At 52.8% G+C, this 70354-nt stretch overlaps 2 protein-coding genes across 5 annotated transcripts in view; both read left to right on the top strand.

Moving 5' to 3' along the window:
• Positions 1-24513: 24513 nt before the first annotated feature.
• SLC6A17 (solute carrier family 6 member 17) lies at positions 24514-55655 on the top strand (the record flags this gene model as incomplete). 2 transcript variants are annotated; one of them, XM_082832940.1, is made up of 11 exons in its annotated part: positions 24514-24787; positions 28211-28368; positions 29993-30119; positions 30864-31045; positions 32743-32853; positions 49048-49289; positions 49591-49783; positions 52067-52250; positions 52806-52965; positions 54636-54798; positions 55287-55655. In XM_082832940.1, the coding sequence occupies 11 exons, from the start codon at positions 24514-24516 to the stop codon at positions 55653-55655; spliced, it is 2163 nt and encodes a 720-aa protein (XP_082689066.1). The 2 variants fall into 2 exon arrangements, with proteins under 2 accessions (XP_082689066.1, XP_082689065.1); XM_082832939.1 differs by having other exon boundaries at positions 52058-52250.
• A 13055-nt stretch (positions 55656-68710) lies between these two features.
• The window catches only part of KCNC4 (potassium voltage-gated channel subfamily C member 4), a gene marked incomplete at both ends in the record, with an annotated part of 20628 nt that continues 18984 nt past the window's right edge, over positions 68711-70354 (top strand). For all 3 annotated transcript variants that reach the window (XM_082865713.1, XM_082865714.1, XM_082865712.1), the window contains one exon: positions 68711-69379. In XM_082865713.1, the coding sequence (XP_082721839.1) occupies positions 68711-69379 (669 nt within the window). The remainder of the gene's footprint in view (positions 69380-70354) is intronic.

Here is a 70354-nt window from a genome sequence, read left to right as displayed (position 1 = left end):
TTTACCATCTGGTAAATTCCCACACCACACCCATTCTCTCCCTTAATTTCCCTGGATATTTTTGCTGGTTTCTGTTTTTCAAATGAAGCTTAGTATCAGCTTGCTTAGTTAAAAGGAAAAACAAAACTCCTTTGTTATTTTCATGGAGGTCATTTTAAAACACAGATTAATTTAGAGAGAATTAACATGTTCATTATGTTTTGTCTTCCAATCTAAGAACATGTTTCTTTTCTTATGGTCAAATGTCCTTTTGGAGCTCTCAGTGGCATTCAGGAGCTTTCTACACACCCTTTAAAGTTTATTTCTAAGTAGTTTTCTTTTTTTTGTTGCTATTGCAAATGAAGCACTTCTTACGTTTTCTTACTGGTTGTAGATCTGAAGGCTATAGATATCTTACATGTTAATTTTGCAAACAATCACTTACCGAATTATATTGTTTAAGATTTTTAGTTCTGAGTTATTTTTTAAATGAAGTTTTCAGCTTTTAAGGAAAGAAAGCACATTATATTTTAAAACTTCCAGGGTAAATGGCTATTTAATCATTCAATGAGTTAATAGGTATAAGACGCTTAGAGTAGCACTGGGCACATCTTAAGAGCTAATAGCAACAGTGGGAATATGCCTTGAGTTTACACAGGGTTTTATCTCATTTAATCCTTACAAAGATCACATGAGGTTAGAGAACACATTATTTCTATTTTCCAGATAAAGAATCTGAAGGTCAGGAGCTTCCCTGGTGGCGCAGTGGTGGAGAGTCCGCCTGCCGTTGCGGGGGACGCGGGTTCGTGCCCCGGTCCGGGAGGATCCCACATGCCGCGGAGCGGCTGGGCCCGTGAGCCATGGCCGCTGAGTCTGCGCGTCAGGAGCCTGTGCTCCGCAACGGGAGAGGCCACAGCAGTGAGAGGCCCGCGTACCGCAAAAAAAAAGAATCTGAAGGTCAGAGATATTAAGCAATTTGTCAAAGGTCACCTGGCAAGGCAGTGTTGGATTGGCACCTGAGTTTATCTGACGGTATACATAACACCGTCTCAGAGAAAGAGAACAAGGCAAGTCCTTCTGTCACGTGAAGGGTCCTTTAGAATCGCTCATCCCACAGGTAGGTTTTGATTTGTGTTTTGGATGTGTACGAAGGGGTGTGTTTAGTTGGGGCACCCACCGTGCTTGATAAGGGCCCTATGGAGTCAGAGGCCCCGGGGCCAGCATTCTAGGCCACTGAGTCCCCATAAGCAGCAGGTCGGGCTGCCTTTGCATGGTACCTCTTGTTCCTGTGAAGAGCTGTCCATTCCTCTCCTCCAGCACTGCACATGACCACCTTGCGATGCTGATGCCGGGGGTGGGGGTGGGGGACGTGAGGAACAAGTGGCTCACAGGCTCAGCTGAGTCACACATGGGGAAAATGAGGTGGAGGTGCAGGAAAAATCTGGAGGTCCCCTTGGTCCTCCTGGGCCTCTGACCTCTCACTGCCTCTCTCTCTCCTCATATTTCCCCAACCCTGCTCACCTCTGGGGTTCTCTCAGGCCCGGAAGTGAGGCTTCCACTTTACAGCCTGGGGAGTTAAGGTCAAGAACGAAGAGACTCTCAGAGCTGCTGTGAGGTGGGACCTGGGAATAGAAATTGCAGTCTCCTTTCAGGGAGCAGTGATGCTTCTGAAGGGCTCTGGGGTTGCCACCTCCCATTTAAGTCTAGATAGGAAGTCATCCCTATAATGTCACTATCGTGCTGTAAAACTTTCAGTGGCTCCCTATTGCCTTCTGAAATAAGTAGAGGCTTTTTTATCCTGGCATGTCAGGCCTCCACATTTGCAAATCCAACTTGCCTTCTGGCTTTATTTCTCACTTGTCCCCTAAGCCCACAGCTTCTAAATGGCCTGGCTGGATCCAGACCTAGGTCTGTGAGGCTGGAGACATGGTAAATTCCTTCACAAACTGAGGAGGAATGGTTGCTCTCTATTCCTTTAGAGTGGTCCTCTAGCTCCAGAGAGGAAGCTAGATAGACTGGTTATACCCATCCTTTCATCTGAAAATGATGATTCTATTAGTGCAGCTCAAACTTAACATCAGCTGCTCTAGCAGCATTTCACACGGCTGCTTCATATTTATAGCTTAAAATAAAATAAAACTCCAGTTATTTTCATATAAACTCTGATGGAACTGAGAAGGATGGATTTTGAGAAGAAACATGAAACAGAAATGTAAAAGGGAATGAAATCATCTGTGCTGTTTCTACAAAGATTCTTACATGAATCATACATATATTGCACATGCCCAAGCAGGGACAGAGAGGGTTGGGGTGGGGGGAAGAGATAGAGTCCTGTTCCCTTTTCCAAACAACATAATACTCAGAGCAAAAACTGAACTCAACACAAACCCCCAGGTGCTAACGAAGTCCCTTTTCCACTGCTTCCGGAAGCATTTGCTTCCTCTTACGGACATAAGATGAATCTCATAGTTGTCTTCTCCCATCTGGGGCTGCTTTGGGGCTTTTGTCAGGCTCTGGCCTAGGCAGAGGAAAGTTGTTCAGCTCCTAACACCTTCCAAGTTGTCCTTGACTGGCTGTATAAAACCTGCCTCTGAATTCAGCCACGAGCTACTGAGTTAGTACAGTGCCCGACACGGACTAGCTCTCCCCACATACGATGTCGTTGGATTTGAAGACCAGATCACTGCCTGTAGACAGGAGCAGGTGTGCTCAGAGCTATATGAAGGGCTGACGTCCTCCAAGGTTGGCACCAGGTGAGGCAGGAGAGGAGGGACAGCTGCCTGCATGTCCTGACTTTGCCCAGGGAAATCCCTTCCCCGTTGAGGTTCTCGCTGCTCCCTCAACACATGAGTCGTTTGGACAGGTGACCTCCTGGATGGCCTGGTTTGCAAGGCAGAGCTCCAGGTGCTATTGCGTCTGCATGGGACCCCAGGACAAAGAGATCTGGCCTGAAGCCCCCCTTCCAAGCCCCCGGCCCAACTCCTCACTGTGTAGCTTCACACCATCATCACCATCATCATCATCAACACAGCAGCAGGTACATGTACTGAGTCCTCCTATGTTCCAGGCTGCTCTTAGAAACGTGTTACTTGGGAAAAAAAATCTCATTTAACACTCAATATCCCATGAATGGGTACTATTATTCTCCCTATTTCACAGATGAGGAGGCTCGGCCCTGAGAGTTCCCAAGCTAGTCATAATGGGGTGAATATGAATGCTGACACCTCGACTGCAGGGACCAAGTTTTCAGGCTCAAATGTCTTTCTTCTGTGGTAGACGTTGTCATCTCACCTCTTGACTCCTCTCTGTCTTCTTTCTTGACCCTTCTTGCTTCTCCTGCCCCTTAGAAGTGAGCGCTGCCCTGCACCCCCCAAATTCTATCTTCTTGACCGTCTTCTATGTACTTCCTCTGCCACCTTTTCCTCCGCTTAACGACCCTTTTTATGCTTATGACTCCCCAGTCTGCATCTCTACCCTCTTTCCTGGACTTTATGCCCATATTTCTAACCACACTTTATTTTTTCAGCAAATTTTTATGGAGTGTCTGCTCTATGTTGAAGACGGTCTCTGCCCCATGAAGCTTACACCCCAGCCAAGGAGACCGTCACTCAGCCCCCAGTCACACCACTAAGTCCTCAGTTACAATCATGATGAGGGCCACAAAAGAGAAGCCATGTCTACCTGGGAAGTGGACTGAATTCTTCTCCAGGTCGGGGGAGTGGATGGGGAAGGGGGGAAGAGGAGTGGGACGTAGCAGCTTGGGGCAGAGAGGGCACAGGGACTGAAGGCTGAGTCAGGAAGGAGTGGGTGAGTAAGCATGAGAGCTGAGAAGGTCGTGGAGGTAGTGGGCTGCAGGGAAGGCTGAGGGGAGAGGGGTGTGAAATGAGGCTGGAGATGATGAGGGGCCTTGAAGGACATGTTAAAGATGTGGGCAAAAGTCTGCAAGCTGGAGGAGGGTGTGAGCATATCTGTGCTTCTAAAAGATCACGCTCGCTGCTGCGTGGAGAAAAGGTGACGGGACTAAGTCTGAGTCAGGAGGCGATTGTGAGAGTTCACGCGGGTGGTGACTTTGCCTGGACTAGGGTTGTGGCAGCAGAATTAAACAGAACTGGCCAGATTTTAGAGGTACTTAGGAGATAAAATCTCCAGGATTTAGTGATAGATTTTGTGAGGGAGTAAGAAAGGGTTAGGGTTAGAAAGAGCAGGGTGGGTGTTAGAGGACCGTGGAGAGGGTTGGAGTGACCTTCATCAGAGTAGGGAAGTAAGTCGACCAGGGAGTCATAGGAAGGTGATCAGGCAGCAGGAGCAGCCCACCTGAGGTTGGAAACCATGAAGTCAGAGGGGGACCCATGTACCCCCATAGTGTGTTTTTCTCTAGAGAACTTGGTCTAGAGAAACCAAGTATTGAGTTCACTCAAGGTTGGGGTTTTACTGGGTAGACGTGATACAAAGGCAGAGAGGCAAGGACACCTGCTTATGTCTTGATATCCCCGGATGCTTCATTCTCAATATGCCTCAAATCCATTATCTCATTACTTTCTTCCCCAATGCTCCCCAAATCTGCTCCTCTTTCTAGATTCCTTACCTTGGTTAACAACAATACAATTACCCAATAATATCAGTAATAACAGTAATTTATTAAGCAGGTGATATCAGATGTGATACCAGATGTTTTAAAAGAATCACCTCCTCTGATCACCATAATAACTTTACGGAGTATGTGTTACCCATTTTACAGATGTGGAAGCTGAGGCTCAGAGAGGTTACATAACTTCCTCAAGGTTTCTAGTAAATGGCAGTCAGGATGAAAAGTTAGGTCTGTATGAGTCCAAAGTCCTTCCCCTTTCTCCTCACTGCACCGCCTTCAAGTTCCCCGCCTTATAACCACCTATCTTGGATTCTTTCCTTTTCCTCCCTCCTACACAGGGTCAGTCATCACGTTCCGTTTGGTTTACGTCTGTCAAGCCTCCTGTATCACTTGCTACTGCCTGCCATGCCCCTCCACCCCGGCTCTGCATCGCTGGCTGGATCCACCAGAGGGGAAGCTCCACAAGGGCAGGGATCATTATCTGTCTTGTTTTCTGCTTTATCCTCAGGGCCTAAAACAGTGTAGGCAAACACTAGGCTAACACTAAGTAGTGGTTGAGTCAAGAGATAAGTGTCTATCAGAAGATAATTCTCCATGAGTGACTCAAGTTTCTGCAAGTCTCATGGGTAGAGGCATTGATGGCTTTTTGTTCCAGACTATCTTTTTGAGGAGGTTTGCATGGCAAACAGCCTTGAAAGACAGAGATAGTGTCTCCCCCATTGGAGGCCAGGTATATTTGCCGTCCAGTATAATAAAGATAATGTCTCCCTCAGGAGCAAAGGCTGGCAGGTTTGCTTGCATTATAAAAAGACTGGGGTTTCCTAAGCTTGGAGCTCCTCAGCATGTGCAGTATCACCTGGGCCCAGCCGCACATCCCTCCCATGGGACTTGGGGGTTAGAGAAACTGATTTGAATGCTAAGCTCATGCTACCTGCTGTGCTATGAGTACGAAAGTCCTTTGTCTCTGGCCCAGGAGTCCTTTGTCTCTGGACCCGGAGTGAAATGCAAGGGTAAAATTTCAGAGCCTTCAGAATTCATGACAATGGTCCTACTGCCTTTCAGTAGAGCAACTGATAAGGCCTCCACCTCCCATCCCTCCCAGACACCTGCCTCTAATGCCAAGGTCCCCTTAGTGTCCTCTAGAGCCGAGATAATTCATCCAGACTCCCCACACAGCCCTCCCAGGCCCTGAGGGATGGCTCCTACCTCCCTAACTGCACCTCCACTCAGCCCACCCCTGCTCCAGCTCAGGCAGTCATCCCAACTGCACACCTTCTCCACTCTCTTGCACCTTTGCCCTTATCATGCTGTTCCCTCCACAAGGGTCATCCTTCACCCTTGCCACTGAAATCCTGTCCACCCTTTGCGGCCAGGATCCTGTCTCACCTCCTCCATGAGGCCTGCCCAGAGCTCAGTCACTCTCCAAGCTTCACTCACTTTACTCATCTTGTAGGGTCCTCCCATCCTTCTGTCTTGAATTGTGGCCTCCTGGGTAAACCCCACTCTGCCTCTCCCCGAGGTTCCAAGCCTTCATCTCCCAGAGCGGTGATCTTCACAACTCCTGCAGCCCCTGGCATACAGTAGGAGCTCAATAGATGAGCGATGTATGGAGGAGTTGAACGGCACAGGGAAGGGTCTTGCAGAATGGTAGGAGGGAAGGACAGTGGAGTGGAAAAGTGTGGAGAAGAGAGTGAACAAATGCATTGAGGTGGAAGTGGCTAGGGCAGGGGAATAACCACTTTGTCGGACGTTGAGTTCATACCAGGAGGCCGAAAGAGATGCGCCTGGAAAGATGAAGGAAGTGAGGCCCAGGGCTCAGAGGGCTTCGGCCATGGGGCTCCCATTCCTCTTTGAGGTTAGAACGTGGTAATGCTCCAGAATCTGGGTCCCTTGTTCAGGGGCCTCCAGAGGCTGCTCCCGGGGCAACCCCCTGCCTCTCCTAACCACCCCCTCTGTCTGGGTCGTCCATCAGAGCCTTGCTCACGGCCCCAGAGCCTCGCATTGACGCGGGCCCGTGCGTGAGTCAAGCCTGCGTCACGGCGCCCCGCCGCCAGGGTGGCCTTTCGCAAAACGAGGGAACAGTGCGCGCTGCGCTCCGCCCCGCTCCGTTCTGCTCCGCAGAGCCGGCGCGGCCAGGGCGCAGGGAGGGTGGCCCTCGGCGCCGGTGCCTGCAGCCTCACGCGCTGCCTCCGCCGCGGGACCTGGGTTCCCGGACCGCTCCCCCGAGGCCCGAGCGCGCCGCGGGCGGGAGACGGGCAGGGACAAGCGGCGAGGAGAGGGAGAGAGGAACGAGCAGAGTCTCGTGCGCCGGCGCGCGGCCCCGGGTCCCCTCCCAGCCCTGGCCGGGGCCCGTCGCCGCCACAGTCGGACTGCCCGTCGTGGGAGGGGCTGTGCGCCCGCGACCCGTCGGGAACCGCAGCTGCTCGGTCGGAGTGCAGCGGCCGAGACCGCGCGACGGCCACGCGGGACAGGTGAGTCGCCGGCCGCGCCCCGTCTGGCTTTATGGGACCAGCCACCGTAACTTCAGCTATTCCGGCCCCGCCCCAGCCAGGGAGGCCTAAGGACCGAGGTGAGAGGCGGCGCTGCCGGGGTATCGACCCAGCCTTGCGAGGGCCCCGGGCTCCTCCCGCCACTCCAGCCGCCGTTGCCTGGCGACGGAGCCCCGGGGCCAGCGCTTCTCGGGCGCTCCGGGAGTGCCCTGCGCTGCGCTCACGGTTGGACACCGGCCTCCAGCTTCCGGGGCTAAGAGGGCCCAAGAACTCCGGAGGTAATCGGGCAGAGTTGCAGAGGCAAGCGCCCGCGGAGGACCGGGGAGGAGGCCCGGCCAGAATCGCCGCCTGGAGCTGCGCGCCCAGGGCGCAGTTCCCTCGGGGAGGCTCCTGCGCTGCAGGAGACCCCAGCCCCATCCGCTCGGCTTCAGGCCCGTGACCTTGACAGTAACATTGGCAAGAGAAGCAGAGCGCTCACGCGCGAGATGAATATTTAATTCTCAGTCTTGGGGCTGGTCCTCGCTGAATTCGGAGCTAGCGGGGAGCCCATCCTCCCTCGAGGAAAGCGCATCTGGGAACCGAATGGCGGATATGGGGGGCGTGCGCGGGGTGCAGGTCTGGAGGGGGCACCGCCTCGGGAGAGAGGCCTCTGCCACGTTTATACCTGTGCGCACCGTGCTCTCTAGCGATGCTAGTGTGTCTAGCGCACAGTGCTCTGGGGAGGGCCGCTCCTGCAGGGGCGCGGTCTCCTGCTCTATCCTTTTAAAGCTCAAACAGCCCTGTCAGGGCTGCAAGTGTTCAGAAACCCCGAGGCCACTCACCTTACAGGACCCAGTCGCTGTGACGCGGAGTTAAAAAAAAAATTGTTCCCACTCCTCTTTCATTCATTGAGAAAAAATTTCACGGACCCTTTGGATTAGGAAATTTCTAACCAGAGCTACCTTTGGGGCAATTCCGCTGTGAGTATGAGGCAGGTGGGGTGGGGCTGGGGAGAGAAGTCAGGGGTGTAGAGAAGGAAGATTCTTTTGAGGGCACTGCCCCTGCCTGTTAACAGGAACTTTCAGGAACTAAGAAAATCCTGTAATGGCTCGCCCCAAAATTCAACCAAAACTTTAGTTATGCTGTGCTGGACCTGCCGACTGATGTCTGAAGAACAAGGCCAGAGTGTGTGGAGGTTAACAGAGGGCTTCTTCCGTCTCATGCTCTGCTTGCATTATCCCATGGTCTGGTGAGGTGGACCCATCACCTGGGCAGGAAGAGCTTTGAGGTCACACCTGCTTGTCCTTGGCCATGGCCCATCCATGGGACCATGAGAAGCTCAGCTCCTCTGCTGGCTTTTTGTCTAATAGAGCAGCTGTGGCTAAGTAGGTGGTGAATTTCAGCAAATCCCTGCATCTCAGCCTGGAGGGTGACTCAGTGTAGAAGGCAAATTGTGCCCACCAGCTCTGATTGGAGTGAGTGTGTTTGGCCTGAGTCACACACAGTCATGTGTCAGCTGTTTGTGAGTTGAATGGAGTTTACCAGGACTTGTGAGTGGCAATGACCCAAGCTCTCAGTGTTTTGGAGTCACCGACCAAAGGTGAGCAAGTCTGCAGAATGAGCTAAGCAGAGCTCAGGCTGCCTGGCTGCTGGGCGAGGGTCCTGGAGCTCTGACCCCGTGGGGAAAGCGAGCAGGGCCGGGTTGGGGGGATGTTGGAGGAGAGGCTTGGCGGGGGGGCCCTGTGATTTCAGTGAGAACTTGGCCCAGTGCTCTGCCATGTGCCAGCATGGGGTGACCTTGGGCAAGTCCCTTTACTTCCTGAGCCTTGGTTTCCTCAGCTGTGAAGCAGGGATGCCAGTGGTACCTTTTCTTTTTTTTCTTTTTTTTGCGGTACGCGGGCCTCTCACTGTTGTGGCCTCTCCCGCTGCGGAGCACAGGCTCCGGACGCGCAGGCAGCGGCCATGGCTCACGGGCCCAGCCGCTCCGCGGCACGTGGGATCTTCCCGGACCGGGGCACGAACCCGTGTCCCCTGCATCGGCAGGCGGACTCTCAACCACTGCGCCACCAGGGAAGCCCCTCAGTGGTACCTTTTCTGCAGGCTTATTTTTGAGACCAGTGCTAGACATGTAGCAGATGCTCGTTAAATGTTAGTTCCCCACCCCTTTCCTTATGGGCCTTAATCAGAGGTGATTCTTTCTCTTCCTGTCCTTGTTTCTTGGTGTGAGAGGGGGCGTGGAGACAAATGAAAGTGGCAGGGCTTTCCATGTGGTTAAGAAGGACGCATAACTCAGCTTCAAACTGACCTATTCCAACCCTCAGGTCTCCCCTGGGAGACCCTGAATGGGGAAACCTGAGTAAGAGCAGTGCTATGGTGGGTGGAGTGCAAGGTGGGGGTGAGAGGGGCTGTGCTGGGTCTGCTGGGTGCCGTTGGTTGCCTGCAGTTGCTTCAGGGTGAGACTCTAACACAGGCTTTGACTCCTGAGATTGTTCATGGCTGTGGCCTACACCCAAGTTGCAGCACTCGCTAAACTTCACGGGTCCCTGCTCTTTGATCAGGTCTTGCCATCCCCCTCCGCACCTGTCCTGTCCATAATGGAGTTGGGAGCTGCAGAAGAACAGTCCAGGGGAGGCTAGGCTGGCCTTCCTGGAGAGGAAAGGAGTATATCTCCTGCCTTTCCCGAAAGATCCTGGGCCACTGGCTCCCTCCTGTAATATGTCTAGACCTGGTGCTGAGCTAAGTTGTGTGCACCTTAAGAGCAAAGGAAATATGGGGATCCCCAGGGCAGCAAGAAAGAAGCCATGCTGACCCAGGGGACTCCAGTCTGCTTCTGGAAATGTGCGTGTGTTTGTGTGTGTGGGGGTGATACGGGAACCCTGGAATCACTGCCCTCCCGATTGGATCTGGGAGCAAATTCCAAGGATGATAAATGCAGAGATGGGAGGATTCCTAAGAAGCAAGTTCCTTCTGCCTGTGCAGCATCCCTTCCCTGTGTTCCTTCCTGTCCAGGTTTGCTGCAGCAGGACAATTCATCATAAATCCCTTCAAAACTGCTAAGATAAGCAGCAGAACAGTTTAAAAGGAAGATGGATTTCGTGTTTTTTTTTTTTTTTCTGAAAACCAGGTCTGAGTTATTGCTTGCTCTCAGGCTGGGCTGCAAGAAGTCCTCACAACAAAATATCCGGGGCACCAGAATGGAAAAACTCTGTTAGCCCGTACAAAGTCCTTTTATAGCAGCGCTCTCCTGACTGCTGTCCCAGGCTTCCAGAGGTCAGAAGCACAGAACGGCAGGTAGATCTGTGTTAGTGCACTGCCCCGAACGCAGGTGGGATGGTGATCTGTGGGGAAATGCCTACTTGGCCTGCTTTTAGGAGGGCCAGGTGCTGAGTTCCAGCAGCTCACTCGGTGCTTGGCACACAGTCATAACATCCAGGTTTTTATTGAGGCGTGTGCTAAGTGCTTTATTCATACACTGTCTCATTTAACCTTCGCTACAGTCCCAGGAGGCATATTATTGCTCTCAGCAGTTTACAGATGTGGGACTTGAGGTTCAGAGAGGTTAACTAATTTGCTCAAGGTCACACAGTAGTGAATGGCAACCTGAGAATTTGAACTCAGGTCTGTCAGATTCCAGACTTCATGCTCTTGATGTCTATGTGATGTGTCTCTGTAATAAGTTCTTAATAAATGTTGCTGACAACCTAGACATTTACCCAGATGAGCTTGTCTAAACCTGTGAGTTTGGTTCTTTAAGCTGGTGCCCTGAGAAGGGGGTATGAGCCTCTACTAATGGGAAATTGGTAGAGAATGAACATATCTCGGTTTCTGAGTTTGGGGGAATACAGTATGTGCTTCCAGGTAGATTGGAATCCAGAGAACATCCCAGGCTCCATCTTGTCCTGTCCTGTGCATCTTTCTCTTTCTGACCTCTGCCACCCCTGACCTCATTCCCTTAAAGTTTGTCCAAGTCTGGGGTTGGTTCTGGGAGCAGTGAGGGTAGAGTCAGAGCAGATTGGAGGTTGCCCTGAGGATTTCTGTGTCTGCAGAATCAAGGACAGCCAGTCGCTGGTGGGAGCTCTGATGTGTCAGGTTTCTCTGCTGGACAGGCTGTGCTAGGGACCTGCAGCAGTTTCTGGTGAGGTCCCAGACCCCAGAGCAAAACTGCTAACACTCCAAGGTTATTTACAGCAGCTGCGGCATGGGCTGCCCAGAGGGATGTTGCTTGCTACCTGGTCCTGTCCTGTGGAGCCCACTCTCTCTATCCTTGGGGCTCCACCACTTGCATCCTTGGCTGTTCTGGTAAACTTGGCATCCTCCTGGCTCTCCATCTCTTCTCTCTCTCTGAGAAATCACCTGGAGGAATAGGCCCATACTGTCCTAGCCTGCCTGGCACCTTCAAACCACCTTTGATCACCGTGGGGAAGTTTCTGAAAGTGAGGGTGGATAGTTAGAATGTAAGCATCTCCTCCGCCCCCAGCAGACAAAGAGGTCTTCCCAGGAGCCCTTGCTCCACAGGCAGCCATTTTGAGGAGATACAGCCTTGGGGTAATTCTCTCCCCCCATCTCCCATCCCCCATGAGTAATTAAAAAAATTAAAACATGGTTCATCTCTGGATAAATCCAGTTACTTAAGAAAAATACAATTAGATATTCACTGTGTACAGAAAACTCACATGTGAGAACATAAACTCAGATGCAAGATGGATTACTGTACCAAATTATTCTCACATTTAAAACCAGGTATATATTGTTAGAGAATAATTTTGGGTCAAGTGAGGCCTGGGCAGCCTGAGTCCCCAACTTGGGAGTTGAGACCGGAAGCGCTTTTGCTCTGAGGCCTCCTGTGGAGTGAGGGTGGGGCGAGCAGGGCCAGAGGAAGTAACACCCCAGCTCCCAGGCCCGGGGGTCATCGCATCAGCTGTATTTGACCCACTGAGCTGCCACTCTGTCTTCCAGGGCCTGATCACAGTTCATTTGAAGATAACAAGTTGCCTCCCGAGGTGTTCCATCATTTCTAATTTAATTACTGGTTTAATTAGAACTTCCATTGGATTCTTTGCACCACTGCTTTGCCACCTATTATTTCACTTGCAGATAGAATCTGTTGGTCCCCACCCCAAATTCCTGCTGGTTGCATTTTCTTTTTAATTATAAGACCTCTGGGCTCTGTGGTTTTAAATCCAACTCCAGGTCAGGAGTGCTGTTTGAGAAAGCTACCATTCAGGAGATGTGAGCAGTCACCTGGTGGAATGGCTCCAGCAGGTGCTGCCAGGTGAGTATTCAGGGAGGACGTGGACCTCCTCTCCCTGGGGGTCTACAGGGCGGAGAGCAAGCGTGCTCCTCTGCTGGGCAACCTGGCACTGGCTCCCAGAATGGCCTGGTGGGTGCTGTCCACGGTCCTGGCACACCTCTGAGACAACCTGCCTGCTAGTAATTCAGGGACTCCTTTGGAACCGCTGGAAGGAATCTCCTTGACCAGTCCCCAAATTGTATTACGACTCTAGCTTTGGGAAAGGGCCCAGCCAAGTGAGGGCTCCTGACCTCAGGGAGGAATGATGGTAGATGGACTTGTTCCATTGTTGACTTGCTGAATGAGGTTCACGTATGTCACTTTGCAGTGTGGCATGGTGCATTGGAGAACTTCCTAACCAGGGCCCCAGAGGGGTGACATGAGGCCCAGAAATAATGATGCCTTCATTCCTTGCAATAGCCTTGAGTGGCCTAGGGTGGTGAAGCCTCCTCCATTTACCCCAGCGTGCCACAGCTGTATTCTCTTCTCTGTGTGTCATCACATGTGGAAGGGTGTAAAGCACCAGTGTATTGGAAAGAGTATGGGCTATCGAGTGAGGTAGACCACAGTTTGGATTCCCTCTCCTCCGCTTCGTGGCTCAGTAATCTTGTACATGGTAGTTAGCTTCCCTTAGCTTACGCTTCTTCATCTGTAAAATGAGAATTCCATTTTATCCCAAGTTTTTTTTTGGGGGGGGGGCGGTAAATAACATACGTAAGCACAGTAGGTCTTCAAACATGTGTGCTCCCTCCGCTGTGATCTCAGGTGTCCTGCTGGGAGCGCTTTTCTGCCCACCCCTCCACAAAGCCGCACTGAAGCCTGGTGAGGAAAGAGACACAAACGTTTCTGGTTCTCAGGAAAGAGACATCATGTTGGGAGTGTAATTAAGGGTTTCTGATCACTATTCCTTCAAGTGCTCTTCACAGTCTGGTGGGTAACTCAGGTAATTGGACACCCTTGATTCCTTCTGTCTCTCTCTGAGGCAAGAGAAAATAGTGACTTTAAGAAAATCCAGGTCAGTGGATTTGGGCAGTAGCTGTGAGGACCCATCTGTCACCACCGTGGGCCTCCCATGAATAAGAAAAGAAGGGAGTGAGGCCTTCACTCGTTGCTCCTGGACTTTTTATTTTCACAACTGATTTAAAAAAAATTTGTTTTTCCAAATCAGGACAGTCTCATGGATCTTCTGTTTGGGGCCTGCGTGCACCTCAGCACCCTGGGGTCCTCTGTTTCCCTCTCTCTTTAAAACCTAAACCTTATCCAACAGCCAGCCCAGGTCACCACCATCTCTAACCTACCGTCCCCCCTTTTTCTTTTTTTTTTTTTAATTTATTTTATTGACGTCTAGCTGATTTACAACATTGTGTTAATTTCTGCTGTACAGCAAAGTGCTTCGATTATACACACACATATATATATATACATTCTTTTTCATATTCTTTTCTATTATGGTTTATCACAGAATATTGAATATAGTTCCCTGTGCTATACAGTAGAACGTTGTTGTTTATTCATTCTATATATAATAGTTTGCACCTGCTAATCTCAAAGTCCCAATCCATGTGCTTTTTAATTTGTACTATACTGATCTATTTAAAAACAGTCAGGTGACATCAGTCCCCTGCTCGAAAACTGCCAACAGCTTCCTGTTATCCTTGAGAGGAAACCCAAACTCCTTTCTATGGCCCACGGGTCCTGCCTGCTCGGGCTGCCAGTTATCCTCCTGTCTCAGCACCTCCCACTCTTCCCTGGCTCAGGATGCACTAGACACAGGGCTCTTCCTTCTAGTCCTTGAACTCACCAAGTGCTGCTCCTGCCTCAGGGCCTTTGCACTTACTGTTCCCTCTGCCCTGAATGCTTTCCCAGGATATCCACATGGCTTATTCTCTCACACTATCAGGTCTTTATCAGAGTTGCTTTCCTAACTTCCCTACATATTGTAGCATCCCTACCTCACTCCATCCCTGCTGTATCATATATTTACTTGTTATCACTATGGATACAGTCTATGCCTATATATACAGTATTAATTACACATTTGTCTGGTTTTTGTTTGTCCTCTGCACTGTAATATACATCCCCCAGGGAAGGGACATTATTTGCTCTGTTCTCTGCTGTACTAGGACAGGACGTGGTGCATAGTTAGTGTTCAGTAAATATCTGTTGAAGGAAGTAAAGGACAGGAGGGAGAGAGAGACGGAGGGAAAATATAGAGAGGAATTTTTAAAGTCCCATATTTCAGCAGTATCCCTAGTTCGTGGGAGTTTCTGGGCGTTTTTCCGTTCTCCTTCAGCCCAAGAGGGGAGTGGGAAGTCAGTCGGAGCTCCAAGCACCTGCATGCCCCACCAGCCCCACATGTCCTCAGGTACCTGCATGCTTGTTCCACACCAGTTCCTGGCCATTTCGGGACTGTGGGTGGTTGGGCCTCTGTTCCTGGTTGGACCCATTTCCCCCATGTTCTCACGAGGAGGGGCAGCTGGTGTGGGTTTATGGTGTGGCCCCTGCGTTTATCATTTTATCCTCACGACAACCCTGTGAAGTCAGAGCCTCATCCCCATATTTTCAGGTCCAGAAACTGCAACCAAAGGAGCAGGTGTACTTCCCCAAAGACTCCCAACTTGTAAGTGGCAGCAGAACTCAGACCCAGGTTTCCCTGGGTCCAAAACCCATGATCTTTCTGGGACAGTGTGGTGGTTGAGAGATTCTGGAGTCATCCTGTGTTGGTTGGGACTCCGGGCCTCCACTGTTGACTGTGTGCCGTATTTCATCAATTACACACCAAGGTGTGTAATCTTGCACAGTGTCACATCTTAAAATCAGGATGTGCAGTCAACAACGTCTCAGATTGGCTGTTGGTCAGGTGGAGTGGTAGCCTAGTGGGGTGAAAACCTTCCATGGACACTTTCTGGTAAGTTCAAGAAAGTACCAGCACCAGAGGATCTTAAGTTCAATGAAATATAGGTAATGAATCCCTCTGCGCCTCTACTTCTTCATGTGTAAAATGGGGATAAGAGAGGCACCAGCCTCATACAGTTATTGGTGGGGTTAAGGGAGATGACGTCTGCTCTACACAGTGGCTGCTGTGGAGGTGACCCTCAAGAAGTATCACCTGCGTGCTGCTGTTGTCATTGTCATTATTACCACCCCCCTCTGCCCTCAGCAACCTATATTCTAGTGCAAGGCTCAGGCATCTGTGGGGCAGCCGTGGTACTGCTCTTGGCTTGGACACCTGCGGGGCGTGCATTTCCCCCTCACATGATATGGTAGAACTGAACCAAAAGATTTTGTTGGCACTGGCCCCGCCCACATTTTCCAGTGCCAGTTCCTCCCCCTGTGGACCATCTGCCCCTTTTCCTGCTTTCTTTCCTCCTTGACTAAGAAAACAAAATACCAGCTGCAGAGAACACGCTCAGCAAATGCAACAGGAAGGTGAGACGGGCTGCAGAAGATGCCACCGGCCCCTTTGCCTGTTTGTTGTCTGGTATGGTCCACCAGCCTCAGAAACGCTCCGTGCCAAGACTGTGCCCGTCCAGTGTTTATTTCTCTCTGGTGAGGGTGGATCCTGTCGGCAAAGTGGAGAAAAGGAGGCACAAATCATGGCTCCTTTATAAAAGGCAAAATGTCAATGGGCGACGGTCAGGCTTCTTAGTTTACCTTAGCTTTAAACTGCCGCTTGGGGCATCAGATGCTCTTGGGATCAGGATGTCCTGTCAGAAAATGGGGAAAATTTGAAGCTGGAAAATTACATCAGACCCTAGAAAATTTGGGGAGTTCAAAATACTTTAATTCATTAATTCACGCACTCACTTCATTCATATCATATTTGTTGAGCACGTGTGGTAGTAAGTCACCAGGATTTGGCCTTGCAGAAGCAAAGATGCTGTCAATCTGGATAAGGACAGGAGACCACAGCACAAACCCAGCAAATCTGTGAAATGGAGTCAGAAGTAACCATCCTATTGATTTGACTTCTCAGTAAGCTTTTCTTGCTCTTTCTCCTTCTATCCATGTGGTAACCAGATGCAGTTGGTAGGTAAGCGCTGTTCCCTATTTTCCAGATGAATAAGGAACAGAAAGCTGTCTTCCAAGGCCTGGGGTCCCCCTGACATGTGCTGCAGGGCTGTACCGGATTAGAGCCCCCGGCTGGGCAGGAGACTTCTGGGAGGTTTACCGCCTCTTCTCTAGTCAGAGCTATTAGCTCTTCGCCCCGGCCTCTTTGTTTCAAAGGCAAAGGCAGTGGTTCAGATTTCAACATAGGAAGCGGGTTGTTCTTGGAGGGTAGGCAGGCAGAGACCCTGGAGCATCTGTAAATACCACATTCTGTCTGGAGTGCCAGGCCCTGGTGGGCCCGGGGCAGGCAGGAGAGGCACAAAGCTGAATACACCTTGGGTCCTGCCCTCAGGGAGCCTTGTGGTTAGAAAAGGAATCGGGCCTGTAAACAGCTAGCTATGCTAGAAAGCCAAATGGTAAAAGTGTAAAATAGTCTTATAAAGAGCGTGCTGAGGAGAGAGAAAGGGATGCTCATTCTTACTTAGAGGACTGCGGAAGGTGTCACAGGTGAGACGGTGGGCCTCGAGCTGGGCCGTCAAAGACTAGAAGGTCCAGGAGGCAGAGGATGGGGAGTGGTGGGTGGGCAGGGGAGGTGGAGGGGGGCCCAGAGGAGGAGCTGCACATGTCTTGGCCAGGGCAGTGCGTTGGCAGTGGGTGCAGAGGACGTGGTACCCAAGAAGCCACCTCCAAAGGCCTGGAGGAGAAGTGAGCTGGGAGCCTGTTGCCGGCCTCTAGTGGAGAGAATTTCTGAGCTAGAGCATGAGGGGTGGGAAAGGACAGATCTGAACCCACTGACAGGAATTTGCGACGTGGGCATGAAGGGTGAAGGAGGGAGAGGCCAGGAATGGTGCTGGGTCCCTGCCCGTGCGTCCTGGGCGAGAAAACTCAAGGCGGGTGGCCAGCAGGCCCATCAGGACCAGTTTGCCCCACGTGACTGCCAGAGGTTCCAGTAAGACAATTAAAAATAATTTGGAGGATAATTTGGGTCTCTGATAACAGTCTGACCTGTTTCGGGCTCAGTGGAAGCCCAGAGGCTCTGAGGTAATTAGGACAACTGTGTGGGCCACCACCGCTTGTCACCTGGAAATCAGGAAGCTGTCAAGTTCCCTGAGAGGAAGGGGCCCGACCTTGCTTCCTTCTCACCGCCGCCTAGTCCTGAGTTGGACCTTGGCAATATGGTGCGGGGAGCTGGGTGTTCTCCACGGCTTTCCTCTGCTGGGGGCTCTCACGGCTTCCCTGTGGTGGAGGTTTGCATTTACGAATGTGCAGCACTCTCTCCAGAGCCCCCCAACCCAAGAGCAACAAAACTGGGCACGCCCCCTGGGGCTCAGTGAAGCCAGCACTCGAGACCTGTGGTCCCCTTGGCTCCTATATCCCCAAGATGGCAGCTTGTCCACTCAGCTCCCTCGGGGTCTCCCTTGGAAAATAAGTGGCTCCCTTGAGTTTGTCCCTTGAGGTATCTGATACAAACTTACCGACCCCAGGAGGCAGGTGCTCAGAGGGTCCCCCGCCCCCTCTCTGGCTGCTGTCGAGCGGAGGGGCCTCTGGCTTGGCTCTGGTTTCAGGGTGAACAGCCACCCCCTTGGGGTAATTGCAGACCGCTGTGCTTGAAAAGTCGTGGAGCCGTCAGTCCTCTGGCAGGAGATATTTTTACCTGTCTGCCTCCTAGTGGCACTATTTTTTTCTCTTTTTAAGAAGATTCACAGCTCACTCCCTGGTCCTGCTTCTCTCACATGTGCTATTCTGAGCCGTAAGCTGCATCTGTTGCTAAGCGACAGATCTGGCAGCAAGCGCTTTCTTGGCATTCGAGCGCCTCTGCATTCTGCTTTAAGTAACGGAGGCATTCCTTTCCGAGAGTACCATGGACGGATGCGCTGCTTGGGAAAGCAACTTTATAACCCACCCCCAACTACTACAGGGCGATGATCTGAGTACGACTGGGTTGGCCGTCAAAGCATCCCCACAGTGCACCGGTGAGCTCTCAGCTGGCAGAGGGTGGCCTGACAGACCAGCCCAAGGACCTGCAGTGTCTAGTGCCTGGGGCTGGTCACCCCTAGCTCACACGCACGTGCAGGAGGGGCACTCCCTGGATAGATGCAGAGCTGAAAGAGCTTCAGAGATCATCCAGACCAAGTCATTTCACACACAGGGAAACTGAGGTCCAGAGAGGTCAGGGTGATGGTGCCAATTTGCACGGTTGGCTGGTGGTTGGTCAAGACCAGCACCGAGCCAGCCTCCCACTGCTTGGATCTCGGCTGGCTCCATGGTCCGCAAAGGCAGGGGCAGAGAGGAATCTGCCCCCCCGCCCCGGGTTTTCTCTGATCCTGGCACTTGTCCCCAGCAGTGCTTCGGGGTCCCTGGCTGGTACACATTGGATTCCTGGGCCCTGGTCTGAAAGCTCACCTTTCCCCACAGACGGCCTCCAGGCTTCAGGGAACTAGTGCGTGCAGGGAGGGAGGGTTCTGAGTCACTGCTGCCACCTTCCCTTTAAAGGCACGGAGAGAGCACAGGAGTGAGGACGCCTGGGTGCTGACAGCTGTGTGATGTGAGCCATGCCCTGTCCCACCCTGGGGCATAGCTGTCCAGCTCACTTCCCGGGCCGGGCTGTGAATCCGAGATGATAAGAAGAGGTGACGTTTGTGAGCACTTGGTGGGGGCTGGTCCCCTTCTGAGACCTGTACAACCTGTCCTCCTCATGACATTGCAGAGTGAGCACTGCTGTCCTCGCTGACGCTGAGGAAACGAGCTCAGTAAGGTGAAGAAGCTTCCCAGGCCGGCAGTTGGTAAGGAGCGAAGGTGAGATTCGAACCCAGGCAGTTCGGCTTTGGAGCAGAATCACCCCGTACTGTGCCCGTAGACCGTGTAAAACATGTTTTTAAATGGTTTCAAACTATTGCAGATTTGAGCTATAGTTTGAGTAATAATACTGCTAGACTTTACTATGTGGCCATGTTTTTATCAGTAATAACGTTACTGATCTTTGGGCCCAGGATCTGGTGCCGCATGGCCTGTACCTGCTTCCCTTTGACCCTGGGGCAGGTGAGTGGGCCTGGGCTTTGCGGGGTGCTGCGCCACCAGCCTCAGGGTGCTGTCACTTCTTGCAAACAGATAAAGAGATCTCCGAGCTGGTGGTGTTGCAAAATGCTCTCCACCCTCCACCCCACTCCCCCCCCCCCCCCCGCAAACTCATTTTGGCTTTTCCTGAGGAGAAACAGGGCACTTATGTAACAAAATATAAATAGGGGGACTTACATATTTTTAAATGAATAAAGGCAAACAACACCAGGCTTCCAGGTAGCAGCCTCTGTCATTTGGGTCCTTCCTGGTGTCAGGCCCTGCACTAGGCACTTGGTATGCATCTGCTCATGGAATCCTCACGCAGCCCTGCCCGGGAGGCAGGAACTGTCATTAGATAGAACATTTTCACCCAAGAGGGAGCCCGATGCTCGCATAATTCAAGTGAGGTGGCTGCCCCCTCACTCAGCACCAGCTGATGTCTTTTTTTTTTTTTTTGCCATGGTTTCCTTTTTTTTTTTAACATCTTTATTGGAGTATAATTGCTTTACAATGGTGTGTTAGTTTCTGCTTTATAACAAAGTGAATCAGTTATACATATACATATGTTCCCATATCTCTTCCCTCTTGCGTCTCCCTCCCTCCCACCCTCCCTATCCCACCCCTCTAGGTGGTCACAAAGCACTGAGCTGATCTCCCTGTGCTATGCGGCTACTTCCCACTAGCTAGCTATTTTACGTTCGGTAGTGTATATATGTCCATGCCTCTCTCTCACTTTTTCACAGCTTACCCTTTCCCCTCCCCATGTCCTCAAGTCCATGCTCTAGTAGATCTGTGTCTTTATTCCCGTCTTACCCCTAGGTTCTTCATGACCTTTTTTTTTTAGATTCCATATATATGTGTTAGCATACAGTATTTTTCTCTTTCTGACTTACTTCACTCTGTATGACAGACGCTAGGTCCATCCACCTCACTACAAATAACTCAATTTCGTTTCTTTTTATGGCTGAGTAATATTCCACTGCATATATGTGCCACATCTTCTTTATCCAATCATCTCTTGATGGACACTTAGGTTGCTTCCATGTCCTGGCTATTGTAAATAGAGCTGCAATGAACATTTTGGTACATGACTCTTTTTGAATTATGGTTTTCTCAGGGTATATGCCCAGGAGTAGGATTGCTGGGTCGTATGGTAGTTCTATTTGTAGTTTTTTAAGGAACCTCCATACTGTTCTCCATAGTGGCTGTATTAATTTACATTCCCACCAGCAGTGCCAAGAGTGTTCCCTTTTCTCCACAGCCTCTCCAGCATTTATTGTTTCTAGATTTTTTGATGATGGCCATTCTGACTGGTGTGAGGTGATAGCTCATTGTAGTTTTGATTTACATTTCTCTAATGATCAGTGATGTTGAGCATCCTTTCATATGTTTGTTGGCAATCTGTATATCTTCTTTGGAGAAATGTCTGTTTAGGTCTTCTGCCCATTTTTGGATTGGCTTGTTTGCTTTTTGATATTGAGCTGCATGAGCTGCTTGTAAATTTTGGAGATTAATCCTTTGTCAGTTGCTTCATTTGCAAATATTTTCTCCCATTCTGAGGGTTGTCTTTTCATCTTGTTTATGGTTTCCTTTGCTGTGCAAAAGCTTTGAAGTTTCATTAGGTCCCATTTGTTTATTTTTGTTTTTATTTCCATTTCTCTGGGAGGTGGGTCAAAAAGGATCTTGCTGTGATTTATGTCATAGAGTGTTCTGCCTATGTTTTCCTCTAAGAGTTTGATAGTGTCTGGCCTTACATTTAGGCCTTGAATCCATTTTGAGTTTATTTTTGTGTATGGTGTTAGGGAGTGTTCTAATTTCATACTTTTACACGTAACTGCCCAGTTTTCCCAGCACCACTTATTGAAGAGACTGTCTTTACAGTTGCTGGGGTGGAGGCGTCCAGGGTGGAGGGCAGGGGCTTTGAAGTCAGACAGACACTTCATTCATTCACTCACACACTTAACATACATCTCCTGATGTAAACGCCTCTGCTCGGATGTCCCCTCCTCAGAGACGCCTTTCCAGACCATAATATAGCAGCCCTCCAGCTCGCGAGCCACCCCACTCTCTACCCCATGTTATTGTCTTTATAGCAAAAATCACCCCTGGCTCTTTTATCTGTGTATTTCTTTCTCTAGTATCTGGCCTTTCCACTAGAAATATAACCTCCGCAATAGGAAGCCCTTGGCTCATTTTGTTTGCTGCTGTATCCCTCACACCTGGAACAGAGCCTGCTACAGAGAAGGCACTCAGTTAATGTATGTCAAGTCAATGAATGAGTGAGTGAATGAGTGAATGAGTGAATGAAATGGGCTTTCAAACCCGGGCCTCTCTGACTTCAAAGCCCCTGTCCTTTACCATGAGAGACGACTGTCTTCTTCCAGTGTCCCACCCCCCTTGCTGCTGAGTCTGACCCAGTGGCTTTGGGCAGTTCACTTCCTCTCTCTGGGCCTCAGTTTCCTCATATATAAAATGAGAATGTTGCTAGGATCCCTCAAACTTTAATATTCCAAATGTTGGACTCTGCTGTCACATGAGCATATTCACTGGGCACATACGGTTCTAGTCATGATTGAAACCCAGCCCAGTGTCTCAGCTTGCAAGTTTGTACCAGCACTTTGCTTCCTGCAAACCCAATGGCCTGGGAGGACCCCGGGCCCCCATCCTGCAGTGCAGGATGTTCGTGCACATCAATGATGTCTTGGGAAGGAGGAAGAAGCTTATATTGAGCTGATGCCTATGGTTTCCGTGATGCTGCTGCGGGTATCCTTCTCTGGATTTACCAGAAGGTGTTCATTTTGTCCTTGAGCCCACTTAGTTTAAAATGATGCCTTCCTCCCCTCCCCCCTGCTTCTCATGCTGGTGACCAGAGCTGCCACTCACTAATCTATTTATGGGGAAATTAGAGAATTTATGTTCTCTGATTGGTCAGCCTCAAGATAAATTCTGCAGACTTGCAGGAATCCCCCTCGGTTTTCTCCAGTCGTGGCAAGATGAACAGTACATCATATCTCACGCACAGCAGATTGTTCTGATCAGATCCTGCTGCAGGCTGGTACCTGTAGAGAGGCTCCGGGCTAAGGTACCTGGTGATTGTGGTTGCAGGGGGGACCCACCCTCACCCTGCTCCCCATCTTTAGTTTTTAATAAAACTCTTGACGTAAGCTGAGGAGAGATGGGGGTAGCTGGACAAGCAACCACTGCATGTGCCTTAGGTTTTGTCCTCCATTTGAGAGCCTGGGGACAGGGCCCTACTGACTGGGGAGGGGGAGGGGCTTGTCCTGGCGGCCCAGGCAAGAGCACAGGCCTCCCCCTTGCACAACTCCTGGGGGCACCATCGGCTTCTGTAGCACAGGCACCGTAGCAGCCCGGGGGGAGGCTGAGGGCTGGAGGGGCCACAGACACAGAGTCCCACCTTGGAGCACCCTCCAGGACATGATGGAGTGTTCAGCTGACCCACTGTAAAGTTGAGTCCCAACAGAGAGCTACATTTCTTGTAGGGAATTCTGAGGTCTTTCAGGCCGGCTGGCTCTGTCCCAGTCACTCCAAAGCCCAAGACCCTGGCTGTGCCTGAGGTGGAAGGGGACAGTCCCTAAAGAATCACTGTCCCCCTTAGATGAGGAGAGCAGGGAAGTGTCACCTGCTTGTGTGGTCCGAGGCCTGGCCTGGGGAGGGCTGGCTAACCCAACCCCACAGACCAGGGTGGACAGTTGTCCCCATCTGCCAGACCTCCTAGCTTCATTACGTGTGTAACGGGATCTGGCCAGCCAGGTCTCCTTGAAGGTCCTTGTGGCTGGAGTCAGCCAGGAGGTCTGGGTCAAGCCCAGGGACGGGCATCCCTGCACGCTTCCGCTACAGAGGGACCTTGCCCAAGAATTCAGGTGGCACGTGCGAGGAGAACAGAGGCAGCTCCTTCCCTTAGTAATGGCAGAGCCGGATAATTTACATCCCTAGAAAGATGCAGGGCAACTGCCGGCCGGGGTGTATGTGGTTTAATTTTAAATCCTCCAACCTTCCCTTAATGAGGAGGTGCTTCAAAACAAGCAGAATGTTGGGCTCCTTCAAAGGACTCATTTCCTTGGTGCTTTCTTTGTTTAAGGGAAAGCATGATACACGATGGGGAATTGCAGGAGTAGGGAGGGCTTTGCCTCCCCCGCCCACGTTGTGCAGACATTATCTGCTGTAAAACTGTCACTGAAGGATGGAGAACTGGCTCTTGGCTGTGGTGGCCTTCAGATACTGTCACTGCTGAGTGATGACCCAGGATTTGTTGGCACTGAGCAAACATCTCTAGGGCTCTGCTGCCAGAATCCTTAGCTGAGCCCGGCTGGTGCTCCTGCCTGGGATGCTGGTGCCCAGGGGCTCCATGGTAAGAGCTCTAGGCCTTTTTTCCCCCAAGCATTAATGTCCCTCTGAATCACCAAAGGTTTTGTAGAAATACAGAGAATGATTCAGTAGGTCTGGGGTGGGCCTGAGAGTCTGTGTTTCTGACAAGTTCCCATGATGCCACTGGCCCACAAACTGCATTGTGAATGCAGGCGCTGGCTTCCTGGGTCCCACCAGGTGGTTTGACTAAATAGAATACCAGAGGGCTAGGACTTGGCTATACCCTGTGCTGCCCTGGGCGGGGAAGGCGGTGGAGCCTTCCAGATGTTCTTGAACATTCTAGGATCTGTGGTTATGAAAGGGGTCAATGTTGTCGTGGGCGACCCCTTATTTGGGTTTGGTGTGTGGTGTTGCTTCTTTCGTCCCATTAGGCTTTTGCCTTTCTGATGATGCTCAGGTAAGAAGGCCAGTGGGGAAACTGAGTGTGCAGACCTCGAGCTCCTCAGCGGGCGCCTCAATGGGGAGGAAAGCGAGCTCGATGTCCAAGGCCACTGAGCAGCCTCTGAGTGAACGACGGGGAGTTGATGAATTGATTGGGTCGTGTCCACTTGGGCTCCCCACCTCTCTGGCGTGGTCAGCTAATCCTCTCCTGCTCATCTGGTTCCAGAGGTCCCTGGATGAGAAGGAACTGACAGCGGCCGAGTCCCACCTTCTCTGCGTGCTGGGGAGCAGGGCTGCGTCGCCCAGGTGGCCCAATGCCGAAGAACAGCAAGGTGACCCAGCGCGAGCACAGTAGTGAGCATGTTACGGAGTCGGTGGCCGACCTGCTGGCCCTTGAGGAGCCTGTGGACTACAAACAGAGCATCCTGAATGTGGCCGGAGAAGCAGGCGGCAAGCAGAAGGTGGCGGACGTGGAGGACCGGCCGGCCTGGAACAGCAAGCTGCAGTACATCTTGGCCCAGATCGGCTTCTCTGTGGGCCTTGGCAACATCTGGAGGTTCCCCTACCTGTGCCAGAAAAATGGAGGAGGTAAGAGGCAGCCCTGCTTGCCCTGGGGGTGCCCTGCAAATGGGCCGGGCTGAGGGGAGAAAAGAAACACCCCTTTGTGAGGCAGAACCAGAGCCCTCGTAGGTTGGAGCTCAGAACTCGGGTGAGACCCCCCAGGAAGAGCTAATGGCTAACAGCTCTCAAGAGGCTGCAAGCATGATGATAAGAATGTGGGCTCTGGCCCTAGACAGGCTGGGTTCAAATCCCAGTGCAGCCTGTGGGACCCTGGGACCCTGGGACTGGGACCCTGTGCAAGTTGCTTAATTTCTCTGTGCCTTGCTGTTCTGTGTTTGTAAAATGGGAATAATAGTAGTTACTGCCTCACAGGATAGTTGGGAGAATTAAATGAGCTTTACATGTAGAACGCTTACCACTGTATCTGACACAGTAACTCTTGGCCATTGTTACTAAATGCGTATTACTGCTGGGCACTGTTGTGAGCACTTCCTGGATATTAGGCTGAAATACATGAAACTGCTGATATGTGAGTGTCTTGGAACAGCCAAAGCACCAATTTCATATGGTTCAACCATCATATCCTCCCAAAAAGCCTATGTGAGGAAGAACTATTTTCATCCTCACTTTAGAAACTGCAAAACAGGCACAGAGAGGTTAGATCACTTGCTCAAGTCACACAGCTAGTGATAAAGTCAGGATTCAAACCTGGACAGCTTGGCCCCAGAGCCTGAGCACTTAATCACTATACCCGCAGCCTCCCAGGTAGGAAGGGTCTTCACGCTGCCCCCTGAGTTTCAGTCCCCCCAGAGGATCCTGCCCGTGGTATCAAACCCCTTCTACTCAATACTTCTAGCTCCCAGGGAGGGTAGAAGCCCACAGGCCTTATCCCCCAGCACCTGAATGCAGGCTAGAAAGTTCCAAAGGCAACTTGCTTTGAAACCGGGGGGGAAACTAACCAAAAATAAGCAAGGCAAAACCCAATGGACTGAAAACAATGACGCTTCCAAGCTCAGACCTCTGGTCCTGGGAAAGTGATTTGAGTCAGAAGAGAGCTTTCATGCCCCTGAGTCCCTGTGCCCTGGGACTGCCACACTCCAGCCTGAAGGAGTGGCTGCCGCTTTGCAGGCATTTTAACCCTGCTGCCTCCCTCGCTGCCCCGTGGGACTCTCCTCCCAGTGATGGAGCCCTATTCAGGGACCCTCCCTCCTCTCTGGGACACCCTCCCTGGTCCAGAAAGCAGAGTCTGGCTGGAGGCTTCCCCTCCTTTGCGGTTTCTAGTGAAGGGCAGGGAGTGAGAATGCCCGCCTGACTTAGGCCAGAAACTTCCATCTCGCCACCAGGGCACAGTCTGTTCCCCCTATGCTCTCTTTGCCTTGAAGGATCTTTTTTTTCTCCCCCAATCAATAATTGCCGATCAGAGCTTTCAGTCTGTATGGCATGGCCAGGCCCAGGTGGCTGAGTTGATATAAGACCAGCCCAAAGCAAAGATACAGATGGAAGTGTGTGGTTCCCTTAAGTGCTGTGAGATGTTAAGAGCTCAGAGTACCCGAAACAACTTTGGAGGACACGTTACATTTGGGGACTCCGGCTGGCAACCTGCAACCTTGTCCTTTGTGGCCGAGATAATCAGTCTGCCTGAGCACTGGTGCTGAATCACAGAGTCCTTCTCCCCACTGCACATTCTGCCCGCGCCGCCGCTCCCCCGGGCAGAGTTCTCGCCAAAGTCTGTTAATTTCCAGTGTCACCAGACAGTTGCCACGGCACCAGACATCACGAACAACCCCTGGAAGAAAAGCGTTGTCGGGTCTCAGGACTCTGAGCTCCCCATCCCATGTTCCTACCTTCATTTTCCCATCCTTTCTGACTCCTGGAATCCCTCTTTATCTCTACCTTTAACTCTCCAGTATTTTACCGTTTTTATAGTAAGTCATCTTAAATGTATTTTGGAAGGAGGCAAATTATCACAGGAAGGAGATGATTGGTCTGAGAGTCAAAACTCTGGCTTTGAGCCCTGGGTGATCCAGTCAAAATTACTTAATTTTGGATGGAAACTCTGGAACTCTGCCTAGCTCTGCCAGATGTTGACAGTTTATTCTGCATCCTCTCAGTTTGCTTTTTTTTTCTCTTTATTTTTATGAGAAGGAGGCAAATGGTCATCAGGTGGTTGCTATGGGTAAGTCACTCATTTAATCCTCACAACAGCCCTGTGCGGTAGGTATACAGTTGAAGCATATGAAATGGCCATTTTCATAAGTCAAAAATGATCAAATATCAGCAATTTCATATGGTTCTACTTAATATTTTCATCCTCTTTACATAGATGGCAGAACAGTGGCACAGAGAGATCAGGCAATTTGTCCAAAGTCACACAGCTCTTAAGTGGCAGAGCCAGGATTCAGACCCAGGAGGTCTGGCTCCGTGGTCTGGATCTTAACCCCTACTCAGTGTGCATCTCAACAGGTTGAGATCGAGATGGTCTTTCAAGGCCCAGGAATACCCTTGGGGTTTGCAAGAAGCGAGACATGTATAGACATGTCACACAGCCTCCCGGGTTTTGTATTTCACCCGCAAGTCCTCAGGTCGGGCAAGATGTGCAGGGAGATGTGTCCCTGTCCTTTCCTGCAGATGACTTCTCTCCTCTTCTGCATCCCTGAGCCAGAGACCAAGAGACAGAACTAGGTTAAAAGACAGAGCCAGGGGTCCTTCAGGCCCTCCTCCTTTTAGGATCGTGATACAGCAGGTTGTTAGTGACAAGTGGAATTTATGTGTGCACGTGACCCTGTGCACCTGTGTGTTTAATGTATTAGATGCTGTTATATGAGGTGTGGGAGGTTGCTCACCTGGAAGCCTCCCCTGATTAGCTCCATGGGACTCACACCCCTCCCTCAGGACACACGTGCTCAGTTGGCCGTGTGTGATGTGTGTGTATGCACTGACATTGCTCGTGTGAACCTGAAGGTCCCGCAGCTCTCTTGGGATAGCGTCTGTGCCTTCTGTTGCCCCGATATCCCCACTGCACACACCTGGTACAGAGTAGATAACAGCTGACTGTTGCCAAGTGCCGGGTCGTGCGCCCCGGAGATGCCCGACCCCCTGGACTCATTGGCAGTTTGGGCACATGTTGGGGGGACAGGTGTCCACGGCATATGTCAGGAGGTGGCTGTGTCTGTCTCTGAGTCTAGCCTCGTGAGTGGGAGGCATTGCCATACATCTGGATCCTCCTTTAGTGTTTCGGGTCAGGGAAGCCAAGGGCTAGAAGGAGGTCTGGGCGGCCAGCGTGTGGTAGGTCGCACGTGTGAGCCAGACCGTTCCTGGAGGAGCACAGGGACTGGTGACGGTTTGAGGATGATTGGAGATGTGGCCAATGCTATGGCACCTGGCTGCCACCCCTCCCTTACCCTGCTGCTGTGCTCCAGACACCCTCCAACGTCCCTCCCTCCTCCCCAGGTGCCTACCTGGTGCCCTACCTGGTGCTGCTGATCATCATTGGGATCCCGCTCTTCTTCCTGGAGCTGGCTGTGGGCCAGAGGATCCGCCGCGGCAGCATCGGCGTGTGGCACTATGTGTGCCCCCGCCTGGGCGGCATCGGCTTCTCCAGCTGCATAGTGAGTCGGGGGCTGGTGGCGGGCACTAGCCAGGAGGCAGAGGGGCTGCTCTTGGGCACAGGGTTTACAGACCAGAGTCCTGGGCGGGGCTGAGGGCAGGGAGGGAGACTCTCATCGTGAGAATTGCGTCCAGCTGGTGTCTCAGGGTGGTACCGAAAGTCGGCACCACTCTCTGATGGTCTAATATTTGGGGTTATTATGAAGGAGGGAAGGCCTGGGACATGTCCGCCAGAGTTCTCTGGGGACATGTGGACCATCTCAGATTCCCCTTTCTGCCTACCAGCCCATCAGCTCTCTGTGAGGGAGGCCCGTCCTTTTTCCTGGGTTAAAGAGTATTTTATTTGGGTAAGTGGGTGGCACGAGAAAAGGCAGCCCTGGGGTATGGCGTCTCCTTGCCAGTTTGCTGTGCGCATGAGCAGACCGGAGAAGGACTCAGGAGCCTGGGGCTGACCCACGAGGGGTGAGGCTTTGGAACAGTGGGAGACAGGGAGACCCCACTGGCCTGGATGGGGAACCCCATGAGAGCTCCAGGCTGATCCACGGGGCAGCAGACGAGGCCCTGCTTAGCTCTCTAGGTGAGGAAACCGAGCCTCCCTTAAGGGCAAAGCCCGCAGGTGCCCATGCTCACACCTGGGATAAAAACTGGAATCTGCTTCTGGAAGGGACTGAGGCTCTGTCAGCCCCGGCAGCAGGGCCAGTCCAAACCTGCCTCACTCAGCGCCTGGGAGAGATCACCTCTACACAGGTTGACATCTCTGCTGGGGCTGGCCGGGGTGTATACGCATGAGTGTGAGTGGTCTGCCCCTTGGACTAAAGACATCCAAGTAAAGATAGCGGGTGTCTCTCCTTCTGTATTCCACATAAGGTGTGCCGGAGGAGTGTCTGCTTGTGCATATCCGGGCTTAGGTGAAATTAATAAAGCAGCTCTCACACTGCCCAGCAGTGTCACTGATGCATCATGTAGTCGGGCCCCTGGAGATAGAAGGGACCTCTTGACATCCAAAGTGGATGCAGCAGATCTCTGCATGTACAAGCATTGCTTTCAGAGAAACCCCTCGAACCCTCAGTCAGAATCCATGTGCTCCTGCTTTCAATACAGTTCTACCAAGGTTGGTTATCATGTTTCCAAGAACGAGAAGCGATGTCTTTCTAGAGACAGACTGCTGACAGTACCAAAGAGAAAGTAGCATCCCGAGAGAAGGAAAGACATGGGAAGCCAATAAGAAGCATTTCCAAAACCTCAAAAAGCACAGCTGTCTGGGGCCATTTACTGTAGCGGCAGTAGCTGTACATGCCTCCATCGCCCTGGAGGGCAGCTCTGGAATTGTAATCCTGAGTCATCAGGAAATGATGGGGAAGTGCTTCAAGCATCTTAGAAGAATTTCAGACTGGAGAGGATTAACATTTTAAGAGTTTACTGCTTAAAGGAGAGAACTTTAATATCTGAAACATTCCTCTGTGGATTCCCCAAATAGCAGATGAGTGGAGGATTAGGAACAGGCCCTCAGCTGCCGCTGTCCCATCATCCCATCCCTTCTCCTCCTCCTCCAAGGCTGTGCGTGGGGAGGGGGCGGGGGTGGAGTTGCCTGTAGCCTCTGTGACCCCCATGGACCCCCGTCTGCAGGTCTGCCTCTTCGTTGGGCTGTACTATAATGTGATCATTGGGTGGAGCATCTTCTATTTCTTCAAGTCTTTCCAGTACCCGCTGCCCTGGAGTGAGTGCCCTGTCGCCAGGAATGGGACCGCGGCAGGCAAGTATGGTTCTTCTGAGGAACCCACCTGGGGATTCCAGCCAGCTCTGTCCCAGGAAGGCGTTGAAGGAGCCTAAGAGGCTAAGGCACAGATTTGGGATTTCATTGACTTGCTGTGCCACCTTGGCTAAGCCACCTACCCTCTCTGATGCTCATTTCCCCTTCTGATGATCTCTTGCCAGCCTATCCCACAGAGTTCTTACAGGGATTGAATGAAATAGTGAGTGTAGGTATAACTCCGGGGACTGGGACTTTCGTTTAGTTATTATTAACTACCCTAGGTTACTCTAATACCATCCTATCTGGAAACAACCTTAATTTGCATGCCAGTCCCCTAAAGGGCTGGCTGACTTATCCCACCCACAGATGGGTAAACTGAGGCCCAGAAACAACTTTCCCATGGTCACACCACTGATTTAACCAGGGATCAAGGACGAGAATGCAGGTCTCCAGCTCCTCGCTCAGAACCGTTCCCAAGGAACTTGAGGCCAGTTCTGCCTAATCCTTCCTGCCCTCCATGGATGGATGTGGGCAGGGGGATGCCATGAGTGGGAATTCGGTCAGATCAGTATATCCTGAAGCCTCCCAGGCCCCTTGAGAGCCCAGGAGTCCTCAGGGTCTGCCAGATCCTGGCTGACCCAGAACGATATCATTCTTCCCTGCTGCCCTGGGTGGGGGTCAAGTGGAGGAGGTGGTCCCACAGGCCCCTCCACCGAGGCCCTGTGGCCTTTGCTGCCGTTTCAGTGGTGGAGCCGGAGTGTGAGAAGAGCTCGGCCACTACCTACTTCTGGTACCGAGAGGCATTGGACATCTCCAACTCCATCTCAGAGAGCGGGGGCCTCAACTGGAAGATGACCCTGTGCCTCCTCGTGGCCTGGGGCATCGTGGGCATGGCCGTCGTCAAGGGCATCCAGTCCTCGGGGAAGGTGAGCGGTTGCGGGGGGCACCCACACTTACACGGGGGAGGGGGTGCCGCAGAAAAGTGTGGGAGGCAGGGGTGGAGAACTCTGGGTCGCCCCTGCAGGGTTCTTTGGGTGGGCCTGGCCTCTAGATGGCTCAGGATGAGGACACAGGCCTCTGAGGAGGTGATGGGAGCATCATAGCCACAGTATTGTTCCCTGTGGACAACCCGCCAGGGATGGGCTTGTGGAAGATCACTGCCTTGACCCCAGCTGCCTCCGTGCTCACATAACTCCGGGTTGCTCCCACAGACTTTAAAGAGAAGGAAAACCAGGAGTACTGAGCTAGGACATTCGGCTAGACCCTAGCCCCTCAGCTTCCCTAGCAAGAGCCCTAGAAGAGCCTGCTCAGCGATTTTTGGTGAAAACCAACAGCTCAATGTATCTACAACTAATGAGCTCTGGGAACGGGTGGGTGCTGTGAGTGAAGGGGGCTTTGGGGGCCTCTGAGGGTGCAGACCAGCCAGGCCCCACACACACACCTTCTCCCAGTAGGTCAGATTCCCTTCAAATAAGGGCACTTTCTTCTTTGTCATGTGTACCAGTATTCGTGGACTGCCAGGGCTGGAAAAGATATTAGAGATCCTATAGCCCAATCCACCCATTTTACAGATGAAGAAACTGAGGTTCCAGAGGTGGGGGGAAATATCTCACCTGAGATCAGGCAGCCAGTCAGCCCCAGGGCTGGAACTAGAATCTTGGCTGTCTGTCTGTCTGAGGCTCCAGGCTCTTTGGCGGATTTGACGAGCAGGGAAGCTAAGCCCTGGAAAGGTGGCGTGGTCTCAGCCACCACTTCTTCTGTCTGCAAAGGCCAAAATAGTAGCTGGCACATCGTGGCACTGATCAGGCACTGCCACCTGTATGAGTGCATTTGGGCCACAACAATCTTAGGAGTTAGGAGTTATTTTACCCACTTTATATATGAGGAAAGGGAGGCACCCCGAAGTTAAATAAATAGCTCAAGGTCATGTGGTTGGAAAATGGTAGTCAGGATCAGAACTCAGGTGGTCTAGCTCTGGACTTGCGTGCTTTTAACCTTTACACCATCCTCCCTGAGCAGCCTTCTTGGTTTGTTTCAGTGCAGCAAACTTTTTGTAAGCATCTCCTTTGTGGGAGGCTCTGTGCCAGGCCCATGGAGATATAGAAATGTTCAAGAAATGCATGTGCTAGGAAGTAGCATTTAATTTATAATCACAAGAGGCAGGGCCTTCTTCTGATGCTTTTGCTTGGGAGCTGTGCCTATAACCTGGATGCCTTCTGTCAAAGGGGCTCTAAGGACAGGGGAGATCTTTAGGGGGTCCCCTGGAGTCAGGGACAGAACAGCAGGCATGAGATACGAAAAAATGAAGAGGGGAGAGAAAAGGGTTCCTCGCCCCCTTGGGGGCCCTTGGGGGCGCGGAGGCTGCGAGCCCAGCCCCACCAGCCCTTGAAAGGAGGAAACAAGCCTCAGGCACAGCCATGCTGACTCCAGCTCGTCTGTGTGGCTGCTTCTGCCTTGGCTCGATGCCAGACGTGCAGTGGGTTTGGCCCCGTGCCCAGGGGTCCCGGGGCTCTGCTTTCTGCTGCCATCAGAGGAGGCGCGTGTACCCCAGCTGCGAGCAGGGAGGCGGATGCCAGCTGCAGGAGGGGCCCTGGCCCACAGTGGGTCCCTGTCCTCTCTGCAGGTGATGTATTTCAGCTCCCTCTTTCCCTACGTGGTGCTGGCCTGCTTCCTGGTCCGGGGGCTGCTGCTGCGGGGGGCCGTCGACGGCATCCTACACATGTTCACTCCCAAGGTAAGGGTCTCGGGCTCCCCAGGAACACGGACAGCTCTTCTGGGCCTCGTCTGCTTCACGCAGTTTGACACTGCCTGAGGACGTGCTGTTGTGGCGGGCACTGTGGTGGGCGCTGGAGGGAGGCACCAGGGAAGCGGGCGTGGGCCCTGCCCGTGTGGTTCCAGGGAGAGGGACAGGGCAGGGACACCACATCAGTATGGGTGAAATCAGAAGAAGCTTCAGGGAGGAGATGATATCCGAAACGAGCCTCAGGGAGCAGACAGGATTTCAGTGGGCGGCAGTAGGACGTTGCCGTCAAAGGAACTGTATGAGCGACAGTGTGGAAAAGCACTGGGCGTGCTTGGGGCCATGGTGTGAAGTCAGTTCTGGCTCGGGTGTGGGGGTAGGGCACCGTTTCACTGAGTAGATTTGTGACAGCAGGAACCAAGGAGATGCCTAAGAGAAGAAGCTCCCTGGGAATCCCAACTTGTACCCCAATCAGGGGAATGAGGTTACGATCTTATTAAAGATCAAAGACCACGTGGATAGAGATTTTTACCCTTACCAAAGCTATCCACATCTCTCATTAGATCCTCCCGGTAGCCCAGTGAGGGATGAGCAGGACCACGGTGCACGGTGTCCTGAAGGTGGCCACCTATACTCCTTAGGAAAATGGAAACAGCCAGTTTCCTAAGCATGGTCTCTGCCCACCAGGTGGCCCTGCCTCTCTGTTGCCCTCCAGACCACCGGGCACAGCAGGCACGAGCCAGTCCACCGAGGAATAAGAGAATTTCAGATGCAGAAACGGCATGCCCTTCAATGTAACCCTAAGCAAAGGACATTAGTCGCCCCAGCAGGCAGGCTGGGAAGTCCACCTCCAAATGCCAGCAGATCAGTAAGCAGCATCGGGGGCCTGGTGAGGCTCCAGTCCACAGGCACAGGGTCAGAACCCTGCCAGGCCAGCTTAAGGCCCTCAACACTGTCCCTCAGTAGTGCCATCTCACTCATGTGTGCGCGCACACACACACCCCCATACACACACGCATTAATGCTTACACAGAAGGTTCATACAAATGGCACAGGGAGAAGAATCCAGATCTCGTGGGGTTTGAAATCCCTGTTCCCTCCCAATGGCCCTGCTCTGCAGCTGCAAACAGCCCCTGATGTTTGGGGCTGGGGAAGGTGGGTAGCAACGGGCAGGGCATAGATCCCTCCATATCCACTGGACAGAGCATAAAGGGCCCTCAGCGTTCTTGGATGTAACATCCGAGGTTTCTACGTGAACAAGCGCGGAGGTCCGCTCTATGGAGCACTTAGTGAATCTCCCGAGGCATGAGTGTGACTACTGAGCCACTTGGCTGGGGCAGGGTTGTTGTGAACATGTGATGTCTGACAAAGAAGAGAAAAATGCAAACCTGGTTTCTTTGGGGGAAAACAGCCGTGAGACGAAAGCCGATGGTTTTTATGAATGAATTCAACTGTATTTCTAGAACCGTGATCAGTCTAATGTGTTCACTTGAGTCTTTCCGTTATACTTTATTGAGCTTTATGAGAAAATTATATACTCTGGAGATGTTAATAAACATGGAGATTCACACAGGTCTCCAAACGGTCCCCTGGGTGGTGCTAAGAGAGCCTGGTACGTAACTCAGAAGCCAGTGGAACCGATTCATAAGATCAGTTGCCAGTCCCAGCACACACAATACCGCTCCCCTTCTGATTCAGACACTCTTTAAAACATTTTTTTAAGTGAAACATCTCAGACATATAAACACACATATAATAATATAATAAACATTCTTAAGAAATAAAATATTACAGGTGTCATAAAAGTGCCCACGTAGCCAGCCCTCATCCCATTCTCTTCCCTTCCCTAAAATAACGACTATCTTGAATTTGGGGTTTAACCTGCTAATACACTTTTAAAATTTTGTAATACATATATGTGTATACTTAAACAAGATATAGCATTATGTGCGTACTTTTAATCTTTTTTGTATCATATGCAACCTTCTGCAACTTGCTTTTATTTTTGCTAATCACTCTTTTTTGAGATTTTAGCTATATTGATATATGGAGGTCTAGTGCATCCATTTTCATGGCTGTATTGTATTCCACTGTGGAACTAAACTAAAATTTATTTATTCATTCTCTAGTTGATGGTCATTTAAGTTGTGTCCAGTTCTCACCATTGCTAATAAACATTATGACACAGGCCTTCATGTGCACACATTTCTCTCGGGCGTATATGTTTTGGAGTGGAATTGCCATCTTAAAGGGTCTACGTGTCTTCAGTTTTACTGGGTGTTGGCCGAGTTGCTCTCCAAAGTGGCTGCATCTATCGATATTAACACTCCCACCAGTTGTATATGAGAGTCCCACTTGCTCCACATGTATTACACTGCAATTTTTGCCAGTCAGGTGGATGCAAAAAGGTTGATGTACACTTTGAATAGCAGGGGCACTCCTTTCCCAAAGCTTTTCCTGGATGTTCAGGAAACAGTGTGGTTCCACTTTAGCATTTGCAGAGGCCCCGAGTCTTCATGAGGTGAAACTTAAAACAAATCCAGAAGGCCCTAGAGGAACCAGGTCACCAAGAACCAGCAGGTGTGGTCCCTGGTCCGTCTAGCTCTTGTGAACTTCAGGTGTGGATAGAGCCTATGGGGCCCATCTTGAGACCTTGTCCACGGAGCAGTGCCGTGGGGCAGCTCCTGCCCTTGACCCTGGAGGGATGTATTGAGCAGGGAAGGGGAGGCTTGAGGGCTTCAGAGGCCAAACCCCTGCATCAGGGATCTCCTTCACAGCCTGTGTCACCATTTGTTTTAGGCAGGTGAGGCCCAGTAGCGATGGCTGGGGTGAAGTTCCTGTTTATAAATCCTTCCAAGTCATCTGCAAGAAGTGTGGACCTACTCTCAGACACAAATGTCTGACTGTCCATACATGGCAGGCTACTGTTGCAGAGCTGGGACTGTTTCAGCATGGGCTTGGTGAGATATGAGGAACCCGGGAGCCTTTTCAAGTCCTGGCTCTAGGATAGTGCTGTAGAGCGCCAGGGTCACTGCACACAGCTGCCCAGCCTGTGCACTGCTCCATTCATATTGACGGAAATGTAAATGACATCACCAGGGTCATGCCATTTGGCAGCCATGGGACAGTCCAAGCAGATTTTTGTCCAGGGCATCTCAGAATCCACCTGAAAGAAGCATAGGTCCTCCGTGGGTATGCTGAATAACCAGGAAGATGTCCCCTGCTATAAAATCTTCCAACATCAGAAATAATCCAAGCTAGAGGACCTGGGCTCTCAGTCCATGCCTTCAAGCAGTTATTAAGTGTGATGAATGCAGTGTGGCCAGGATACCATGATGACCCACTAGCACTTTTTTTTTTTTTTTTGTGGTACGCGGGCCTCTCACTGTTGTGGCCTCTCCCATTGCGGAGCACAGGCTCCGGATGCGCAGGCTCAGCGGCCATGGCTCACGGGCCCAGCCGCTCCGTGGCATGTGGGATCTTCCCGGACCGGGGCACGAACCCGTGTCCCGAAACCGTGTCCCCTGCATCGGCAGGCAGACTCTCAACCACTGCGCCACCAGGGAAGCCCCCACTAGCACTTTTGATGGGGACAGTAGCTCATGTTAATGGCTAACAAACTTCTTGAATTCCTTGGGCTACTTTCTGGATTCTTCTTTCCATCCAGTTAAAAACCCGAGTCACTATGGAGTCCCATACAACTAACCATGTGCTTTGCTCGGTATAAAATGGATTATGGTAGATTTTGTAACCGCCGAAACTTCCAGGGAATATTTATCAAAATTACAACTGTTCACGTCCCTTGGCCCAGCAATTCCACTTCTAGGTATTTGTCCTACAGATGTACTCACCCACAAACAAAATGATCTGTGCATAATATTGGTCATTGCAGCATTTGTTTTAGTAGCAAAAGAGTGAAAACAACCTGAATGACCATCATTTATTTATTTCTTCATTCAATAAAGGTTCATTGAATTCCTGTTATGTTCTGGCACTGTTGTGGGTTCTGGGATCCAGCAGATAAACTTCCTGGCCGTGTTGGAGCTTATATTTTAGTAAAAGGAGACAGATAATGTAAGACAAAGGAGTTGTTGGATGGTGTTACTAAGGAGAAAAATAAAGCAGAGAAAGAAGGATTCGGAGCACTGGGGAGAGTGTTGCTTACTAGTGTGCTCAAGGAAGGCCTCCCCGAGAAAGTGATATTTGAGTGGAGACTCGATGGAGGTGAGGGGGCAGGCCATGTGGATAGTTGGATAGTATCCCATTCTAAACAGAGAGAACAATAAATGAAGAGCCCTTAAGTTTGTACGTGTCTGTCATTCTCAAAGAGGCTGTTGTGGCTGGAGTGGGAGGGGAGAAAGATAGGACCTGTGGCCACGGGGCCAATGGGGAGCCAGAGCAGGAGGGTCCTGTAGGCCAGGTAAGGACTCTGGTGTTTCCTTGGGGTGAAATGGGGGCCACTGGACAGTTCTGAGCAGAGGAGTGACATGATCTGACTTCCGTCTTCTGAGGATCACTCTGGTTGCCACTGAGAGTCTGAGGGAGCAAGGGTAGACTAGGGAGAAGCCTCCATCCAGGTGCTAGAATCCATCCAGGTGGGAGGTGACTGGCTGGAGCCCAGGTGATGTCAATGGAAGTGATGAGAAGTGGTCAGATTGAGGCTATATTCAGAAAGCAGAGTCAACAGGATTTGCTGCTGAATTGGATGTGAGATGTGAGAGAGAGGGTGACAAGGGTGACTGCAAGGCCTTTTGCCTGAGCAACCAGGAGGATGTGGTTGGGGGGAACAGGTTTGGTGAGGAAGACCAAGAGTACTGATTTGAACGTGGCGGGTCTAAAACATCCAAGAGATATCCAAGTGGAGAAGCTGAGTAGGTGGTTGGATAGATGAGTCTGGAGGTCACGTGGAAGTATAAATTTGGGAGTCTGAGAATTTAAAGTCGTGGACTGGCTACAATCACATAGTGAACATAGAGAAGAGGACTAAACACTGAACACTGGGGTCCCAGTGTTCAGAGGTTGGGGGAGAGATCGCCAATGAGGGCGGAGGAGAAATGAGAGAGATAGGGAGAGATAGAGAGGTCCATCCCGGAGGCCAAGTGGAGAAAGTGCTGTAAGAAGGAGGGAATGGTCAGCCAAGTCCAAAGCTTCCGAGGGGTCAGTGATGAGGACTGAGAAATGGCCAATGTGCTTGGCAGCAGGGGGGTCACTGGCACCTCAGCAAGAGCTGTTTCGGTGGCATGCTAGGGACAAAGTCTAGTAACAGTGGGTTCAAGGGAAAATGGGAGGGGAGGAACTGGAGGCGAGCAATAAAGACCACTGATTTTCAGGAGTTTTGCTGTAAGGGGAGCAGAGGAACAGGAAATGGGGTGGTAACCAGAGAGGACCATGGGATCAAAGGTGTTATTTAAGAATTTTATATCATGATAAAAATAATCCATCATACGTTGCTTGTGGGAATGTAAAATGGTGCAGCCGCTTTGGAACAGCCTCGCAGTTCCTCAAAAGGTTACACAGAGTTAGTGTATGACCCGGCAACTCCACTCCTAGGCGCACATCCAAGAGAACTGAAAACATATGTTCAAAAATTTGTGCGCAAGCGTTCATAGCAGCATTGTTCATAAGGGCCCAAAGTAGACACAACTCAAATGTCCATCAACTGATGAATGGAAAAATAAAAGGTAGTGTGTTCATACGATGGAATATTAGCTGGCCATACAAAGGAACGAAGTACGTACTACAATATGGATGAATTCATCCTTGAAGACATTATGCTGAGAGAAAGAAACCAGTCACAAAAGACCACATATTGTGTGATTCTGTTTATATAAAGTGTCCAGAATAGGTGATTCTGTAAAGACAGAAAACAGATTAGTGGTCGCTTGTGGGGAGGTTGGGGGAGAAATGGGGAGTAACCGTTAACGGTATGGGCTTTCGTTTTGGGGTGATGAAGATGTTCCAAAATTGATTGTGGGAACGTTGTGCAACTCTGTGATATACTAAAAGCCATTGAACTGTACAGTTTTTTAAAAAAATCCAAAAAAGAGAGGGAAATTGATGCTATAGGAGAGGAGGGAAGCAAAGTCCTTGAATAAGCAGGAGAGATGGGACCCAGTGCCCAGGTGGAGGAGTTGGGCTTAGCTTGGAGCACACACGGTCCCCGTAGGAGCAGGAGGGATGGGCCAGCCTGTGGCACACATGCTGGCAGCTGAGAAGCCATGGCGAGGATATTCTCACTGTGGGAGCTCTCTTCTCATTGGGTCATTTTTCGCTGTAAAGTAGGCAGCAAGGTCATCAGCTGAGAGTAGGGATGGTGGGGGAGGGGTTGGAGGCCTAAGGAGGGGTGAGTGTGACGTAATTGTGGCGAGATGGGGATGCATGCACACGGGGGTGGAGGGGACAGGAGCTGGAGGTCAGGGGTCGGGGGAGCAGGGAAGGCAGCCAGCGTGGTTCCAGTTCCACGGTGGACAGTTCTTCATATTTTACCATCTCTGAAGGCAGGCTGTTCTCACCATCAGTGAGACACTTAGAACAATCACATGTTTTCCAGCAGTCAGTGCTTACCATGTGAGGCACCTTACGTATGTTAACTCATTTAAACTCATGACAATTCTAGAAGTATTATTATTATCACCGTTTTCCACATGGGGAAACTGAAGCACAGAGAAGTTAAGTAATTAGTTCAAGGTCCCATGTGTCCTGGGCCCAAGGGGTGCGCTGTGTCCAGCTACACTTGCTGCTTGGGGGCAGGCCCAGAGTAGATGGGGGGTTGGTCATCCCCAGGGTCAGGAGCTTATCAAGCGATGTCAATGGAGAGATGGCAGGGGAGATGAGTGTAAGCAAGGAGTGACGAGAAGGATGGACGTTGACTAAGCCAGTGACGAAGGAAAGTTAGGATACAAACAGGGTGAGGGGCAGTGAAATGGAGGTAGGCCAAAGGATTGGAGGTCCCAGCAGGGCTGAAGAGTTTTTAGAGTTTAGATACTAGAGGTGAGCTGGAAAGATGGGGTGCTTTGGAGTATGGGACCCTTAAAAACTGAGGTTTAATTGGAGCACAGCAAGTGGTCATGACAAAGGCCATGGCATGACCATAGGAGTGGGGGAGGACAAAGAGTACTGGAAGTGTTGCAGGAAAATGGGGCCTGAGAGGATGGTCATGGCCCAGGTCTCGGGTGAGTCCCTGGGATGGGCTGCCAAGGGAGGGTCCTTGACTTCACGCAGGAAAGAATTCAAGAGCGAGCCATCGTAAAGTGAAAGGAGGTTTACTGAGGTACACAGTGGGTCTCAGGAGGCCCCGAGGGGTGAGGTGGGTAGTTTTTATGGTCTGGGTAATTTCATAGGCTAAGGTGTGGGAGGATTATTCCAACTATTTTGGGAAAGGGGCGGGGATTTCCAGGAACTGGGCCATCACCCACCTTTTGGCCTTTTATGCTTGGCCTGGGAACTGTCCTGGCGCCTGTGGGTGTGTCATGTAGCTAATCTATGACATGAATGTATCATGAGGCTCAAAGTCCACTGGAAGTCGAATCTTCCGCCATCCTGGGCCTAATTCTAACCAGTTTTTGTTGTATCCTCAACAGCTCTGTCATTCTTCTAAAGGTTGTGCCCTGCCCCCTTTGCTCCTGTGTCAGAAGGGAGGAAGAAAAGGAACCCAGAGGCAGATTGTTGGAGGGGACATTGATGGAGATATTGAAATCACTTAGATGACAGCAGCAGTAGTGTTGGGAAGAGCGACAGTGTGCAGTGGAATGTGGGGAGCGGCCGGGAGAGCGGACAGCACTTTGTCCACTCAGACCCAGTGCTCCTAAGTGTGCAAGAAAACAGCCTTCCCCCTGAGAGGCTGCAGGGCCCGCCTTGGCCTCAGGGCCCCTTGCTCAGCCCTTCCCTGCACATCAGGCTCCCCTGGGAGCTGTAAGGACCAGGAAAAACTACCAGTGCTCAGGCCCACCCTCGACTCATGGGAATCCAGCAATCGGACTCGTTAATCAGGATCGCTGGGTGTGGTGTCCAGATGGCAGTAGAGTGTCAGAGGGCCCCAGGTGATTCTAATGTGTAGCCAGGATGGAGAGCTGCTGAGTCACAGCAAGAAGGTGAAGAGAACTGGATGCGCTGTAGTAATGGGCATTGTGCTGATAACAGGGCCCAGTGGTAGGGTGCAGGCAGTTGTGGGCAGTGGCGCAGAGACTTGAGCCAGAGCAGGGGACACACCTGGCCCTCCCGGGATGAAGGCCAGATGAAGGATGACCCCTGGAGTCGTGGACATCTTGCAGCAGCGGAGCTAAACTGGGCCCTGGGACTGAGGACCTGGCCTGGTGGTCCCTTAAGCCAACTGTGAGGACGAGGCTATGAGTGGGCAGGGGCCGGGGGGGGCAGCTTACCAGGAGCCCCGGAACCCTGTGGGTTCCCAACTCAGCAGGATGAGGGAGTGTTAAGGCTGGGAGCGACATCTCTGGTGCACAGTAGGGAAGAAACAGGGAGGAACACACACACACGTAGATATGCACGTGTGTGACCTGTGTGTGTGTGCATGGGTATATGTGTGTGTGTGTGCGTGCATATATCTATATTGCTGGAATACACATAAAATATCACTAGAAGGGTAGGGAAGAGACTGGTACTGTGGTTACATCTAGGGAAGAGGAACTGAGTATCTGGAATACAGGGGTGAGAAAAAGGAGACCCTTTTATGCCTTTTGAGTTTTAAACCACGTAACCTATAATCAGTAAGATGGAAGCCGCAGCAGTTTTTCAGGGGCGGGGCCTGGCACAACCTGAGCCGCGTGGGAGCTGCGGGCATCTTCTCTGCGGCCTCTGGGGTCTAGACGAGTGAGTGGTCCTGCCCGGTGAGGACAGGCCGCAGGGTCAGGGGTGTGCGTTCACCCTCAGACAGGAGAAGTGGGGTCCCCGCAAAGGCCCAGGTGTAGCGGTTAGTGGAGGAACTCCGTGACCCCCGCACCTAGCGTAAGGCTTCTGAGCAGGGCGGTGAGGGCAGCCCAGCCTTGTTCCCAGTGGTGGGCTCTGGAGCTGGACAGTCTGGCTCAGATCCCAGCTCATCACTCAGTCGTGGGAGGACAAGTTCCTTGGCTTCTTGTGGCCTCAGTTTCCTCAGCTGCAAGATGGGGTGAACCACGGCAGCTCCCTCACCGCACCGTCAGGAGCGCATATAGGACTGTCTCGGGGTGCGGGGAGTGCATGGTGAGCATTAGCTAGTTTTCTTCTCCGTCATGAAGGTGACACCGCTCTTGGGCAGTGGGAACCAGGTGCCCCAGTGCCATCTGGCGTCTGCGGGCCCGTCTGTGCTGAGAAGCAAGGGCGACGTGCGCTCCTGTCACGCACCAGCCCGGGCTAGGGCGCAGCAGCTGCTTGGCGATTCGAAAAGCATCTTCATGCTGCTGAGTCAAATGCCGTGGAACACCTTGCTCCCCGCGTGAGGAAGTGACTCAGCCGTGTGCCAAGGGAAGGCAGGACGCCGTTGCTCTGTTTCAGGGTGGGCACCCTGAGGCAGGTTTGAGCCTTATTTTCAGTGGGGAAAGCCCATTTCCCACCTCTTTTCTTGTGGTCACATCCTGATGTCCAGAAAGGACACTGGGTTTCCTGAGGTCTGGTCTTGGGTTCATCCTCTGTTGACACTATGATCAGGACCTTGTTGAGATCAGGCACTATCATCCATGAAATCCTCAAAGAGCCCCTTTAAATTCAGGGAACACAGGCGTCCAGTCCTGAAGGTGCCTGACTCTCTTTTCCCCCAGATGTGCACTGGGCTTCCGGTCCTCTCCACCGGCAAGAGTGCCCCTCCACACTGCAGGCTGGAAGGGGGGATGCCCAGTGACCATTCACACGAAGGCCAAGCTTTGGCCCTCTCAGCTGCTTTCCTGGGGGCTTATTAATGTCAGATTTGGATCCATCAACTCACTTCAAAATAATCTAGAGGTGGGTGGGGGGAAGGGTGGGGATATAGAGGAAGCAAGATTAGCCGTGTGTTGATAATTGTTGAAGCTGGGTGGTGGGTACATGGGGGTTCATAACACTATCCTCTCCGCTTTTGTACATTTTGTAATCAATGTTCTACAATTCTTAAAAGTGGAAAAATAACAGCAATTAAATACCATCTTAACATACAACAAAAAACAGTTTTTGAAATAACAGCAATTAAATACCATCTTAACATACAACAAAAACCAGTTTTTGTTTCCGTCCAAAATCATTGCATGTAAGGCAATCCTACCCTGTCCTCTGAGAAATCCCGCATGCTGTAGGGTCAGCTCTCATGGCACAGTTTGGGATTATGGTGTCCTCCCTGAAGTGGCCGCCTCCATTTACGAAATGGGCCCTGATGGTGCCTGGGCCTAGGAATTATCCACATCTTAGTTTTAGGCTTAGGAAGTGGTGAAAATCCTAACGATGACATGTGTTTGAGTCTCATAAACGGCCCAGACCTTTCTGTAAAAACTTTGGTAATGACTGACATAGATCAGAAAGGAAATAATTACTTCAAGATGAGAGAGAGAGAGAGAGAGAGAGAGAGAGAGAGAGAGAAGAGAAGGAAAGGAGATGGAAAGGAAGCCAGCATTGAAATAGGCTTGTTTTAGAAAGTAGAAGTTTAAAGTCCTAAGGATCTTCCTGTCCAAGAAGACTGCATCTTAGCACAAAAAGGCTTATACAACTTCATAGCCCCTGGCGTGGTCCTTCCTGATCAGCTCACCTCGAGGACACAGGTCAGCCTTTGTCTGTCTCTCTCTTGCCCCCCACTCTTTCCTCCTCTCCTATGTGCCAGGCACTGCTCACACAAAGATGAACAGGAGATGCGCTCCACCCCTAACAAGCACCAAGTGTGGAAAGGAAGACAGACACATAAACCTGAAACGCGGGTATGGACAAGAACTGTGAGAGTCCAGGGACCACGAGTAGCTCTGCCAGAGGCAGTCAGGAAAAGCTTCAAAGAGCAGGTGATATTTGTGCTGGGTTTTGAGAAATAAATAGGAGTTCACCAGAAAGTGAGTAGGTGGAAGGGAATTCCAGGCAGAGGGAACAGCCTGGGCAAAGGCCAGAAGTATAAGACCACGGTGCTTTTGAAGAGTGGTTAGGATGTTCAGAACACAGAATGGAAAAACATTTTCCAGCAGGCAGCGGGGGAACCATGAAAGATGTTTCAACATGCAAACGACGTTGCCAGCGCTGTGCCCGTTTCAACCGGCCCTTTTTCACAAAATCTTATGCTTCCTCCTAGTTGGAACTCTGCAAACTACCCAGAGCCCTCCCACTAGGTCCAGGTTTCTAGCCTGAGGTTCCAGCGGATTGGTAGGACTGTCATGACTGACATCCGTGAACTTCAGTGAATATCAGCACGCCTTCCAGACATAAGTAATCCACCCATTTCTGGAACCTTCTGAGAGGATCATTTAAAAAAACACAAAAACCCACCCAGGAGAAGGGAGGTACAGAAGTCCTTTCCCAGTGGAACTATGATTATTTTGTTCTCCCTTTTAAAATAATCTCCAGATTTCTATTAGGAGCATGTATAGGTGCCTATTTCTTTATGCACAGTTCCAAAATCCAAATAGCCCTGAAAAACAAAAAAAAATTTTTTTCTTTCTCCCAGAACTCATTTGGCGACAAAATGACCTGAACAGATGTGAGACTATTTATAGTCTTTATCGATTCACTTGGTGTGAATATTCATATTCTGCTGCAGAAATACTAATGTGTCTGATTACAGGGTGCTGCCCCAGACCCCATGGGGGGTGTTATGTAATTATGTGGCACATGCACCATATTACCTTTCGACGATAAAATTGGAAACAAAACTGGTTTCCAAAACCAGTCTGGTCCCAAGGCTTTTAGATGAGGAGATGCAGGTCTGTACCACTTTTGTAAAGAAGATGACACTGCAAGCGGGCCCTCAACAGTGTGGAATGACCCTGCGCCATTTCTCTGGCCATCTTTCTCTCCTGTGTTCCATGGTGAACATTTTCAACCCCTTCCACTGTCTGAACCTTCTGGCCTCTCCTCCCAGTGCACCTTACCCCCAACAGTTGATTTTGCTTCCTGCTTTATGGGGAAAACAGAAGCCACCAAGACGAAAACTCCCTTAGATGGCAGAGACAGAAACAGAATATGTATACAGCCCTGCCCACAGCTGCCCCATCCTGTCCTCCTTCTGTCGTCTCCCAGGGGAGCAGCTCAAGGGTCCCCTATGGCAGATAGCTCCTCTTCCCTCCTCTAGGTCTGCTGCCCTCCATCAGCTTTAGGTATCGTCAAGTCACTGCATTAAAAACAAAAACGAGACAACAAATCAAAAACCAACGCTCCAGATTTCGTAGCCCTCCCCCGATACTGCCCTGCCTTTCATTCCAAGCCTAGCTTCTCCAGAGTGTCCGCCATTTCCTCCCCTCTGCTTCTCAACTCTCCTCATTCCTCTCTGTCTTCTGGCCCCATTGCTCCCTGTACAGCTCCGACTAAGCTCACCCATGACCTCGTGGCTGTAGCATCTTTCACTCCATAGCAGGGGTTCCCGCTCCTCCCTGGCGGCCTTTCTTCCCATGGCCTCCGTGATCCAGCCCTCTCCTGCTTTTCCTCCGGCCTCCTCTCCCTCCCTGTAAGATCCTCTTCCCTGCTTTAAACTTGCAGATGTTGACTTGCCCCAGGCTCTTGCCTCTTCTCACTCTATCCACAGCCTCAGGGCAATCACTGCCTGTACACCTGCTACGCACACTTTATACCTCCACCTCAGCGCTGTCCTCGAAATTCCAAACTCATTTGTCTAACTACTGGCTTGACATCTCCTTGTAGATATCTTTTTTTTTTTTACATCTTTATTGGAGTATAATTGCTTTACAATGGTGTGTTAGTTTCTGCTTTATAACAAAGTGAATCAGCTATACATATACACATATCCCCATATCCCCTCCCTCTTGCGTCTCCCTCCCACCCTCCCTATCCCACCCCTCCAGGCGGTCACAAAGCACAGAGCTGATCTCCCTGTGCTATGCGGCTGCTTCCCACTAGCTATCCACCTTACATTACGGACGCATTAAACTCAGCATTTCTAGAAGGGATGCTTTGATCTTCCCTGTTCTAACCCCATTGACACTGACCCCTCTTCCGCTGTTTCCACATCCACCCACTCAGGTCTGCAGGCCAGAGCTGTGGCCGTCACCCTGGCATCTCCCCTTCCAGCGCCCCCCATCTCCAGTCCGTCACTAAGGTAGACTTGTTTTTTCCTGCTATACCCTCTCTGTCTTCACCACCCTGACCCTAGGCAACGCCACCATGACCTCCCACCTGAATCCCAGGATGTGCTTCCTCGCAGATCTGCTGCATCCACTGGTTTCTTTAAGAAATGCCCATCCGATTGTTTCCCTCCTCCTTCACACCCCTTCGTGCTTTCCCTGGTTAAGTGCCTTTTTAGGATCAAGACAAGGATCCTTACGGGCCTTTGCTGTGACTCCTCTGACTCTCCCAGCCTTGCCTGTGCCACTCCTGCCTTGTCCTCTCTGCTTCCCTACACACATAGCTCCCCGTGCGAGGAGGGTGTCCTCCTCCGTCCCCCCTCAGGGCCTCGGCACACACTGTTCCCTCTGCCTGAATGCTCTTCCCTCCCTTTAGCAAGGGCAGCTCAAAGATTCCTTCCTCGGGAAGCCTTCCCTGACCTCCTAACTCACTCAAATCCCCCTATCACAGGATCTCCCAGCGTTAGGTACCTGGCTTTCCCAGCCCTTGTCACTTTTGCAACTTAGCATCTATTTATGGGGTCATTTGACCAATGTCCATCTCTCCAACCAGAATGTCAGCTCCACGCGAGCTGGGACCTTGCCTCCTATTGCTCCTCGTGGCTCCCCACCACCCAGTACCAGGCCTGGCCCACAGTAGGTGCTCAGGGTTTGATGGACGAGTGGCTGCATGTCGTATCCACAGGGAGCCCACCCCACACGTTACAGCTGTTGAGTGTACAGCGAGGGGGAGGGGGTGGGAGGGTGTCACCTCCTCATGAATGACAAGGGGCTCTTGGCTCCGTAAGGTCTGGGCTCGGGGCTTTCTTGGTGGGCCAGAGATGGCTTTACCTATTTTGTGTGGACTGAGGGACTGTAATCTCCCCTGGAATGCATCTCCCTCCTCCTCCCCTAGCCCGTCGCTCTGCCAGCCTCCAAGCTTGCCAACGCCTTCTCAGCTGGGCAGTGACTCCTGGTGCTCAGACACGCCTGGGAAGCTGCTGAGATGGTGGGCCTCTGTCCTAGATGTTAGGACTGAAATATTAGAGCTGGATGGACCCTAAGCCCATCACTTTACTGTACACACAAGGAACAGACTCTCTTATAGGCATGCAGTAAGGGGCAACTGGGCCAGGACCACTTGGGGCTTGTGCCCACAGGGTGAGTAGTAGACTCTCTAGTTCGCTCCTTGCCTCCCTCCTCTGTTTGGAGTGAAGTCACTTGGGTCCACCTCAGCAGCAAAGGTCCAAAGGGAAAGTGGTCTGAGGAGTATAGCGGCAGACCAGCTGAGTCAGGAGATGGTGCCAGGAGGGCGCCATGGCCCGATGTCAGCCGATCTGTGTTTTAGTAACTCCTCTGCCCCAGCTGGCTGGCTCCAGTACTTCGAGTGAGTTATTTCCCCTTTGGGTCTTAGTTTACTCTTCTAGATGTAGATAACAATTCCTTCCCCCACCAAAAAATACAAACAAAAAAAACCCCCAAAGAACCCAAAACCCACCTCTGTCCTGACCAGGTCAGAGGCAGGATTAAATGCTCCTATGAGCCAGGCATTACTTGAGACTGTACATTTGGTCCTCAGAATCATTTTTGGAGGGAGACTTTGTTATTATTCCCATTTTTCAGGAGGCTCATAAAACAGGCACTATCACCTGTCTAAGCCTTCTCAGCTATTTAAAGAGGGAGTCAGACTTAGACCTGGGTCTTTCTGACTCTAAAACCCTACGCTGGGCCCAAGCCCTAGTCCCTGCATTGAGGAACAAACAGTAAAAGGAAAACAGACCTGAAACGCGTTTAGAAATTGCCCCAAGCCATCTAGATACTGTGGACATCCTGGCGCGCCTGTTGGGTCTGAAGGCAGATGGACAGGTCAGGTCGGGGCTCCCCTCTCCAGGAAGTGTCTGGGTTCTGTGCTTCAAGCTGGGTGGGTTGGGGGTGATTCTTCTGTGATCTAGGGCCTGTAGATGTATATGAATGAACTTAAGGTTTTTTTCTTTTTTGGAAAAGGGAGTTTGGGTGGGCAGGAGGGAGAGGTTGGTATCTCTTTTCATGGTTTGAGGTGGCGGAGTTGTCTTGTACAGTTGTGCAGGCTGTATACTGCCCGACTCCAGGAGGCACCATTCACACTATAGTCTAAGTGAATGTCACTCCCTAGAGTTTGCCCTACACATCATTCCTGATGGCCTTGAAGATGTTCCTTGGTATGATAGCTCCATGGTAAGCAACGATAGCAGTTAAAATTAACCGAAAACTTACTATGTAAGCATGTAGCGTTTATTTTATCTTACCTGGCTCACAACAATCATCTGAAACTGATACTCTTTTTTTTAATTGAAGTATAGTTGATATACAATATTATATGTTACAGGTATACAGTACAGTGATTCACAGTGTTTAAAGGTTATACTCCATTTATAGTTATTATAAAATATTGGCTATATTCCCTGTGATGTACAATATATCCCTGTAGCTTATTTGATAAACAATAGTTTGTACCTCGTAATCCCCTCCCCCTATTTGCCCCCCCTTCCTTCTCCCCACTGATTACCTCTAGTTTGTTCTCCGTATACCTGTGAGTCTGTTTCTTTTTTGTTATAGTCACTACTTTGTTGTATTTTTTAGATTCCTGATGCTCTTGCTATCTGTGTTTTACCCATAGGAGACCTGAGGCTCAGGGGGTGTTAGAGGAATTACCCAGGCCGCACGTAGTTCTTTACCACTGTGCCACGCTGCCTCTGGACTCCGTGAGGCTGAGGAATTGGGGTGTGGTGGGAATTCCACTGCACGAGAATAAAGCCGTTATCTTTTTTTTTTGGCTGCGCTGCCTGCTTGTAGGATCCTTAGTTCCCCGGCCAGGGTTTACGCCTGGGCCACGGCAGTGAAAACACTGAGTCCTAACCACTGGACCGCCAGGGAACTCCCTAAGCCATGATCTCTGTGTCTCTTTTCTTCCCCTGCCATGGTCGCCCCTCCCCCACCACAGCTGGACAAGATGCTGGACCCCCAGGTGTGGCGGGAGGCAGCCACACAGGTCTTCTTCGCCCTGGGGCTAGGCTTTGGGGGTGTCATCGCCTTCTCCAGCTACAACAAACAGGACAACAACTGCCACTTCGACGCCGCCCTGGTGTCCTTCATCAACTTCTTCACCTCGGTGCTGGCCACCCTCGTGGTGTTCGCTGTGCTGGGCTTCAAGGCCAACATCATGAACGAGAAGTGTGTGGTCGAGTAGGTGGCCCCTTTCTCCTCCTGTCCTTTTCTCTCGCCGTCTACCTTCCCCTGGGAGAGTCCCCCTCCACCCGCGCTGGGCAATGGAGATCAGAGGAGCTCTCTGTCCCCAGCCCTGGACCACAGGGACAGCTTCAGAGATGTCTCCGTTGATGCCCATGGCATCCTGCCTGGGTGTCTAGGAGGTACCCCCAGGATGGTGCCCAGTCCTGCCTTTTTACCTGAACTTTTTTTTTTTTACCTTTTTTTCAATTTTTTTTGTTTTAAAACTTTTGACTTTACCCTTCCCTTTGTGCTGCAGGAATGCCGAGAAGATCCTGGGGTACCTCAACACCGACGTCCTGAGCCGGGCCCTCATCCCTCCTCATGTCAACTTCTCTCACCTGACCACTAAGGACTACGCGGAGATGTACAAGGTCATCAAGACCGTGAAGGAGGACCATTTCTCAGCCCTGGGCCTCGACCCCTGCCTTCTGGAGGATGAGCTGGACAAGGTATGGGGCAGGCTGTCCTTCCAGGATGGGCAGAAAGGCAGGTGTGGGAGTGCAAGACCCAGAGACAGGCCATGGGTGGCTGGAGCTTGGGTGCAGAAAGCCTCCAGAGACTCATTTTTTTACTTGATAAGTGAGGACCTACTATGTGCCCAGAGAAGCACAGAGGGAAGGTGTTGGCCAAAACCCCTGCCCTGAGGTAGGCTGAGTCTCTCTGAGAAGACGAGGCAGGTGCACAATTCCCAGAAATCAACGGGAATGGGGACGGCTTTCACGTGTCTTGAATGAGTTTCCTGCGCACCCGTCTCTGCCATGTGTAATGCGTTTGGAACAGTGCCTTGGACACAGCACGCAGAAAGAAAGAAAGTGTTTACATTAGCGTCTGCCCTTTGCTGTCTATCCCCTGGGCCCTCGTGACAGAGCCGTGAGCCGAGTATTAACGTTGTCTCCTGTTTTACAGGCGAGCAGCCTGTAAGCTGGGAGCCTGCTTGAGGTCTCACAGCTAAGAAGCAGGGGAGCCAGGGTTCAAATCTTGATGCTTCTGCCCCTCCCCCAGCTGCCCCACTCCCACTGCCACAGTGACCCTTAGCCCCTGGGGAGGGCAGGGCAATGCTGCCCCTCATTAACGTGCAGGCCCAAGTTTGGACACCTTGCTTCTATCCCCGTTTGCACAGCTGGAAACTTTCAAAGTGACTGTTCTGTTAGGAGGGGTAACAGGAGAGAGACATACCCACGGGGTCCTGGGATCCAGCTGGTGCCAGAGCTCACATGGGGCTGAGCCAGCTCCTCTCAGTCAGCCTCGATCAACCCTCCCCTTCTCCGTGGAGCCAGGGAAGATGACGCTTTCCCTGTGCTCGTGAAAAAGTCAGCTGCATTCTACTGGCGCCAGCCTAATGCTGAGGGACTGTGTCGCCTGTGAGCTCTTCCCATGTGATCAAGAGTGAAAGGGCCATGTCTGGGCACCCCTGCCCTGGTTTCTTCCCCAGGTAACTGACAGCATAAAGGACGGCACCCTTGCTTGAGACTCTGCCCCATTCTCACAGGCGTGGCCGGGTCCTCTGAATAGAAGTAGGATGGTAGGGCTTCCCTGGTGGCGCAGTGGTTGAGAGTCCGCCTGTCGTTGCAGGGGACACGGGTTCGTGCGCCGGTCTCGGAAGATCCCACATGCCGCGGAGCAGCTGGGCCTGTGGGCCATGGCCGCTGAGCCTGCGTGTCCGGAGCCTGTGCTCCGCAATGGGAGAGGCCACAACAGTGAGAGGCCCGCGCACCGCAAAAAAAAAAAAAAAAAAAAGAAGTAGGATGGTAGCAGGCTTTTTAAAAAAACATTTATTTATTTATTTGGCTGTGCAGGGTCTTAGTTGTGGCATGCGGGATCTTCATTGCCATGTGTGGGATCTTTGTTGCCATGTGTGGGACCTTCGTTGCTGTGTGTGGGATCTTTAGTTGCGACATGAGGGATCTTTAGTTGTGGCATGCGGGATCTGGTTCCCTGACCAGGGATAGAACCCGGGCCCCCTGCATTGGGAGCACAGTCTTAACTGCTGGACCACCAGGGAAGTCCCTGTAGCAGTTTTTTTACATAATACAATCTTGATAACATCTAAATGACAAGAACTACACTCTCACAGTTTGGGGAGGTGTTCCCTCGCAGTCCGCAGACACTACAGGATAGCACAGAAGTGATGTCAGCGGACAGTGTGTGGTCAGTTCCCTGTGAGCAGGGACCTGGGCATTAAAGCAGTGGTTCTCTACCTTGGCTGCCCATCAGAGTCACCTGGGGGCTTTATAAAACCCTGATACCCAGCTTTACCCCCAGGCCAAACAAATCATTGTCCTCGTGGAGAGACCCAGGCATCAGTGTTTTTAAAAGGCTCCAACATGAGTCCGTTGGGCAGCTGAGGCTGAGACCACTTCGGTAAAGTCTGGCGTTCAGAGCTGGGGGCGGCTGCATTGCTTAGAGGAGGAGAGTCTTGAGCTGGGTGTGTTTCTAAAAGTGAGCATCTTCATCTGAATCACCTGGGGTCCTTGGACAACTCGTAGATTCCAGGCCCCACAGGTGAAGTCCTGAATTAATGTTTTACTCCCTGGGGGGTATTCTGATGCCCACTCACATTTGAGACCCACTGGCTGAAAGCAAGAGGATTTAGGGGGGCGGGGATCTCTGTGAAGGAGGGAACAGCTATATTCCTAAAGCTCTGAGGGCAGAGATAAGGAAGCAGGGGGCCCCCAGGTGGGCGTGGACCCTCACTCAGCCCCGCCCTCCGCACCCACCCTCAGTCCGTGCAGGGCACAGGCCTGGCCTTCATCGCCTTCACCGAGGCCATGACGCACTTCCCTGCCTCCCCGTTCTGGTCCGTCATGTTCTTCCTGATGCTTATCAACCTGGGCCTGGGCAGTATGATCGGGACCATGGCGGGCATCACCACGCCCATCATCGACACCTTCAAGGTGCCCAAGGAGATGTTCACAGGTAACTTCTCCCGGCAGCCCCCACTGGGCTTGTGGGCTGTCCAGGGGAACAGTGAACAGGTTGTGACTCTGACTGTAGAAAGATTGGGTTCCCACTGGGTTATTCATGACTCCATACTTAGAAAGCTCCACCCCCCCACCCCCCACCCAACCCGGCACACAGCTGGAGCCTGGCTACGCCACCCAGAGAAGAGCACTTCAGAGCCGGAAGGGAGAAGGCTGTTTGGGAATCTGTGCCAAACCTGGGCTGGGAGATAGGCCTCTTTCTTGGTTTGTTTTCCCTTCTCCCCAAGGGCCTGCTGAGGTGTCTTAGCAGGGGTGGCCTCCTCCGTGCAGGGCCTGCACCCTGTTCCATCCCTGTCACTCCCAGCCCCAGGGTGCTCCCTGCCTAGTAGAGTAGGAGCTCAGAACCTCAGCATCTGGACCCCCTTCCCACCTCCATACAGGGCTGCTGTGAGGAGGGGTGAGATGGGAGGGACCTGGGTGCCCCTAAGATCCCTGGGGCACCACCCACCCTGCACCTTTGGCCCCATACCGGCCTCCCGGCTCTCTGTAGTGGGCTGCTGTGTCTTTGCCTTCTTCGTGGGGCTGTTGTTCGTCCAGCGCTCCGGAAACTACTTTGTCACCATGTTTGATGACTACTCGGCCACCCTGCCACTCACCATCATCGTCATCCTTGAGAACGTCGCTGTGGCCTGGATCTATGGAACCAAGAAGTAAGGGGGACATGGGGGAGAGCTGGGGACAGGAGGAGGGGTCTATCCCACCCATCATGACTCCCTGGAGAGTGCTGTGTTCCCAGCACTGCTCATGAGTGGCGCAGGAGATCACAGAGTCAGAATGTCAGCCAGAAAGTGCCCTTACAGATCACTTAGGGAAACTGAGTCTCAGAGAGAGGACACGACTGTCCAAGGCCACTGGGCTGGTGAGAGAGAGAGAGCCAGGCTGAGGACACGAGTCTTCTGGATTCAGGCGCTGGCATCATCCTGAATGGGCTTAAACTACCATAGCATCTTTCCTGGGTACCAACTCTTCAGAATTCTGTCAAGCTCGTTAAGCGCTTGGTGGGTACACAAGAGGCCCCTGCCCTCAAAGAAACCATTGACTTCAGCAGCCTGACTCATAGTTCTAGAGTGAGCTACAAAGGAGTGTGAGACAATGTGTGGTTTGGGCCCTAAGTTTGGGGTTGGGTGGGGGTAAGAGAATTCAGCAATATGAAAGGATTGGGTCTCATAGCCTGAGCCTCAGGGAAACCTATACACACTGTCAGCCCCTGGCCTCATTCCTCATTTCAGGACAAATCTGTGTCCCCAGGAAGTCCTTTCACTCACTCAGCAATGCCCGGGGCTCCTCTAACCCACTCAGCCTGACCCACCCCGATGTCTAGACCTGGTCTCAGAATCAGACTCTCACAGGCCCTGCTACAGCCATCTACTTCTAGGAGAGTGTAGGAGGGAACGGGCTGATAAGACAGAGAGCGACCCTGTGAGCCGGGGTTAGAACATGCTGCTGGAAAGGCTCTCCCTCTTCTGCAGTCTGGTGAAGCCCCGTACCCCTTCTCAGACTGTTATTTTTTAATGCACAAGATAAAATATATAAGATTATATAGGAAACTAGTTATATTGAAAATTAGCAAAATAATGTTTAAAATCTGTGATACAGTAATATACGTGTACTTTATTTTTACTGCGTTAAGTTACAAGATCTAGCTGTGGGTCTAATAACAATGGTAACTTCAAAGCAGTGATGAGCATAAATGATGTTTGTCGGTATCTCAATTGTAATGTGATAGGGAAATATCTGTGATTTAATCAATTGCTTACAGCATCTTGGGTACTCTTAATACTACTGTTGTTGCTTGCACTTATAACAGAAAGAAATGCAAGATTTCAGCTAGGTGTTACTGAGGTAAAGATGATTTTTTTTAATGCCATTCATGTACACAGCCTGCCAGCCTCCCGGAATTTCACCCACATGCCCAGTGGTTAGGCATCCCTGAGTCAGGACGGCCTTCTGCCTTTGGACACTAGGAATGTGCACTTTGACCTCTCTTCCAGCAGGGGGAGTCTAGAGCCAGGCCAGCACCAGGTGGGCTGGGTGCCCAGCAAAGCCCTCTGGAGCCTGTCCACCTGCCCAGGGCGTGTCCTGTGGGCTGTATCATATCCCTGGGTGAGGTGTGACGTGACATAGTCAGAGGAAGTTAGAGGAGGACAACAGAGCCTTTTCAGAGGCCAGTGGGGCCACAGAATAATGTATTGAATGCGAAGAGTGTAATAGCCTGGGAGGGAGGGACTGGTCAGTGAAGGCTTCCTGGAGGAGGTGGCTGGGGGGCATGTGCCGGCATAGTGGGGGTGCCAATTTCTGGACCCTGCGCTGTGCTTGGCAGGTTCATGCAGGAGCTGACGGAGATGCTGGGCTTCCAGCCCTACCGCTTCTATTTCTACATGTGGAAGTTCGTGTCTCCGCTGTGCATGGCTGTGCTCACCACGGCCAGCATCATCCAGCTGGGGGTCACGCCCCCGGGCTACAGCGCCTGGATCAAAGAGGAGGTGAGAGGCGGGGGCCTGAAACCCCAGGGACATTGGCATCTTCCCAGGCCTTTAATGCCACAGGTGGTAGAGATAACCCCTTATAGGGCAACTACTCGGTGCCAGACCCTGCCAGAGGCTTTGCACAGCTGATCTGTAACCTTCACAACAACCCAAAGAGAGAGGTGGTGTTATCGCTGTCACACAGATGGGGAAACTGAGGGTCAGAAAGGTGAACGCACTTGTCCAGTCTTTCTAACCCGTGTTTTCTCTCCCTGTGGAGTCCATGGAGTGGAACCACCCCAACTTTTTACAAGTGCAGAAACTGAGACCCAGGGAGGCTCAGGCCCTTAGCCAAGGGGACCAGCTCCCCCAAGGAGCAGCCCCTGATGAACCCCATCTCTGCCAGTGCCTGGCCAGGATGAGTGCGGCGGGGAAGTTGTCCTGGAGTCTGAGAGGGTGAGGCTGCGGCAGGGCGGGCAGCAGCCCTCACCCGTGTCCACCCCTAGGCTGCCGAGCGCTACCTGTATTTCCCTAACTGGGCCATGGCTCTCCTGATCACGCTTATCGTCGTGGCTGTCCTGCCCATCCCTGTGGTGTTCGTTCTGCGGCACTTCCACCTGCTCTCCGACGGCTCCAACACCCTCTCCGTGTCCTACAAGAAGGGCCGCATGATGAAGGACATCTCCAACCTGGAGGAGAACGACGAGACCCGCTTCATCCTCAGCAAGGTGCCCAGTGAGGCGCCCTCCCCCATGCCCACTCACCGCTCCTACCTGGGGCCCGGCAGCACATCGCCCCTGGAGACCAGTGGCAACCCCAATGGACGCTATGGGAGTGGCTACCTCCTGGCCAGCACCCCTGAGTCGGAGCTGTGACCACCGCCCCGCCCTGCCCGCCTCACCTCCCACACCCAGCCAGCCCACGTGTCCCAGCCTGGCTTTTCCTTCCAGGCCAGGCCCTCTGCCCAAGGGGAGGGGCTCTGCCCTGCCTCATCCTCCACCCCAGTCCCAGCCGACTTCTGCTTCCTAGATCTGAGTGGGGGCTGGGAGAAGCTCTGTCCCCCCGTCTAGGCCCCCAACCCAGCTAACCTTCAGAGATCCCCTTACCAAACTACAGCTGAGTTACTGGAACCGCCCAGACGTCCCGATTCCCAGCACAGGGGAGACTCCAAGTGGCCACTCCAGGGGTCACTCCACACTCCCTCTCTCCTGCAGTTCTTAGGTCTTGGAGTCCCTTAGGTCTGTGCTGCCAGGTAGTGGTGGTGGCTCAGGGATGGGTTGGGTGGGGTGTCCCTTTCCAGAGGTGCCCAGTTTAAGGTTGGAGATGGGGCAGAGGTGCCAGGACTCAGGGCTTAGACTTTGGGATGGAGTCTGCAGAAATCCCCAAGTTCTGTTTGGTGAGGCAGATGGTGCCCTCTGGTTTAGAGCATGAGCCTTGGCAGCGGGGGTGGTGGGGATGAGGGGGCTCCTTGGCCCCAGGCTCAAGGTGGACCCTCCAGTGTTCTTGGCCCTGCCTGGGGTGGGGGGGTGTCCTCCCGCATCCTGCCTGGTAGGGCAGTGACTGGCCCCAGAGCCTTTCCCACTTCCATTAGAGCTTAGCCTGCCCTCTCCCCACACCCCCATCCGGGAGCCCAGAGTCGTGGCCTCTGCCTCTGTCCTCGAGAGAGAAGAGGTCTCTAGAGCACACCTGATGGCTCACAGCACAAGTCAGATGGTTTGGAGCACAGCTGTGAAGCATACCCCCTCCCCTCTCGCCAGGGGCCCGACTTTCTCGCTAGCGGCAGCTTCTGCCCTGGAGCGGCAGTCCCTGGAGTTCAGGGGCTCACACCTGGGAAGGAGATAATTTCACTGCCCCTTTGGGCCGCTGCCTCTCTCCTTGTACAAGCACAGCCACCCGGTGTGCACGTCGTGTGTGGATACCTCGGAAACCTTTCCCAAGCCGCCCAGCCCATGGCGGGGTGTGGGGGGCACAGGCTGTGCTGTAGCCACTGGAAGCTGCCCAGGGGGAGGGCCGGGCCTCTGTCCTGGGGCCCAGCCCTGCGGCACCCCACCCACGCTTACCTTTGCCTCCCCCGGAAGAGGGCTGCCCTCGGAGTGCAGGCTAAGAGGATTGGAACCTGATTGGAGGTCAGAAGTCTGCAGAGAGATGAATGGACTGATGAAAGGATGCAAGGATGGGTGGATGGAAGGAAGGAGGGGTGGGGAGGAAGGAAGACTGGCTGGGACAGCAAACCTCCATCTTTGCGAGCTGCAGGGGGCAGGGCAGGGGCAGGCCTGGCTCCTTCACAAAGGGTCCTGAGTCACTCTCGTGCCTCTGGCTGCTCTCAGCCCTGGGAGGGACACACTAGGCCCAGGGGTCCCTCCTCCACCCCTTAGTCCCTTGGTTTTCCCCGGCCCCCTTGGGGTCCACTCGCCACCTCCGTGCCTCGTCCTCCTCCCACACGTGCTCCCATTTCCAGCCCTCTCAGCCCCACCCATCCTTCCTGAGTGTGTGGGGGGAGGGGGAGACCCACATCTCCACAAAGACATGAGCTTCTGGGACACCACATCACGCCTTAGGCCCCCTCACCTGACAGCACCTCCTACCTGGCCCTGTGCCTAATCCCAAGCAGAAATAGCAACAGGAAAAGCAAGGCCCCAGGAGAGACACTACTATATATACTCTATACATTCTATTTCTATTGTATATTCAATCTGTACATGTGGGTGTAAATGCTGTTAAATGACAAACCCAATATTATACTGTGGCTGGTGGACTATTTTCATCCTCAGTGCTGTAAAGATCTATTTTCATTGTATATTTGATATATTTTTAATTTTGTAGCGTGTGGCTGGACCAGGCCCCATCAGGCCAGCCTGTGACAGGGCGGCTGAGCTGGGGCCGTCAGCTTGGTCCTTGTGGGCTGGGCAGTGCTCGTAGCTGGCTGCCGTAGGCCGGGCCCTGTCCTGCTGCGTCTCTGCCATTAGACGCAGGGCCCCGAGCTTGGTGTGTGCGTGTGTGTGTGCACGCGCACATATGTGGGTGTGGGTGTGGGTGCGCGTAGGGTGCTGACTTGTGATCCCCGTGTTCACCACGTTCCTGAAGGCCACGCTGCCCTCCTGCCACCTCCTTCTCCTCTCAGCTCCGTCAGGCGAGGCCTCAAGGCAGGGTTCCGTGGGAAACCCGCGTCCTGGGAAAGGCACATGCCTCTCACTGGTGACTCGCTGCCTTCACCCCATTGGGCTTGCCAGAAACGGGGAATGAGGCGTCTTAGGGCAGTGGGGGAAGTCCCCACATTTATTTTCTTTTCTCTCTGTGCCCACTGGAGACACAATGTCTTCAGCTCCGGGGAAAGTGCTGGGTTCCTTAAGACGGTGAGACCCCAAGAGGGCGTCATCTCACTGCGCCTCTGTCCTGTGTTTGTCCTTGAGACATCCCTGACCGTGTTCAGGGGGAACAGCCGCCCCTCCCCTGTGCTTCTGACACACACACACCTCTGCTCGCTCCTCAGGGGAGCTGGGAGTGGATGGGGCCGATGGGGTCAAGAGCAGGTAGGGCATCTGACGGAGAGATCCAGCCCCAGATTCCCTGGAGGAGCAGGACGTGGCCAGAGAGGGGCAGGCCCTATGTTCCAGCACAGGGTCCCCCCCCCACTGGCTCTGGTGCTGTCCATGCAGTGCCCACAGGGGACAGAGCAGACTCCGGGGCAGAGCAGGGCAGGCCAGGGGTGTACCTGAAAGAGTCGCTGGCGGCTGGTCCTGCCTCTGCCCGCCCTCCAGCCCCAGTCACCAGCTTCTTGCCCAGGGAGCCCACTCCACTGAGGCAACGTGAAGCCTGAGGCCCAGATGGGTGGACGGGTGGGCACAGAGGTTGATGCCAGCCAGGTTGGCTTTTGCCCTCGAGCAAAAAGTCCGTGGGGACTAGTGCTAGGAGAGGCCCTCCTGACTCAGCCTACGGGCCGTGAGGCTGGGGCCCAGAAGCTGTGTGGTCCCAGGCCCACGCAGGCCTGCACTAGTACGGGGAGGGGGCTGCCCTCTAGCTTCTTCACAGCTGCACCTCCCCCCTCCCACTGGAGTACATGTTGGGGCGCACCCGACTCCCTGAGCGCCCACCAGGCCCCCAAACTGGGGGGGCCTGCTGCCCCTTCACCAGAGCCTAATGACTGGGGATGGGGGAGAAGGGCCCAGCGTCCCTTCTCATCCTAAGCACACATGCCAGGTGTCACTTTCGGTTCTGGCGCAAGTTCAGAAAAATTCTAGTCCACGTGCCCCATGCTGGTCAGAGCCCTGGGTCCAGACCACTCAGCCCAGGGGAGGGGATGAGGCTTTGTCACCCCTGGAGCCCCTCCTTCCTCTCTACACCCCCCATGGTGTACAATAAAGTGTCTGTTCTTACCAAACCCCTCTTGCCTTTCTGACCTGCTCTGGGATCAGGGAGAGGGGATGGGAGAGGCCACAGATCCCGAGGGCAGCTTTGGGTTGAAAGCCTGGATGGGATGGGTTGGTGAGGACCGCTGTGGGACTCTGCGGGCTGCCTGGCTGTCTGGCTGTCTGGCTGAGGAGGATGAAGAGGGGCATGTGTTTATTTTTCTAGGAATTGTCCAGGATAGGTAACTGCATACACTGGTAGGAAGCCTTATGGATTCCAAGTACTTCACACATCTAAGCTCGTGTGGTCACAGAGCAACAGCTCTCTGAGGGAGATATGCTGTTGTCCAAGTTTTTCCAGATGAGGCAAATGAGGCTTCGTCTGATGTGAGGATGGTGTTTTGTGTCCGTGTACGGGACCTCGTAGGGAAAATTCCGACCCTGCCTTACCGCCAGGAAGACAGCCATCTAGGTCTGTCAGTTCTGCAAGGGGGGAGGGGGGAGGGGCTGAGGGTGGGAAGACGCCAGTGTCCAGAGGCCTGAGACTGAGGTGGGGGATGGCCGGGGACTTGAGGGTTTGCCAGGAGCAGGCCACTTAAGTTCTGGGAGAACGGCCCCTCTCTTCAAGGTAGCTATCTTTTTTGCAAACTTCAGTAGAAGGTAAAGGTGAAATATGAGACTGTTCATTGCCTATTTTCACAAATTTCAGTCTCAAGTATTTATTGAGCACCTACTGAATGCTTAGCTCTGGAGAACAGAATGACCTGGGGGTAGGGAAGCACTACTTCTTTGCTTACCCTCAAGGAGCACAGACACTGGAAGAGACAAGAAGTATGGATCCTGGGGGAGGCCCCACCACACGGCACTCCACTCCAGTCTAGAATGATGCTACCTGACACCGCCAAAGTCCCCCAAGGAACGTTCCATTTCCTTCTCCTGCCACAGAGAAGAAAGTGTTGTTCCAGGAATAGCCACCAGATGGCAGGAAAACCTTTCTCTCCAGGTCTTGGTCCACTTACCCGTCTACTCCAACTCCATCACTTATTCTTTTGTGGGCTAACTTATTCTTGAACAAACATTTATTAAGTATCCACCATGAACAAGCTCTGTGAAAGCTATGGATACACAAAGATAAATAAATCAGCAGCGCTCACTTTCCTGAGTTTGGGGAAGGGAACCCCTCCTCCCCCACGCCCCATCTTCAAATCTCCCCATATATCTCTTAAACAGGGGAATGTCTTGGTGCTAAAAATATCACTCCTTGAAAATGAATTCAATTATTTGTTTAAAGTAATGTTTGGGGTTGAAATGCCAGTGCTCCCGCCAGGAGGGACACATAGATCCACTAAAAAGCGATATCACAAATGCTTGGGTTTGAGGGAGTTATGGAGTCAGACTTCTCAAGTTCAAGTTCAAATGCCAGCTAGGCTTCCTGCTTCCTGAAAGACCTAGGGCAAGTTATTTAACCCCTCTGAACTTAAATTTCCTAGTCTGTAAGATAGGTATAGCGAATGGATTGAATGAGATAATGCATGTTCCTGTGTATCAAGTTACTCCAAAGCTTAGTGGCTTGAAACAACCGTTCTATTATATCTCATGATTTTGGGGGTGAGGAATTCAGGTATGGCTCGTCTGAGTGGCTCTTCTAGTGGCAGTTGAGGTCACTCAGTGGTATTCAACCGGCAGATGAGCTGGTCTGGAGGGTCCAAGGCAGCCTCGCTCACATTCATTCAAATGGCTGGCACCTCAGTGAGAACAGCTGGCAGCCTGGGCTCAGACTGTCCCCAGACGAGCATCTACAACTGGATTCCACAGCACAGTTCATCTCTGGGTGGCCAGACTTGTATGTGATGGCTCAAGGTGCCCAGAGAGATCGATTCAAGAGATGGGAGATGGAAGCTGTCAATTTCTTAAGGCCTGGGCCTGGAAAATGGCATAGTGACACTTCTGCCATATTCTGTGGGTCACAGCATCTGGCCAGAGTTAATGGGAGGACATACAGATCCCGCTTGTTGATGGGAAAGGGGCCAAAGAATTTGTGGCTGCCCACGAAACAGGCCTATTCCAGGGTGCCAGAGATCTTCAGTCACTGGTGCCTGAGTGGCACAAACAGCTAAGTTCTGATGAAATGAATGGCTGAGCTTGGGCCCTGGGTATAGAGAGCAGACAGGGAGGAAGAGGAGGGCATGAGGGGGGCATGGGAGACAACTTTTTTTTTTTTTTTTTTTTTTTTGTGGTACGCGGGCCTCTCTCTGTTGTGGCCTCTCCCGTTGCGGAGCACAGGCTCCGGACGTGCAGGCTCAGCGGCCATGGCTCACGGGCCCAACCGCTCCGCGGCATGTGGGATCTTCCTGGACCGGGGCACGAACTCCGTGTCCCCTGCATCGGCAGGCGGACTCTCAACCACTGCACCACCAGGGAAGCCCCGGAGACAACTTCTTTTGACGCATGCTTGCCCGGGGCAGGTAGCATGAAGTAGGTTTGAATCATGACTCTATCACCAACCCTATGACCTGGGGCAAGTCCCTGAACCTCTGAACCTCCACTTTCTATAGGGAGAATGACAATAACAACGCTTCCTTGCAGAGATGTTGGGAGGAAAAAATGAACTCTTTCTGGAAAACCTACTGGAATCCAGTATAGAATTCTTTCCAAACTGGAATATAATACGTGCTCATTAAATATTAGCTTCCTTCCTTCTTGCAACTGGAGTAAGTCCATGGGGGCTGCTTCATTCTGGGGGCCCCATCACCCTTGCAGTGAGTCATTCTCCCAGAGCTAGTTTGAAAGCCTAAAACACAAATAAGCCAAGGAAGGAGGGGAGAGAAGGCACTGTTTTAAGGAAAGGGAGTATCAGAAGTGTGGGTGTCCCCCCAATCCCTCACACCATCATGCTCCCCCCAACAAACAGCCATAAACAGCTACACAGATTGAGCCAGCTCCAGCCACAGGGCCTCGGGCTAGAGGAGAAGGATTCTACAGACCATAGGGATACAGCGGCTTTTTTTAAAAAGGCCCCAAATTCTTTAACACTTCAAGGGAATGGAGTCCATGCTCCTCCCCTGGAATCTGGGTGAGCAAAACCTTCCTTTGACCCACAGAGTATGGCAGAAATAATGCTATGTGACTTCTGACGCTAGATTAGAATTGGTCATGCCACTTCCGTTGGGAGTTCTGGGGAAACCCAGCCACCAACTAAGAAGTACAACTACCCTGAGACTAGCCTGTGCCAGAGAGGCCGAGTGTTTGCAGGTGTACCGCTGACAGCTTCAGCCAAGCTCCCAGCCAGCAGCCAGCGTTAACTGCCAGCCACATGCACACACCACGGTGAACATTCAGCCCAGCTGAGCTTCAGACGTCTGCAGTCCCGGCTGACATCTGCCTGCAGCTGCGTGAAGAACTCTAAGCAAGGACTGTCTGACAGCCCTTCCTAACTTCTGACCCATAAAATCATGAGCAAAATACAGCACTTGTTGGATTTATACCACGAAGTTCGGGTAACTTGTTTCATAGCGACAGTAACTGGAATATAAACCTTAGTGCATATCTGGCCCAGCCTCCTCGCAGAATAGTTGGAGAAACCGGCCCAGAGATGGGAAACTCAGAGCCTCGTAAACCACGGAGCTGGAGTCAAAGGGCTGGAAGCGATCTGAGTGTCAACCAAGCGGGGGCAAAACTGGAGTCAAAGACTGGGTTTCTCCCAATCCAGCGCACCCTCCAGTAGAGCAAGATGCTGACAGGGAGGGCTCCCACTTCTCCCACCCTCATCCCACCCTCACCCCACTGCCTCATTAATTCCATGCATCAAGTATAAACCAAGTGTTCTGAGTGCCTAGGACTGTGCTAAGCCCTGGGAATATACAAAGGAGGTCAGGCAGGGGTCTCTTGCCTTGTACTTCTACTGCCTTGTAGAAGCAGTAATAATCTGACTTGGCACGTCCTGTCACTGTCACACTCACCGGAGCCAGGCACACTGCTGCGTTTACTTACATGGTCTTACATGGGAAGAAACCCTGGGAAATGGGGAGAAGACCATGTGTGTCGCTCAACAACCACCCAACCATTATTAGGATTACTCCAAGCGAGCCACGGCGCCAGCTGTAGAGCAGAGCTCCACCCTGGGGCTCGCTGGGTCGGAGCTGGCTGGCTTCTGGGTCTGTCTGTTCTTCCCAGGGCTGACCCAAGCAGGGAAGAATCTCTGGGCTTCGTGAGTATCCAAGAGGAGCCAGACTTTGGTCTCCCTCTCCAGACAACTGCTTTCCTTTCCCTGGGACGCCGCTGGAGGGGACCGGACCCATCAGGACTAATTAACCACTCTAATGGAATAAGCCAGTTTTGCTGGAATTTAGCCCAGGTGGGAGGAAGTTGTACTTTTCTAGATGGAGAAGCACTGAGTGTCAAGGAGTCTTGCCAGCTGGGCCCTGAGCTACCGTGTGTGCACGTGTGCTCTCACTCTCTGCACCTGGCCTGGGTCTCTAGCTCAGCAGCCTTGAGCCAGGAGGGCTCTGGGGGTCCCCTTAGCTGCCCTGATCCCGTGATCCCATGAGCACTGTTCTACATTCAGAGGCCATGTGGGCCCAATATCCTTCTTGACCCTTGGCCCAAGCCCAGGCCCAGCTCAGTCTCCCAGCACTCACTGCGGCTCCACAGGGCTGGAATCTGTCAAGGAGAATGTGCTTGTGAGCTGACAATCAGGTCCCTTCTAGCCCTTTGACTCCAAGTCCATGGTTTATGAGGCTCTGAGTCCTGGCCAGGCCTGAGCTTGTAGCCTGTACCCTTCTGGTCTTTTCCCTTTAAGAGTTGGGCCATCAAAGGCCATCTCTGGTGTTCCCCAAGAGCCCCAAATACACCTTCATGAGGATTTTCACAGCAACTCAGCCCTACCTTTGTACCTTGTGCCGAGCCCTTCTAGCTGACCTCTGCAAGGCCCCGTGGGCTGTCCTCTGTGTCTGGGTTCTTCCCAGACCCCTCATGGGAAGGCTCTCAGCATTTGATTTGGAGACTGCAAGTCTCCACAGGCTGCCTGGGGGCGGGGGTGGGAGGCAGGATAAAGTGAAGTGATAAGCACACGGGAGGTTTCAGCCTCCTCTCACGCCCCTTCTCTCTCTCCATCAGGGGAAAAGCTCTATCACCCTCTGCCCCAAAGATGATGACTGATAAAGCAATTCAATTAACCAGTCTGGGAAGCAGGGAAGGCTGGGAAAGGATGCTGGCTCCTTGACCTGGACCTGAGGGAAGAGGGTTTGGTTCTTGGCAGGAGCTGGAATACCAAAAGGGGGAGGTGTGAGTATCAATGGCTAGGACTTTGCCTGGGCAGCCTTTGGGCCTGCTCCTAGGCCTGGAGCCCCTCAAAACAAGCAGAGTCCACAGAAGAAAAATGGAGAGGAAATTGGCTAGCTTCTGTCACCTCAAAGTGGCTGAGCCCCACACCAAGCTCCCAGTGGGCAAACAGGAAGGGTAAATGGCTTTGATGTCAGGCTCTCAAGCCTCCCACTGGCCAGATCAGCCTCAGCTCTCAGAGAGCAAGGGCCTCATACGAGGGGGCTCTAGAAAGGCTACAGGTGCTTGACAGAGCCCCCATCCGTTCCACTCTGGGATCAAACATTGCTCTCTTCCTTTTCTTTGCTATACCTTTATTCCTGTTGAGGAAAACCCACTGTGACTGACACTTCAGCATGAACTAGCTCCCAGATGGATGTTCTTTCCAGACAGCTGGAAGAAACCTGGGCATCCAGAGGAGGAAAGTGGAGAAAAGGGAGAGAAGTTTGTGGAATTCGGAATTTCCAGCTGTGACTGCTTCGTGGTCTTGCTTAAGCCTGTTGGTCATCAAGATCTTGGAGGAAAGGAAAAGGGAGAGATCAGGCCAAGTCCCAGATGGGAAAGATACCTGAGGTCCTGGAATTGACCGGAAGCCTATCAGCCCCATTTTCTCCCAAGACGGCAGCCCAGTGAGGTCTGGAGCAGGGTCTCCTAGCACCACCAGGGGGCAGCACCCACCCATCCACAGTAGGTTGTCACATGGCAGTCTGGTGGGGGGGGCTCTCTCCTTCCTGGGTTCTGAGCTTTTCGGAAATAGCAGGACCTCATACATACAGAATTGATGGAGACAAGCCCTATGAGGCCAGCTGCGGCATGCTGAATCCTCCAGAAAATTCCACAGAGGCCCAGGTAACAGGTTAGCCCAGAGCTCTAGGATAAAACCTTCAGCAAGTGGTGAGGTCTTCTCTGGAGGCCTCTGGCCTGGCTGAGTTCCCTTCTCCAGGAGCCGGGCAGTGTGCTGAGTCAGGGGCCCTCCCACCCAGTGCACTTTCACCCCGCTGCCTCTCCCAGGCTGGGCCCTCTGTTTTCAGTGACTCTTCCTGGGTTCCCCTACTCCGACCCCAGCTTTCTGACCTCCTGATCAGGCCTCCTTTTTCTCTGGCAGTTTTCTCCCTCCACTTATCTCCCCACATGCTTCTCACCATCTACAAACAGCACAGAGTGAAAGCACCAAGAGGGTGGAGATTTACCAGGGCAAGGTTGGAGGGGCTCTGTTTTGTTTGTTGATTTTCAGGGCCTGGAACAGCTTCTGGCACATAGTAGGTACTCAAGAAATATTTACTGAATGAACAAATGAATTAGGAGTGGGATGCTGGGATGGTATTTTTCACTTCTCCCACCCACCCCCACCAACCTCTCCCTTTTCTTGGAATGACTGAGTTCAGCCAGCCTGAAGAATGGAAAGTGGGGGAGAGACCCCAAGGGAGTTTGCCAGGACACAACCAGATGGGACTTTAAAGCTATTCATTACAGTCAATTCTTTAATAACCGTGCTGTGGTTCCTCCTTCCTCACTCCAGCTTCTGGCCAGTCCTGGGTCTTCTCTCCCCAGTCACAAGTGGGAGATCTGTTTTCTACTGCAGCAAACTCAAAGCCAGCTAAACTCTGAAATGCAGACATCAGGCCCAAGGGGTAGGGAGACTGGACACAAGATGGGTACCAGCGAATGAGCGTTTCTGACTACAGGTCAGGACGCTATTTACCTCTTCTGCATGTTAGTACAGATCAGAGATCGTCATCATTATTTTGGTTTTCTGACTTCATTAATGACAAGATTTTGCTTATAAGAATTCCCCATATTTGTACTGGGCTTCTATTCTAACCTCTCCTCAGAGCACCCTCAAGCCCCTGTCTTGTTTCTCCCAATATAGCCAGGTACTGCCTGATCTGGAAAACAGATGATGCACAGGTGTCCAGGGAAGGTGTGTTAATCACCTTGCATTTCTGCTTTAAAATCCTTCTTACGGTGATCTGGACAGACATGGAGGCTTGCCTGAAACTGTAAAAAAAAATTTGTTTTTAATTAAAAACAAAGAGGATTAATTTAAAGATGTGGAAGAGGTCTGGACTTAAAAACAAATTAAAAAAATGAATCTGGACATTGCTGTTGGAATGAGGCCAATGAAGTCGGGCTAGTGCCTAATGTTTTGGGTACAGCAGCTTCTCAATCACTTAGCAAACAGGTTCTCAGAGGCAGGCACTGTGGGAGCTATTAAGGTGAAAAAGCAGTCGGGACTGGAAGAGCTCAGGGTCAGAGAGGGGAGATGAGACAGGAAAAGGGCAAAGTCAGCTTGCAGTGAGTGAAACAGTAGAACCAGGAGGTTGCTCCCTAATAGCAACCTATTAAGCCTATTAAGCCGTGGCTCCCTAATAAGCCACGGCTTTAACCTAATGATCTTTCAGGGCAACCTGCCCCACACCCATAACAGCGCCAAGGCTACGGTTTCCTTCCGCCCGCCTAAACCAGGAGATGCTTCTCTGACCAAGGCCGCCGGGTCCCTTATTCCACCGCGGGGGGCTTCGGTGACTGTGACAGAGGCCGCAAGCATAGAGACCACGGGGATCTTGGGCCCAGTTGGGGGCGGAGTCGTCAGGCGGCCCTAACACAGTGTCTGGGGGAGGAGGGGGCAGCCTCCTCCTAGCGACACTGTCTCTCCGCTCTTTCTTCCCCGGCCTCCAGTCAGCCACAATTAACCGGCAACAAAGCGATCAGCTTGGTGGGGACGAGGCAACAAGAGCTGCCAGAAGGGGCGGGAGCAGGTCAGAGGTCAGGGGTCGAGAGCGCTTAGGTGGCAGCCGGACTGCAGTGGGAGGAGCTCTGGGCTCGGGGGAGGCGGGGAGCCGGGCCGAAGGGGGCGGGAGGGGACGGCGGCGGAGGCGCGCAAGGCGTGCAGGCGGCGAGGGGGTTACGCGCCTGGCTTAGCTTGGCTCCGCTCGACTCCGCGGAGGAAGGCAGAGCTCGGCCGCCGGGGCCCTGCAGCGAGCCAGGTCGGCCCCACGCCACGCCCCGCCCACTCCGCTCCGCGGAGGGCGCACCCGGGCGAGGCGGCGCCGGGAGGAAAAGGCGCCAGCAGAGAGCGGCGTCCGCTACCAACGCCGGAGGGAGACGGAGAGCGCCCGGAGCCGCAGCCCACCGGCGTGGAGGCAACCCCCGACCGTAGGCCACCTCTCGCCCGCCCCCTGCTGCGGGCCAAGGCCAGCGCCCCTCCCGGAGATGGGTAGACGCGTGGATGGCGTGGCTCTCAGCCCCGCCAGATCGCAGGAGCCAGGCGCCGGGGCGCTGCGCTGAGGCTCCCGCTTGTCGCAGCCCAGGAAGCCTGCAGGTGTCCTTGGCCGCTCGGCCACCGCCCGGGAGACTCCTTCGCAGTGCCCAGAGCCCTGCTCCCGGGAGCTGCCCCGCCCCCAAGCTCGGCGCCGCGCAGGACGCCCCGTCCGAGGCCCCCCCGCCCCGGCACGGCCCCCGCAGCGCAGCGCCCAGCGCAGCGCAGCTCCCCGCCGCTGTCGAGCCGCGGACGCAGGACCAGAGGCTCGCTCCTGCGGGCGCGCTTGTTTTCCTTGTGCCGCCTCGCTTGCGCAGCACCCGCCCGCCCGAACGCCGCGTTCCGCTCCGCCCCGCCCGCCATCCGTGCCCTGCGCTGGATTTATGAATGGGGGGAAGAGGCCACATGCCGCCGCCGCCGCCTTGTGTTGACCGCACGCAGCCCGGGCCCGCGGAGCTCCGGCTGCCGTGAGAGCGCCGGCCCAGCCCTGGCAGCCGCTTGGAGGACTTGTTGCTGCTGCGTTGCTTCCGCCGCCGCCGCCGCAGCCCCCGGGTCTCGGCGCGGACTGGGAGCCAGAGGGTGGCCCGTGTGAGTGTGAGCGCGCGCAGTGCGCCTGGACAGTGCGCTTCCCCGTCTGTTGGGGTGTGCAGGGGGGCGTGTCCCGGGCCCCGAGCGTCTGGGTGTCCAGTGCTAGCGGGGGAAGTGTGTGTGTGCTAGCCCTGACTCCCGGGCGCCTCGCTTGGGTCCTCGGCTCTCCTTTTCCCCTCCTGCCTCCCTCCCCGGCGCTGCCAGCCCAAACCGCAACCACCTGTGCCCGCGAGAAATCCAACTCCTCCCGCTCCGCGCCCCGGGGGGGAGGCAGGGGCAGGGCCACGCCGCAGAGGGGGCCGCCGCGGCCTCCTGCCTCCTCCTGGTCTCCTCCCCCTCCCCCGTCTGACGCTGCCTCCTCTGGAAGGGTGTTTGGAGGGCAGCGGCCGCCCCAAGCCGAAGCCCCGCAGCGCTTCTTATGATCAGCTCGGTGTGTGTCTCCTCCTACCGCGGGCGCAAGTCGGGGAACAAGCCTCCGTCCAAAACATGTCTGAAGGAGGAGATGGCCAAGGGCGAGGCGTCGGAGAAGATCATCATCAACGTGGGCGGCACGCGACATGAGACCTACCGCAGCACCCTGCGCACCCTACCGGGGACCCGCCTCGCCTGGCTGGCCGATCCCGACGGCGGAGGCCGGCCCGCGTCCGATGGCGGTGGTGCAGGCAGCAGCGGCGGCGGTGGCTGCGAGTTCTTCTTTGACCGGCACCCGGGCGTCTTTGCTTACGTGCTCAACTACTACCGCACGGGCAAGCTGCACTGCCCCGCCGACGTGTGCGGGCCTCTGTTTGAGGAGGAGCTCACCTTCTGGGGCATCGACGAGACCGACGTGGAGCCCTGCTGCTGGATGACCTACCGGCAGCACCGCGACGCCGAGGAGGCGCTCGACATCTTCGAGAGCCCAGACGGAGGCGGCGGGGGCGCGGGGCCCGGCGACGAGGCTGGCGACGATGAGCGGGAGCTGGCCCTGCAGCGCCTGGGGCCCCACGAGGGAGGTGCGGGCCCCGGCGCCGGGTCCGGGGGCTGCCGCGGCTGGCAGCCCCGCATGTGGGCGCTCTTCGAGGATCCCTACTCCTCCCGGGCGGCCAGGGTGAGTGGCAGGAGCCTGGGTCTTCTCTCGGACCGAGACTGGCCGACTTTTACCACCGCCTCTCTCCCAAATTCCCCTGCTTTCCATGGGCCCCCAGGGGAATCATCCTCGCCCCCAACGCTTCGTCAGGAGATTGCACACTTTTGCACTCCTGACTTACTACTTGGACCTAATCCCAGCTCCTGCTTTAAGGCATCCCTCTCCCAGCGAGTGGGGTGCTCTTAGCTGAGCTCTTCCACCCCCTTCTTCCTGCACAGGTGGCCTCTCTACATCTACCCCCAATTCCTCTGAAGGACAGAGTCCTGGAGAACTGGAGTGGGGCCTTGTGCTGGAGTCAGGCAGGATTTGGGGGAAAAAACTAGAGTGTAAGTGGCTACTGTGGCAGTTCCTTGTGTCCCATCTCGTTGAAATCCCCCCAGCAGCTCAGTGTGCTGGGAACTATGAGTTCTAGAGAAGGGGACACGGGTTTCAGCCTCTTCAGCCGTAACACGCAGAACTGGGACCAGAACCCAGGCCTCTCATCCGGGTTTGGGAGAGCCCTTCTTTTTCCCAGGAAGATAAGTCAAGATGCCTGCCCCACGCCACGCCCCTGAGGCTTCCTGGACACCTGAGTTATCCTGGCCTCTGCTGGGATGAGGGGAGAGTCAGACAGGAAGAGCCTAATGTTGCGGGCCCTTGGGGCTCCTGCAGCCAGTGGCCAGCCACAGGCTGCCAGGTGATGATCCCAGATTTGTTGCCGCTTATTTCTTTCTACTGCAGCAGAAACTGGCTTCCCAGAAAGCCCTGGTTCAGGTTACTGCTTGAAATAGGTGATGGGGATGGGGGCAGGGGGGAGAAGTGTAGGTTGATTTAGGCAAGATCTAGTCCCTTCCCACCATCCCCTCCCCAAGTCAATCCAGTTTCCTCTAACCCGCTTAGGTGGAAGCGGGTAGAGGGGAAGGTAGGCTTGGGCATCTAAAAAGAAAAAAACACCCA

Source organism: Leucopleurus acutus (assembly GCF_964270905.1).
Source record: "Leucopleurus acutus genome assembly, chromosome: 2".
Classification (NCBI taxonomy): Eukaryota; Metazoa; Chordata; class Mammalia; order Artiodactyla; family Delphinidae; genus Leucopleurus; species Leucopleurus acutus.
The sequence above is the reverse complement of the archived record's forward strand: the minus strand, read 5'-3'. Positions and strand labels throughout refer to the sequence as shown.